The sequence below is a fragment of the Eublepharis macularius genome, chromosome 4 (assembly GCF_028583425.1).
Source record: "Eublepharis macularius isolate TG4126 chromosome 4, MPM_Emac_v1.0, whole genome shotgun sequence".
Taxonomy (NCBI): Eukaryota; Metazoa; Chordata; class Lepidosauria; order Squamata; family Eublepharidae; genus Eublepharis; species Eublepharis macularius.
In genome coordinates this window covers 162,647,522-162,708,469 of record NC_072793.1, presented here as the reverse complement: position 1 = coordinate 162,708,469, position 60,948 = coordinate 162,647,522, and the positions used below count along the sequence as shown (strand labels likewise).

The window sequence follows — 60,948 nt, the reverse complement described above, 5'->3', positions numbered from 1 at the left end:
TGTGGTCTGCTTGTTTAAACTGAGTTTTTACGAAAAAATTGTTTTCATTTAATTTTTTAAACTATTTTTCTGACTTGTTTTAATTCATAGTTTTATACCGTTATTTTTTCTGGATCAGTGATCTAGAGAGGCGGCATCATCCCCCTGACCGAGATATTGTTCCTAGAAGCGACTGTGGGCAGAAGACAGATATTTGGAAGCCAGGCAGGAGGGAGGGTATAGCATACCAGTTCCCCCCCCCCCCGCCCCCGCATTTGTTGAGTACCAAGAGGCTGATTGCGCCGCCCCAATTCCTCTGTGGCCCTCTTATCGCATCGCCCTTCTCGGAAGCCAGTTCGTGCTAAAGGGGAACTCCTGGCTCCTCCCTACTCCATCTGCTTTCCCAGCAAAACCGAGATGCCTTTCCCAATCTGCAGGCGGGGTAGGAGACGCAGTGAGAAAGCGAAAGTAGCCGGGCTGGGGCCGGAGCCATGGCTTCGCAGAGCTCCAGAGAGCGGCTTCAGGGCGAAATGACGTGCGCCGTTTGCCTGGACTTCTTCACTGAGCCGGTGATTGTGGACTGTGGCCACAACTTCTGCCGCTCCTGCATCACCCCGAGCCGGGCAAAGGCGCCCGCCGCCTGCCCCCAGTGCAGGGAGCCGATCCAGGAGAGGAACTGGAAGCCCAACAGGCTGCTGGCCAACGTGGTGCAGATCGCCAAAGAGTTGGAGCGGGAAGCGGAGCGGTGCTGCGAGAAACACCAAGAGCCGCTGAAGCTCTTCTGCAAGGATGACAAAGCCCTCATCTGCGTGGTGTGCGACAGATCCAGGGAGCACCGCGATCATGTAGTGGCGCCTGTGGAAGAAGCTGCGGAGGAGTACAAGGTGGGGCAGCTGGCCGCTGAGGGGGTTGTTGGGCGGAGTGTGGCTTCCGACAAAAACAGTGAAACTTTCCTGGGGAGAAGCTGGTCCCAGCTTCAGCCCAGGAAGAGAGCCAGGCAAAAGACTTGGGAGGGACTGGACTGTGGAGAGGTCCCCCGCCGGGAGCCCCGAAGCTGGGAAAAGATCTTTCCTACCTTTCTTCGTTCTCTCTTCTTAGGAGAATGAAATCTTGCCCTCAAGTCACAGTTGACTCATGGTGACCCCTGGCAGGATTTTCATGGCAAAAGACGAACAGAGGAGGCTTGCTATTGCCTGCCCCTGCTGCCCTAGTTTTTGTTGGAGGTCTCCCATCCAATTACTGCTCAAGTTGGACTCTGCTTAGCTTCTGAGAAGATCGCACTCTCTTGGGTTATCCTGGTCAGCACCTTTTTTTCTTATACATCTTAATAAATGTCAGGCCTCCATTGCAGTTTTCTGATTTTAGCGATCTTTGTCATTTTTATCCCACCCAAAGAGCTTGGGGTGGCATACTTGGATTTTATCCCCACACCCACAATTATCTTGTGAGCTAGGAGAAAGTGACTGGTTGAAATTCACCCATTAACCTTCATTTGTTCCTCTTCGTAGTTTCATACTCTACTACCCAGTGCATTATACTTTGGCAAAGTGAGTGTTAATACCAGCTTAATTTTGTGAGTTCTAAAGGGATTTGGGTGTGAACATGGTCTTTCAGTTTTTGATGGCTGTTTTGATTCATACATCTTGAAAAATCAATCAAGTCAATAAAACTTGAACATTTTTCCCTTTTCAGGTTTATATGTGCAGTTATCTAGAGAATCTGAGAAAAGAGAGAGAGAAAATCCTGGCATATAAAACAGACTCAGAAAAAGAAAGTCAAGACTTGCTTGTAAGTGGTCATTGGTTATCCTTTGGGGTTTTAAAAAGTTATTTAAAAAATATACAACTAGGCACTGGTGAGGGTGACCTTTTCTTGCTTACAGAAAGCCCACTAACCAAAAACAACTACTCCCCCACAATGATAAACTACTTAACAGTAACATGGACTCTAGTACCAAGGCCTGCAACAGATCAAGTTGCCAACTTTTTTCTCATATAGATCCTAGCAACACCATCAGTGGACATCAGCCATTCCATCACAGGTTCATACTCCTGCTCATCCTCCGATGTGATTTATGCCATCATGTGTAAACAATGGCCTTCCACGCTCTACATTGGACAAACTGGCCAGTCCCTTTAACAAAGAATTAATGGAAATAAGTCTGACATCAGAAACCACAACATTAAAAAACCAGTGGGGGAACATTTTCACCTTCCAGGACATTCAGTTGCTGACCTAAAAGTAGAAGTGATCCTGCAGAGAAATTTCAAAGGGAGATTAGAAAGAGAGACAGCTGAATTGAAACTGATAACGAAGCTCAAGACAATGCATCTACCTGGATTGAATCGAGATGTAGGCTTCCTGTCTTACTACCAATGCTGATTTCTCCACGCACACCACCCCTCTGCATACCCCACCCTAGCCAATCACACCTGCTATTGTCATTCACCAGCTATTGTCATTTGGCATCGGAAATCACTCAACTCTCCAAGATATAGGAACAGATGGAGCTATGACTCATTAAAGTTCATACCCTACCACAAATTTTGTTAGTCTTATAGGTGTTACTGGACTCTTGCTCTTTTTTCTATATTCAGTGGCAAATTGAGGGATTGTGGGTTTTTAAAAAGTTATATTTATTTATTGGATTTATTTATTGGATTTATATCCTGCCCTCCCTGCAAGCAGGCTCAGGGCAGGTTACACACATCATCAGTAAAAGCAACAATAATATATGAATACATAACAATCTTAGATAAGCTATAAAATACAATATAAAATAATGTAAAAACAGCAGTTTCAAGATGTGGCTTTCAGAAAACAGCAATCATCTAGACTATTGTGAGGTCAGACATGGCAGATCCACCAAGATCAGGACAATAAGGCACGGCAGCCCAAAATGTCCAAGCGAGAGACCAGCTGGACAGTCCACCAGCTCCTCAACCCTAACCATAGGCCCTGTGGAACATGTCTGTTTTACAGGCTCCGCGGAACTGTAACTGTAACAAGTAGCAGTCGGTACACACAGTATTAATTTGAGATTAATAGATTCGTTATAGAAGCTGAATCAAAGGGTTTAAAATTCATATTCTCAGTCCAAAAATTGATCCGTTTGACATCTGTTTAAGGGCAGGATTCTCAGATACCAAACATTATTCTAAGTCAGAGTTCAAATACTGCATATTCAGGTATAATTAGGAACTGAATAAGCAAAATGAATGCCAGATGAATTTGAATATAGAACATGAAGAGTGAAAAACTGCCAAGTATCTTTGCTGTTTGTATTGTAATTTGCCTGATTTTCTATAAACTGTCCATAAAAGATCATTCCCTTTCATACAAGTTCTTTAACTGCACTTTGGCTTCTGAAGGCAGATGGGTTTAAAGAGGGTATCTGCACGAGGAAACTAGTTCACTGTTTAATGTAAAATGTGGTTTTGCAAGATTACTTTTATTTGAATGTCTCTTGAATACAATTAACAAAATATGCCAACTCAACAAAGACCAGCTATATTTCTGATTCACTTTGTTTTCTTCTTTGAATCTGCTTGCCTAAGAAACGAACTGAAGCAGAGAAACAAAAGATAGTGGCCAAGTTCAGAGGGCTGCGGCAGTTTCTTGAAGAACAAGAAAACTTTCTGCTGGCTGAGGTGAATGAGATGAAAGAGGAGATTGTAAAAAACAAGGAGGAGCACCTGGCCAGAATCTCCAAGGAACTCTCTTCTCTAGATGACATCATTCAGGAGTTGGAGGAGAAGTGCCAGCAGATAGCGAGTGAACTCCTGCAGGTAGGACTGTAGCCAGAATTGTTCTCTTGAAGCAACCCAAGAAATACCGCTGAGGGAGATTTGGGGGAGAGTAAAGTGTGCATCTGTGCTCCTGGGTATCTAGCGTGAGTGGTTTGGGGTAGGTCAGGGTGGAGCATGGTATCCCTGAGGCCTTCAGATAAAGTGGGCATAATGATGTCCAGTGCGTTCCCTCTGTTACAGACCCTAGAGAGATTCTTCCAGTGATGTTAGATTAGTTGAAACAATGCCCAGTACATTCCCTCCGTTTCAGTCTTGGTTAATCCCAGGTGGGTAGCCATGTTATTCTGTAGCAACTTTAGAGTCTAACAAAACATATTCCAGCCTAAGCTTTCGTGAGTCAGAGCTCATTTCATCAGATACAAGAAGTGTACATCTATTAGGTGGAGATATTTATATGCCAAAATTGCAGGTGTGTGTGTGTGTGTGTGTGTTTAGTTTGAGATGAAATTTTTCTGGTTTATTACACTTTTTCTTGTATTTAGTTTTAAACCAACCTCTTTTTGTAACATATTCTTGCTGTTGCCTTTTCTATTGTTATATATTTATAATAATATTTATATACTATGTATTTTGTGCATCAGATGAAGTTAGCTTTTACTCATGAAAACCTATGCTGGAATACAGTTTTTTTGATGTCTAATGTGTCACTAGATTCCTGTTTTAGAAACTTGGTTAAGGACACCTATTGGCTTTAGCACTGTGCATACTAAACATAAATAAGGCATTTACCAGTGCAAGTACCATGCGAGTCAGCTACAACTGCAGAACACTTGTGCTTATAGAAGATATACGCTTCATTGGGTTCAGTCGGGCTTATTTTTAATTCTCAATTAATTCTCAATCCACTTGCCGTTCAAGTGTCATTCGTCATGTGTAGCTTGGCCCTAAGTGTGCTGCAGGACTGCAGTTTGGCCCCACGCTTGCATGGATTTCAGTTCTATCTTGTATTTATTTGAAGGGGAGGAGGGTAAGGAGCAAAGATCTTAGACCTTGTACCTGCTTTAACCGAGTCCTCAGTCCAGAAACGTGGATTATCGTGTTGTGAGAAATATTTGGAGGGACCCCTCCTCCTTTCTCTCTTCATGGGTCCCCGTTAGCACGTCGGTTCTTTGTTCTGGGGGGCCACTTACCAAGGCCTGGGTGGATGTAACCAGGGCTCATTTTGAGGGGGAACGCACAGGAACGCAGTTCCGGCCAGGGTGGATAAAAATCAATGATTTTTTTAAAAAAAATTAAAAAATCGGATTTTTTAAATTTAAATCGGATTTTTTTAAAATAAAATGCTTTTTGAGGAAAATATATTACCATCCAAAGGTTATTCCATCATGAAATAAAGATTAGTTTTTAATTATGTAGAATAAGGCTGTATATGTTTAATTTTTTTGGTAAATAAATTCCATTAATCCATTCACATGCTCTTCCAGAGGTTTTTGTAAGATTATTGGGCAGTTTCTCTGCCTACAAGATATTATCACAGATGCTTGGTTTTGCAGTTCTCAAAACTGAATTTGTGTCAGCTCAGCAGAGATCACATACCTCTTCTTCACAGCAAAAATGTTATAACATGAACAGAGTTGAGAAAAAGACCTTAATCCTTAATCCTATGAAGACAGAATCAACCCCTCCAGTTTCAAGAAGTTCAGTGAATAGAAACAATATTTTTCTGATTGTTTGGAGTGGAATAGATCTGCACAAGAAGAAACTAAGTGTGAGGAGGGAGGGGCAAGCAGTACAAAATGAAAGTGAAACATTTTGAGCACAATACTGCACAAGTCTTTGGATCTTTTGTGTGTATGACCTGAGGTTTATCACATTCTTTCCTTGGAGGAAAAAACCTATAATGGCAGCAGGCCGTAAAAGAGACCCAGTTTGGGAATACTTTAATGAAGTTCCTTTACCTATCGGTAAGGCAGGCATCTACTTGCATATTAAAGTTATACCAGCAAGAATTAGTCTTTATGTAGAAAACTATGATTTAAATCAAGCCTTAATGACTAGTGATTTAAATCGTGATTTAAATCGTGATTTAAATCAGTTTGATTTAAATCAAATCCACCCCGGGTTCCGGCAGTTCCTCAAAGAGGTCACAATGTCAGGTGGCCCCGCCCACCTGACTCTCAGCTATTTGGGGCCCGTTTCAGCCTGGATTGGGGCCAAAATGGCCCAGATTGGGCCTCTGACAGGTGGTGGATCACTCTTCCACTCAGCAGCGGCCCAATTCTAACCACTTTGGGCCCCTTTTCGGCCATTTTCAGCCCCCTTTTGCCATTTTGGGCCCAATTTCGGTCCTGAATTGCCAGGATTGGATCCAAAACAGCCAGGATAGGTGATGTCAGGGGGTGTGGTATATGCAAACCAGTTACGCCAATGACACACTTCCAGTGATGGCAGGGGGTGTGGCATATGCTAATGAGTTATGCTAATGAGTTCCTCCAACTCTTTTTCTACAAAATGACCCCTGGATGTAACACTCAAGCTAAGCTTGCTTTCCCTAGTACTAATCTGAGCTACTGACGTGGACAAACACCTTTAAACAGACAAGATCTTAACCAGTACTGAAGGTTTATTATAGAAACAAGGAAAGATACATTAATAGCAAGACAAAGCGCCAACACTGGGCCTGTCTGTCCTTGGATGTTTCAGATGGTTAGTAAGACTAATAATGACACAGACATACAAGCATGCAACACATATAACCCTTATATAGACTTAGCAAGAATACTTATCACTATAATATAAAATCCTATACAAACCTATAACAGTTCTATAATAAAATCCTAACCGTTCTATAATAAAATCCTTATACAAATCTATAAGCATGCAAAAGTAACAGTTCTATACTATAAATCCCAATACCCTCAAGAGATCTCTTGGTCCACCCGTTGGAAACCTCAGGGCCAAGTAGGCCACTCTGAATTCCCATGAGGCAGTGCAGTGACTACCGTTGATACACACAGGCCCAAACAGGAACCAGTGTATCCCCAAGGGTCAGTCAATGACTACCACTGTGAGGCACAGTACCAAGCAAGTCTCAGTACCTCCCCAAGGGGCAGTGCTGTGACTTCTCGTTGGCAGACACAGGGTTCCTGTGTCTTCCCAAAAAGCAGTGAAGAGTATTCCTGTGCCTGCCACTTTTATAGACCAATTCCCTGGGCCTCTGACATAGCTGGACACATGGGTCTTGTTTTACTTTTCTCGGGTATTTTCCTGACACAGGGATATTGGTGAAATACAATTGAGACCTTCTCTTCTCCTGACATAGGATTGTTATTAGAACATTCTCTTCTCACATGATAGACAGTTGATACTGGCCGAATCCACATTACCTCCGCGCGTCCCGGTGTTGCGCTAAATGTCCGCGAAACACCCGGAAGTATAGCGTCTTTCAAGCGCGATTTCTGAAAGGTAATGTGGATTCGGCCATACATGTACGCTATAGCTGTAAATAACAAAGGAATGTGTGCAGTCCCTGGCAGAATGCAATGTTCTGAAGCCTGATAAAGTGTCCACTTTGCTGGGCTTGTTATAATTCACACGTAGAGGCCAGAAGGGTCCTTGCCCATTTGTCTTTACTTATGACCCTCACTGGCTCTTGTTGTGAGTTATATGTTTAGGCCAAAGGCCTTTGCCCAATTAGTCCTCTTTTATGGCCCCTCCTGGTTCTTGTCAGGGGAAAGATGCTGCATCCTTCAGCCGGCTCTCTCAAAAAACAGACGCACATGAAATGAAACTTTAAATCAGAGAGAGCCTTAGGAAGTTGCTTTTAAGCCAGGACTGGTTCTATGCTATAGGTTTGGGTCCAGCCTCGATCCAAACCACAGAATTCTGACCACAACTCGCCCATTGAGTCAAAGTGGCCCAAACCCATCCTACTAAGATCAATTAAAATAAAATACAAAGGCTGCTTCCATATACATTGGATAATCCACTTTCAATACTCTTTAGTGAACATTTGAAACTGATTTTCCATGTGTGGAACAAAAAATCCACTTCTAAAGGATTGTGAAAGTGCATTGAAAGTGCATTATTGAGCGTGTGTGGAAATGGCCATAGTGATATTAAGAGATACACAGACTAATGTACACAAGTGAAAATCAGTCATAGTTGGTGTAACATGATGACATTATTCTGGAGTTGGAGATTCCTTCAGATTGCGAAAAAGAAAACTACAATGCAAAATTCTCATCTCATCAGAGGCTAATGTGCCTTTTCTCATACCAGCAGCAACGCAGCATTCTTATTCCACAATCCCTCTGTGTACCTGTGGGACAGGTGGCATGCTAGCTGATGTTCAGCAGACCAAGGGGATCATACCCTCTTTCAGCAGGAGGCCGGTTGGGGGAGAGGAAGGCTGGCGCTAAGCAGCTTTATGCCTCCTTGATTACATGTACAGGAATGAAGGAGCCAGCTGTACAAGTGAAGGGATACAAATCTGTTGTGTTAATGGTAAGCTTTATACTCATGAGGAGCCTTCAAGAGAAATGGGTCAGAGACTTTTGTCTTTGTACTGCTGTATTGTCTCCTGAAGAGCTTCTGTTCTTGAAATCACATATAGCATTTTATCTTTGCTGGATGAAGGTACCCTCTCACTCCAGTCTCTGTGTCTTGGGCAAATTGCCATAACCAAGTTGGAAGCCCGGAAGCCCCCCACTTTCCAAGCTCTTTCGATGGAAGGAATGTAAAAAGTGCCCTGTTGGATCAGACCCAGGATTTGTCTTTCTAGAGGACAGCCACTTCTTCTGGGGAGCCTATAGGACGCCACAGTGGTCTCCTGCACACTGCCTCTGAAGGTGAAGGTGCCACTGAATTGTCCTGGAGACCTACTGTAGCATAGTAGTTAAGTGGTTGGGCTGCGAGTCACCACTCTTTTGGTTTGAATCACATGAGCTCAGAAGGTGGCCTTGGGTAAGCCACTTCTCTCAGCCCCAGTTGTGTTTTGGAGATAAGAACAACAATGCTTTTGTTCACCACTCTGAATAGTATACTCTGAATAATATACTCTTAATAGTATATATAAGCACAGTATTATTATTGTTATTTTTGTTATTGAAAGCCACTGAAAGACTGCTCCCTTCTGTGGATATATCAGATTGTTTAAAAACCTATGGCCACCCCCCTCCCCCCAATCTAGTTATGGTTATTTATATATTATGCAAAGTATGCATTACTAATAGTACTCTGCTGCCAATTATAAATTTCCCTTGTGCCACTTACCCAAATATAATCGAAGACACCAATCAAAGTGATACAGAAAAGGATGAGTTTTATTGTTATACAAAGCATGAGGTTCTCGGGGCCTGATGCATGCTGAGCTATCTTATGCCTTATGTTTAAAGACTTTAATGCCAAATTGTTTACAGAACAAAATGAATTAAAAAATCAAAAAGGTTAATACAAACATCTCTTCAGAATTTCATCCCCCAGGATACAAGGAACCACACAAGCTTGAGTGACAGGTCAGTCATAGAAACATTTCAAATACCGGAGCCATACTCTTGTTATAAATTTGAAACAGCTTCTGATAAGTGACACATTCAAGGCTGAAATCTTAGTTATGAAATGCAAACAACAGGGATGCTTACAGTATGCCAATAACTTTCTCACTTACTGTGGGTTCAGGCTGACCCACAGTCTAATCTCTGCAGCAAAGGAGAAGGAATTTACCACTGAAGCTAATTTTCCTCTTGTCAGCTTGGATGAGCGCTCTCACATGATTTTTAGAAGAGGGGTCCCTCAAAAAAATCCCTTAACAATTACATGAAGTTGTTTGTTTTGCCTGTCCTGAATTGGTTGCTTTTGAGTTTCCTCTTCTTTCTTTCTCTACTAGGATGTTAGCAGCACCTTGCAGAGGTAAGTAGAACCAGTTGGTGTTTTTCATGCTCTATGATTCTTGTAGGGGGGGGGGGAGGAAAGTTGAGGTAACATTGATGAACAAGTCATTAGGACAAAGATAGGCAATGAATGGCCAATACTTGCATATTTATTTTTTAAATTCATTTATATTCTACCTTTCTTCCCTATAAGGACACAAATCAACTTACGTTGTTCTCCTCTCCTTTATCTTCATGGCAAACCAGTGGGCTTGGAAAGACTGAGAATAAGTAACTGGCCTAAGGTTACCTAGTGAGTTTCTGTGGCAGAGTAGGGATTCAAACCTGGCTGTCATAGATCTTAGTCTGAAACTCTATCTGCTATACTACCCTGGGTCTCAAGATCTGGTCCTTAACAGCTTGATTAGGCCTCCCCATGCCCCAACTCCGCTTAAATCAATGTGTGATAAGCAATTCTGCCAACATGTTTGTTTATTTTTTTAAAAAAAATGATAGTAATTTTGATAGACATTTTGTGTCACACCGTATTGCTGGTTATTCTTTGTAGGGCTTTGTCACAAAATGTTTCTCCTCCTCTGCAGTGACCCTGCAGTTAAACCTACAAGCACCTATGGAATTCTGCCACGGGTTGGTGGGTGTAGCCATAAAATGGCTGCTGCAGGAAGCAGAGCCAGCCTTAAAAAGTAAGGGAGTGAGGCTATGCATAACTCCAATAGTAACTCTTAAAATATTTCAAGAAGAAACTCTATTTAACATTATGCCTTTTTAAATGTACATATTATTTTAAAATATTTTCTTGCATATACCCAACTTGTCTTCAGTCACACACTGAAGATGCTTGTGCTGCATTAGCTGCCGCCGCCAAAGCAATGTTTTAAAAATTTGCGCAACCAATCAGATCTCCAGAAGTCCTGCTGGGTAAAAGCCCCATCTGGCACCAGCCACTTTCTAATAACGTGGAAGTCGCCAGGAAAGGTGTCAGCTGGTACCGTGGCTCCTATGGGCATCTCATTGGAGACCCCTGTCCTAGCGTGACCCTCCTCAGAGGCCAAAGGAGATTTGAAAGACAGCGTGCCCAGTTCATTGGACAGTAGGCCATAGCCATGTTGTGTTTTAAGGTATAAGTAAACTGGAAAAAATGGGATGCATCTATATTGGCTTCTGGAACTACTTACCAACACTTTAATGGGGCAGCTTTTATTTATAATTCAGGGGAATATCTATTCTTGAGAGTTTAGGATGTGTTGGCTATTTAAAAACAAAAGCAACTTTTTGTCTTCAGGTGTGAGCAGAAGCAAATGTTTGAGGATCTGGTCGTGTTTCCTCTACTAAAATGGAAAGTAAAGGCATTCTGTGATATCGATCTTATTCTGGAAAATGTCGTGGAGAAACTCAAAGGTAGTAAAGTGTCCTTTCAGGCTGGAAACCATATTGGCTCCCAAGCAGGAGAGGGTGGAATCTCTTTGTGGGAAGGCAACATTGTGTTTCAGTTCAGGCGAGAATGAACGAATTTTGCTTCTATCAGCAGTCCCTGTTTCTTTCCTCACGAGCACCTTCTGCTTTCAGTAAATTTAGGGCTGAGCTGCATATTATTTGGGATCTGTTCATGGTTTTTTTTGTACTTAAAGCAAACAAGAAGGGAGATGAGGTGCCTAAGGGGAGGTATTTGTCCTGGAAGGTTGGGGAAGTTTTAGAGCCCTTTGCCAAGATCACAGGGGAGCTGCAATATGTAATATAGGGAGGATTTTGCCAAACCTTTCCTACAGTTCTCACTGCAGAGAAAAGGGTGAAAGAGCCCTTTGCCCGCACCTTGACAGACATGGGAGTAAGTTAGTGTCTGTGTATAAAATGTGCTGGTGAGAGTCTTCTTGCACTTAGGTTGACGCAAACCCCTCCCCACCGGCACGCGCCTGAGGGGCAGTACTGCAGACAGGATGCCGCAGGCGAACATGCAAGTTTGGCATAAGTTCCCACGCTGGCACGGGAGAGGGCAAGGCGTGAGTTAGTTCGCTTCCAAACCCACTCCAGCCTTAGGAATGCCCCCCCCCCAGCGGTGGAAAGTTATGCCATGAAAAAAGGAGGCACAGCTCATGGGTGCCCATTGAATGGGAAAACCGAGCCCCTTTCTCGGCATCCAGCCCCGTCCCCTGCAGCCTGAAGGGGCATAGGATGGGAACCACCACGGGAGCCAATCCGCATCCACTTCCGGGGTGGGCGAGCCCCCTTCCCCACACCCAATCACCTGCAGACGCACCCTACAAAATGTCCAGCTGCGCGGCTCATGACCTCAGGTAAGTGAGCACACAGCTGAGAGCTCTGTCCGTCAGTCTTCTTCCATGGGTACTTTGAGCACGAGGCGGGAGAGAGGGTAATCACGGTGGTGGGCACTGAGTACACTTTGGGGACTTTGTGAGAAAACTGGGAGAACTTTGCACTTTCTCAAGGGAAGAAGGGCAAAGTCCAGACTGTCTGACTAACTAACAATAGCCACTCAAGTTTCCTTGCAAGTTATCTGACTCTGAAGTTCCATCTCAGTAAGGAGTGAGGTAGCAGTTACAGGTAAGAAGGAGATGGGGCGGTGGTTAAGCCAGCTCGCTGATTTGTGCTGGCTGCCCCATCACCTGAACTCACCTGACCACTAGCCTTGGCGGAGGAGAGGACGGTGGCTGCAGCCCCTGTCTGCCCCAGAGGCAATTGTCCAGAAAAGTACTGTTGACCAGGTGTTTGTAACTACCGGCTAACTTTCTCCCTTAAAGGTAAAGCACTTCCTCGCCAGAAGGTATTGCATCCGCTGGTCGATAGCTACACCTGTGGGGCTGCCGCTGCTGCTCTCTACTATGTGCATCTTCTCAGAGTGTGGGCTTTGGCTTGGCCATGGACCGGGCTGGGTTAATTGCAGCACATGTGCGTCTTTCCCTTGCAGGCACATCGTAACTTGTCTGGGAGACAACCGGGCATGTCTGCTTCAGCCCTCCCCCCTAATCCTCTGCAAACATCATTCAGTTCCAGCCCAGGAATATTTCAAACAGAGAGATAGGCTTTTCCTGTAATTAACTATGATGCAAAAAAGGGGGAGGTGACTCCCACAGGGAACAAAGAATTCTTTTGTTGCAGAGGTTTATTTTTTAAATGAAAGCAGGGAACTAGCAGCTCCTGATTTTTACAAGAGGTGGTGCGGGGGGTGCATAGAAGACCGCCATGTGGAATTTCCACTGCCACTATGAATGCACCTGTGTTTGCAAGCAAGAGTTACAGAGAAAATCGTCACTGTGTGGAAGAGCAGCCCACGTTCATTGTTTGTGGGCAGTTTCTTTTGGAGCTCACTGGGCCATGTAAAAGTTTCAGGGGCTGGCATTAGAAAGCCTGCTCTCTGTCATGCTTGTCTGCATTGGTGCCTTGCAGAATCTGGTTTATTTCCCAGCATATAAGCCATAACCATAATGGTAGGCACTGAATCTCTTATCTTGTTTCTTCCTAGACACTCTGCCCTATGAAAACTGGCTACATAAAGGTAAATTTCAGGACCCCAAGGGGGTGGCTGTGTAAAATGGGTTTGTGTGTCCATTCATTTTGTTGCATAAAAACATGTTAGTCTGGTACAGCTATTGAACCAGATGACTTGACAAAGGGCTGGCTATTTCTGATCACTTATTTGGTATTCTGACAATGATCAAACATCACACCCGCTGCAACCCCTGATTATTGGAAATTGGCAAGATCTATTCAGAAGCTGCCTTGACTATAGTGAAGAGTAAGAGTTACAAAAAAGTCTATGGATAAGAGACATCCCTTTGGCTACGGTGTAATTCCAAAGCAATTCAAGACCAATGCAGGGTTGTTTCTCATGGTTCCATTCTCCGTGGGTCATCTTGGATTGCTTGTACTAAAAACCAAGGGAATGGAAGTTTTGGTAGCACTGCTTCAAATAGATGTTTGTTTGAGTTTAAAAAGGACAGCAGAGTTGTCTTGTGCGCTTCTCATTGCTCCATGGCAGTTCTGGTCCACGGGGTATGTGTGTGTGTCCTTATCACAGCCCTTATATCAAATAGCCAAGGCTTGACTCTTGCCGAGTTTCCCCCCCCCCTGTATTTATATATCCAGTTACATTGTTCATTGAAATGTACTTGAAACTGACAATATTGAATCACTATGTAATCCACCTGGAGTTTCAGTGAGAAATAAATAAATAAAGCAAGCTGTAAAACAGGCCTGATTTTGGATACAATTTGCAGTTCTGCAAAATGGGAAATAAATGGTAACAGAGACTGCAAAAAAAAAAAGAGTTAGGTGATATTTGAGTTTGTAGAAGTGGTCACCCATTATGGCTCCTGTGAAGGGAAGAAGTGTCAGGATGGGACTTCTGTGGCCACAGAAGCTGCAGTTCCTGGGGGCTGGGGTTGCAGGACCTGCAGGTCAGGATTTGCTTTCCTGTGTCTCATGGACAGATTCTGAGATGGGATTTTTATCCCTTCTTAGAATGGAGGGATCCCACTTGAACCTTGCAGGGAGGAAGCAACCAGCTGTGAGTGGGATTGTCCCACTCCTTGTGCTGGAGGAAGGTCCATACTTAGCAGAGTGTAGTGGTGGCCTCCCCCTTGTTATGGGGAAGGAACTCTTCCACATTTTGCTAGGAAGTAATAAGTGTTAGTGGGATAAGTTGATAATTCATCATTCCAGCTAAACCAGGGATTAAAAAAGGTCTTATTTTATCTTTTCTCATCGATAGAAGATGTGACACTGGATCCAGACTCTGCCCATCCTCTGCTCCTCATATCGAATGACCGGAAATGTGTGACGTTAGGAGACAAACGGCAGCATCTACCCACTACTAATCGGAGATTTGATGACTGGCTGTGTGTACGGGGTGAAAGTAGTCTTATATCATGGATGTGCTACTGGGATGTGGAGGTGGGGAATGAAGAAGGGTGGGCAGTGGGCATCTGTAGGGCTGATACAGTTATTAAAAAAAATGAATCCCTGGGACCTGAGACAGGAGTCTGGGCCATTGGGAAATGGAGTGGAACGTACCGATTAGTCAATTACCCCCACAATCCTCCTTTGTCTTTAAGCGGGGAACCCAGAAGGATCCGAGTATTTCTGAACTGTATGGGGAAGCAGGTGTCATTTTTTGATGCTGATACAGCAGCTCTGCTCTACACTTTCAGATTACAAACTTTGCATCTAGTATTCCAGCCTTTCTTTTGGCTTTTGAAGAAATCCTATCTCAGAATCTGTCCATGAGACGTGGAGAAGCAAATCCCAATTTACAAGTCCTGTCAGCCAAGCCCTCAGCAACTGCTACTTCTGTAGCATGAAGTCTCATTGTAGACCAAGCTACAGGTTTCAGCCTTGAGTCCCTTATCAAATTCTTCCAATGCTCTTGTGGAACAGCCTTCTCTTGGTGTAACTAAGCTTCTTCGAAAAAGAGAAATAATGACAGGAAGATCCAGTGAGAGGGAATGCTTCACCAGTGGGTTATGGGAAGGGACTCAAATTTGAGGTGGGGGTGAGGTGGCTTGCCAAACACACTTCTGTTTACACAGTTATTTTTTGTAAGAGGGCCAGTTGTTAAGGAGGTGCAGCCCCAAATTTCTTTTGAGGAAAAATAATTTCTGTGTTTTAGAATTAAGGCATACATATTCTGAGATTTAGCTGGGGAGAGGCTGTGCCTCAGTGGTAGAGCACCTGTTTTCCATGCGGAAGCACTCACGGCCAGTCCTTGGCATCTTTAAATAAAAGCATTGGGCAATGGGTGATGTCAGAAACTTCTCTCAATACACTGAATCAAACCATTGGTCTATTATAGTCAGTTTTGTCAGCTCTGGCGGGCAGTTTTTCAGGGCAAGACAGCTTCATGTGTAATTTTTTAAGAATACATTTGGAGTGGTTGCAGTAAAGTTGATTCTGCTGTGAAGTTGTCTTCTTAATGTGTTTCATTTTTCATTTGCTCTGTGCCACCCTTACTAGGATTTACAAAGGTTTAAAAATGGGTTACATGAAAGTAGAAAAGTAGTTTTGCATGAAGTGTTTATGGCTTGGTGGAAAAGTCTTTTGAAAAATCCACCCAATTTTCAGGGGACCCTCTCCTAGCTCTCCTCCCACCCTCCCCCAAGTTTTAGGTAGATTGCACCTGGGGAGGGCATGTTATGGCCTCCCAAAGATGGTGCCCCTATCCTCCCCCACTCCCCTCTATTCTCTATGGGGCACAAACAAAGGCCTTTTCTCTAGGTGGCTTGGGGTGGCATTTTGCAGACAAACTGCACCCAATTTTCAGGGGACCTGCTCCTACCTCTCCTACCATGCCCTCCCCAAGTTTCAGGGAGATTGCACTTTGGGGGGCCATGTCATGGCCCTCCAAAGGTGGTTCTCCCACCACCACATCATTCAATTGCTTTCTACCATGGGGAACACTTCCACACAGCAGAAACACATGGATTGGGGCTGCCAATGGCTACAGCCACAGTCCGGCTACACTACACTCACCAAGCAACCCATCAGAATCACACACACACTCCCCAAAACCTAACCACCCCTGTAGTAACTGGCCAGCCACTCTCCATTGGTTCCTTTTATGGGAAAATCCAGACTCCTGCAGCAGGAACACATGGAATGTGGCATCTATGGCCACAGGCACAACCCTCCTTTAAATCTACCCCCCAACAGCCCCACAGACCCAAAGACACATTTCCCTAAGTTCCCTGCCATCCCCAGAGCAGGCTGGCCAGCCACTCCCCATTGTTCCCTATGGTGGTAACTTTTAAACTGTCTTTCCCAGGGCAATTACGCACAGGCCAGTGGTGCCACAGTGGAAGGCACACTCCTGAGTGCAAGCTTGTCCCTGGGAAAGCACACCTGAACCACAGACATCCTCCCCAAAGTTCCCCCACCACCCCCAGAGCAGGATGGCCAGCCACCCCACTATTGTTCCCTATGATGGGAACTAACCTTCACACCAGAGAATAACACACAAACACACATAGAATAAAGTTTTAAAAAATATTTTTAGTGTGACACATCACGACAGTCTCCCACATAATAGTGCCACAGCTTACTTCAAATCAGAGAATCACAAAAACACAATTACTTGCCAAAACATTTTATTTCTTTCCTGGCTTTAAGTCACACAGCATGAAGGCTGTCATGACTGGACCCTCCAGTTTTCCCACCAATTGATCAATATGTTAAACATTCTGTTAGTGCTGTATGATTTGAACTGTGTGCACAATTGCTCAATTTTCAGCTCAGATACCAGATGCTGTTTTTGCTGTTATCTTTAGTATGCAAAATGACCTTCAGTAGAAAGACTTGCCTGTCCCTGTTTAATCTTAGGTTCTTCCCACTTATCTGCACCGAGTTATCTCATAAGAACTGTGAATGCTAAAGTTATAGTTTACTATAAGGGAGGGGGGAAAGAGTAATCATTCCTTTTTAACATAGTGATTTTCCAGAATGTACCATTCTTGCCAACTTTTGCCTTTGGGCTGGAAGGTGTTTGATTGTACCTATGCTTAGGATTTGACCTTTGAATAAAGCCTTATCAACCAAGACCTTTGAGTGCTTGTTGCGAGGGCTCCAGATGTACTCCTATCATGGCTAGACATCTACAGATCTGACAAAGGCACAACACAAGACATCACACCAGTCGCCCACATAATAGTATCACAGCTTACTTCAAATCAGAGAATCTGTCAGTTATAAGATACTATGGTAGGCAAACTGTACCCCCACATCAAGCCCAGTGAAGTTCTTGGTTGAAAGGCTTTATTCCAGAAAATAAGCATTGTCCATAGAGGGGAAAATAGTACATGAAGACTGTAAATCTAAACAAGTCTGGCATACACCTGTGGCCAAGGCCACAGTGCTGACTGAGACAGTCTCAGAAGTGATAACAGGTGACCCAAGCCTTTGAAAGGAAGTTAGGTTAAAACAACTGCAGTATAGCATCAAGGCACAGCAAAGTCATTTGGCAATCTATAGACAGCTATGGTATAGCAACTCAGTGGCATGAATGGGACCCATTCATGACAGAATTACAACAACACACACACAGTTTCTTTCAAAAACACTTTTATTTCTTGGCACAGGCACAGCACGATGGCAAGCATCCATTCCTCCCAAACCAAAATAAAGGGGGGGGGGCACTCTTGCAACTTAGTCCAGCAGAACCATTGTCATTTCCTGCAGCTGGGCTTTCAGTTCAGCCCATGAGGAAACTCCAGCAGAACAGTACCTAGCCACAAGCACAACACAATGGCATTTGCGGAGCACAGTTGCAGAGTTTCCTCCCCCCCTGCCAGCTTCAGGCTGAACTGGAAAACACCTGTGAGACAGTGATGTAGCCTTCGTCATCAGCTGGCCCCCACCCCCATCATCCCTACCTGCCCCCCTCCTCCCCCAACATGAACATTTTAACAGCATGCAACAACATTAAACAACATTTTAAAACATTAAAAAACAGCATACCTAGTCTCCCTAACCTAACCAGTCCCTATCTAACCTGTCTCTTCCTCCAGTGGCAATCAACATTTCTGGGGCATGTTGTTATCAGAATTTGTGCCCTTGGGGTCTGTGACAGTTTTGGGTCATTTTTTAAATTCCTGTTTGGGGAGGGGAAGCCAAATTGCAGGGTGCATTCCCTTTGCCACTGAGTCCCACCCTCCTGCTGGCCGTTTTTAATCTACTTCTACAAGTTTTAAAGTAGGGAAGAGCATGATTCCTCAGGTCCTAGAATGCAGAGGATGCAGGTTACAAGGAGGACTCACTTCATTCACTCTGGTAGTCCAGTCCTGAGAAATCGAAGAACCGAGAGTTGACCTTCAGGAAGACCAACTGCTCAACTTTCCATGGGAGAAGGCGAGAGTGATGCGGGCTGACAATGTCACCCTCATAGGAAAAGACGCGCTCACTCTCCACGCCCGTTGGAGGGCATGAGAGGAGTCACTGCACCTCAAGGGAGAGGTCCGGCCAGACCACCACCTTCTTGGCCCAGTAGCACAGCGGATCGGTGGACAGCAACTCGCAGGGCTCTGCAAGGTAGTCCCTAACCATTGCCTCCGCCGAATCATCTCTCATGTCACTCACGATCCCAGAGTGGCTCCAGAGCATCTCCATGGACATGCCAGGGTGGGGAGCCTGCTCAGAAGGGGCGTGAGAGGGACCCACAGGGCTGGGTCCCCTGCCTGTCCCCTCTGATGACAGGTGGCCCCTCTTGGCCTGCCTACACCTCACCTGCTCACAGCGGGCATCTCTGACTTGGGTGAGGTTCCCATCCCGCACTCAAAGAGTGGTAGTTAATGGTGTTTTATCAGATTGGAGGCAGGTGTCCAGTGCGGTGCCACAGGGCTAAGTTTTGGGCCCAATACTTTTCAATATTTTTATCGATCTGGATGAAGGGGTAAACGGGCTACTCATTAAATTTGCTGATACCAAATTGGGAGGAGTGGCAAACACCCAAGATGGTAGAGTTAAAATTCAAGAACACGTGAATTCTCTGGAGAAGTGGACAGTTACGAACAGGATGTAATTCAGCATATATAACTGCATAATATTATATCTGGGCCACAAAATGTGAAGCACAAATACAGGATGGTGGATACACTTCTGGGTAGTAGTTATGCAAAAGAGATCTTGGGGTAAGTGGATTGTAAACTAAATATGAGCAGTCAGTGTGATGCGGTGGCAAAAAAGGCAAACTCAGTCTTGGGTTGTATCAAAAAGGCCATTGCATCAAAATCGCAGGAGGTCCTGGTCCCTTTCTATAATGCCCTGGTCAGGCCACACCTGGAGTACTTTGTGCAGTTCTGGAGACCTCACTTCAAGAAGGATGTGGACAAAATTGAGAGGGTGCAGAAGAGAGCAGCGAGAATGAACGGGGGTCTGGAGAACATGAGGGGGAACATGATTGCTCTCTAACTATTTGAAAGGCTGTCACTTGGAGGAGGGCAAGGAGCTGTTCCACTTGGTAGCAGAGAATAGGACCCAAAGCAATGGGCTTAAATTACATGCAGAAAGGCACCGGCTGGATATTAGGAAAAACTTTTTCATGGTCATAGTAGTACAAAGGTGGAATCAGCTGCCTAGGGAGGTGGTGAGCTCCCCTTCACTGGCAGTTTTCAGGAAGAGGCAGGACGAATATTTGTCAGGGATGTTTTAGGCTGATCCTGCATTGGGCAGGGGGTTGGACTAAAAGGTCTGTATGGCCCCTTCCAACCCAGTGATTCTGTGAATTTTCTCCATGATTGTACCAGATTCCTTAATAAACCTTTAAGACCTTTAAATTTAGTCTCTGTGATCATTTTCTTACTGACACTCTCAGCTACCTGGTTTTCTGCTCCCTGAACAAACACACAAACAAATTCCCCATGTCAGTTTGTTCACCTGTCTGTGTGGGGGGGTGGGGGGGTTGACACTTCAGGAATGGATAGTGTGAACTTCTTGACTTGGGCTTCTCTTCCCTTGCCCTTTTTCTTGTAAAAATAGCTGCAATTTGCTTTTCCTGCCTCCCTACGGTTGTTAATCTCCATAGGAAAATTCCCCCTTAAAAATGGAGAAAGACTTGTGAGTGGTTTAAAGCGATTTCTGTAAGGGACAGCAGGGTGTGTGTGTGTGTTAGAAGAGCTCTTTTTCAGTTGGAGCTCTTATCTGTATGAGCAGTGGAGAAATGGACCCGTCTTTGTCCTAGCCATTACTGACACTATCACTGCAAGAAGGAAAGGCCTGTGCCAGATTCCTGGCACATTTTCCACTTTGACCTATAAAAAGGGAGCAGCTCTTAAAGTCACTATTCTCTTGCAGGAACTTCAAAGGAAGGATGCCAAGGGAAATTAATGTCCATCAAGAAGGTTAATGCTATCATTTGAGCAAGTCTTAACAGGGGTCTCATGTTTCTCACCTATCATACCTCTGTAACTCCCTGTTGTATCTCTCAGTTCAGCCTGCCCTAGGCTTTACATTTTGACCACTGATACTCAGTGGCTCGAGAGCTGCCTGTGGCTCTTCTGAGCACCATACCCTAAATGTAACACCCACCCCATGTTTCAGGAAAGTGGGCAAGGCCCTTGCTCAGAGTGGACAGAGGTTGGCATTTGGTTCCCACCGTGAACCAGCAGCTACTACAGGAACATAAAAGCTGCAAGCCTCCCTAAGGTGCAGGCCTCATGCCCGAGACGGAAGTAAATGTGGCTCTTTTGTCTGATGGCAATTACAAAAGAGGTGGCTCATGTGCCATGGACCAAGTACCACTGATTTTGACTACCTACCGGAAGTGGGTTACTCCTTGAATTGTTATAGACTTGCCAACCTCCAGGTGGGATCTGGAGCACTCCCAGAATTAGAACTGATCTTCAGTCTACAGAGAGCAGTGCCCCTGAAAGAAACAGCCGTTTCAGAGAACACACTTGACCATATACCATAGAGCCTAGGTTACATTGTCCCCCAAATTACCTCCACAGGCACTGCCCCCCAAATCCCCAGGAATTTCCCAGGCTAGAATTGGCAACCTTGTTTTCAAGTAACCCGTGCGACATTTCCTTCCTTTCTGAAGTGTGTGTGCATAAATCAAACCTGATGGTTGTATACTCCTATCCATGTGACCTGATGATTTCTGACTCAAAAAGATTAAGCTGGAATTAATTTTGTCAAGACTTTAAGGACTTCTGTCTACTTTTGCTCCAGCAGACTAACAGGGCTACTCTTCTGAAATAATTAAAATATTACAAGACTGTCTGCATGGCCTCAGCACGCTAGCACGACACTGGAAAGGGGGCAGAAGTTGGATCCCAGTGTAACGCGTTGACGGCCTGCGGGAGGGAAGCGGGGGCACTTTTCTTCATGACGCAAACGAGGCTTGAGAGCTGCTATAGTTGGACGAGGATGCGAGACCCTCGAACCCTCACCGTCTGCCCTGAAACGCTGCACCAACCAAGAGGCTCCTAACGACTGCTTTATGCGGTTGGTTTTATTGTCCGCTTGTTCAAACTGCGATAGTTTTATGAAGAACTCATTTCATTCATTTTTTAACTGTTTCTTCTGACTTACTGTTTCAGTTTGTACTGTTTTATAGCTTTATTTTTTTTCTGGATCAGTAAACTAGAGCGGCGGTATCACCCACCGCCTCCGACCTAAATATTGTTTATAGAAGCAACTGTGGGCAGAATGTAGATATTTAGAAGCCGGGCAGGTCGGGGGAAGGCGCGCCAGATCCCCCCCCCATTTGTTGAGCATCAAGAGGGTGATTACCCCGCCCCAATCCTCCTCCTACGGCCCTCTTTTCGCATCGCTGCTCTCCCCACGTGTGGTTTCCATCGGAAGCCAATTTGGGTAAAGGGGGCTTCTTTCTGGCGCCTCCTTGGTCTACTTGCGTTCCCGGTAAGCCCTATTGGGGCCGCCCTTCTCCTTGCGCAGGTGGGGAAGGAGGAGTGGAGAGAAAGCGAAAGTAGTTGGGCTGGAGCCGCTGAGGTCGGAGGCATGGCTGCTCAGAGCTCCCGGAAGCGACTTCGGGACGAAGTGACCTGCGCCATTTGCCTGGACTTCTTCAGTGACCCAGTGAGTCTGGACTGCGGCCACAACTTCTGCCGCTCCTGCATCACCCCGAGCCGGGCAAAGGCGCCCGCCGCCTGCCCCCAATGCAGGGAGGCGATCCGGCCGAAGAACTGGCAGCCCAACAGGCTGCTGGCCAACGTGGTGCAGATCGCCAAAGAGTTGGAGCGGGAAGCGGAGCGGTGCTGCGAGAAACACCAAGAGCCGCTGAAGCTCTTCTGCAAGGATGACAAAGCCCTCATCTGCGTGGTGTGCGACAGATCCAGGGAGCACCGCGATCATGCAGTGGCGCCTGTGGAAGAAGCTGCGGAGGAATACAAGGTGGGGCAGCTGGCCGCTGAGGGGGTTGTTGGGTGGAGGGCTAACCAGTATGTCTCGCAGCAAGAGGAGTGGGACGTTCCCAGGGGAGAGCGAGCTGGTCCTGGCTTCAGGCCAGGAAGAGAGCAGGCAAAAGACTTGGGAGGGACTGGGTTGTGGGGCGGTTCTCCCGCCTGGCTGAGCCCAGAAGCAGGGAAGAGATTAGCCCTCTCCTTTGGAATTCTTTCCTGGTTCTCTCTTCTTCTTAGGAGAATGAAATCCTTCCCTCAAGTCATAGTTGATTTATGACGACCCCTGGTGGGATTCTTATGGCAAGAGACTAATAGGGGTGTATTATGACCTTTACTTTCTTTAGGGTAGATTTTTCTTTTAATCTTTCCCTTAACACCCTCTGGGTAGTTTGCTGCCATCAGGAATATTATATTCCTATATATTTAAGTTTTCCCTTGGTAACGTGCTTAAGCATCAGGCTCCTTTGTGGTTCTATGTGGCCTTGAGGATAGGAATGGGATATAGCAATGACTGTGATATAACAAAATAAACTTTTATTTAGTTGAGAAGCGTATTGGTTTCATAAACGTAGTTCTCGGTTCTTAAAGTTACTTCCTATAAACTCATTCACACAGATCTCTCTAAGGCTTCACAATCAGTTAGCCTCTTTCTCTAACTCAATATTTCTCTCACAGAAATATTAAACCTGCTCAGGCAGCACACAGCTGGCCTCTCTTTCCCTGACTGAGTGTCTTTTCACAAACTCAGTTCAGGTTCCGCATAGGTTATATTTCGCTCATAAATACTTCAATATACTCAATCAACACACAGCTAGCCTGCTTTCTTCTGACTGAAACTTTTCTTTTTACTCTCAGTCTAAACTGCATTCACTCCGCCCACACTCTGTCATCAACCAATCATATCCCTCATCCCTCTCTCTCACCTCCGCTCTTCACCTAGTTCAAACCAAGCATTTAAAGACACATGCACACATTTACTTGAAATCATTACAGGGTGGTTTACTGTTCCTTGCCTGTGCAACCCTGGTCTTTGTTGGAGGTCTCCCATCCAATTACTTTTTAAATATTTAAAAAATTTTCTGAACAGCAAGGAGGAAACAGGAAAAAAAAATAAGGAAACCCAGAAATACCCATTATACTAAAGGCAGATTAGGATACCCTTTACATAGATTATCTAGAACACAGTCACCGTACATCATTTGCATATCACGTTAAAGCCCACAACAACCATTCTCAGAGACATTTTCCTCTCTCTTCCACTCCCACCCAATTACTAATCAAGTTTGACCCTGCTTAGCTTCTGAGATCTGGCAAGATCAGGCTCACCTGGTCTGTGCAGGTCAGGCCTCTTCTTCTCATACCTCCTAATAAATATCAGGTGTCCATTCCACTTTTTTGACTGGTGATCTTTGTCTTTTTAATCCTACCCAAAGAGCTTGTGGTGACAGGATTCCCATGATCATCTTGTGAGGTAGGAGAAAGTGACTGGTTAAAGTTCACCCATTCAGCTTCATTTGCTCTCCCTCCTAGTTTCATACTCTACCGCCCAATGCATTATATTTTGGCAAATTGAATAACTACCAGTTTAATTTATGAGTTCTTAAGGGATTTGGGTGTGAACATGGTCTTTTGGTTTTTAATGGCAGTTTTGATTCATGAATCTTGAAAATCTCTTACCACGTCACTAAAACGTGAACATTTTCCCCCTTTCAGGGTCATATTTGCAGTTGTCTAGAGAATCTGAGGAGAGAGAGAGAGAAAATCCTGGCATATAAAACAGACTCAGAAGAAGAATGTCAAGACCTGCTGGTAAGTGGTTGTTTGTTATCCTTTGGGATTTTAAAAGAGTTATCATTTTAAAATGATGTAAGTGGTTAAATTGGTTGGGCTACAATTCAGTACTATGTGGATTCAAATCCCACTCCCATGAGCTCAGTAGGTGGCCTTGGATAAGCCACTCCTCTCAGCCGAAGCTCCCCAGCTGTATATTGGAGATAATAATAACACTGACTGTTCACTGCTCTGAGTGGGGCACTAATCTGTCTAGAAAAGCAATATGTAAGTGCTGTTACTATTGTATTATTATTTGTCATTTGTGGTTCACCTTTCTCATGAGACTCAAGATGGATTACATAGTGTGAAATTAATACAGTTAGTATCAAAGACATTTCAATAAACAATGTCATAAGGTAAATAACAGGTTTCCAAAGACATAACATTAGCAGAAATCCGATATAGAGTTGAAGAAATGCTCAAACAGGTCATAAACAATTTTAGGGCTGATATTAGACAACATAGAACTATTCAGTAGGATCATATTTAAAGCACAGGTAGTACATAGGAGCACATATGTCTTTGGTTTTTATGAACATAAGTTAATTTGGTCATAAGAACTATTCGCCAAATCAAGTCTAACCATTCAGAGACATGCTACATGGGAGTTTTGTGTTTTTTTAAAAGTTATTTTAGTAGCTGTCAGTAAACACAGCATTGATTTGAGATTAATAGATGTGTTATAGAAGCTGAATAAAACAGTTTAAATTTTTTTATTTTCAGTCCAACAATTGATGAGTTTGAGATCTGCTTAAGTGCAGGATTCTCAAATACTAAACATTATTGTAAGTCAAAATTCAAATACTGTGTATTCAGGTATAATTAGGAAGTGAATAAGCAAAATGAATGCCAGCTGAATTTGAATATAAAATGTGAAGAATGAAAATCTATAAAATATCTCTGATGTTCGTATTATAATTTGCCTGATTTTCCATAAACTGTCCATAAGAGATCATTCTCTTTCATACAAGTTCTTTAACCCCGCTGTGGCTTCTAAGGGCAGATAGATTTAAAGAGGGTGTCTGCATGAGGAAAACTAGTTCACTTTTTAATGTAAAATATGGTTTTGCAAGATTACATTCACTTGAGCGTCCTTTGTGTATAATTCACAAAATGTGCCAACTCAGCAAAGACCAGCTATGTTTCTGATTCACTTTTCTTCTCGGTATGAATCTGCTTGCCTCAGAAACGAACTGAAGCAGAGAAACAAAAGATGGTGGCCGAGTTCAGAGAGCTGCGGCAGTTTCTTGAAGAACGAGAAAACTTTCTGCTAGCTGAAGTGAAAAATATAGAGGAGGAGTTTGTAAAGAACAAGGAGGAGCACCTGGCCAGAATCTCCAAGGAACTCTCTTCTCTTGATGACATCATTCAGGAGTTGGAGGGAAAGCGCCAGCTGATAGCGAGTGAGCTCCTGCAGGTAGGACAGTGGCCAGAAGTGTTTTCTTGAAGCAACTCAAGAAATAGTGCTGAGGGTGATTATTTTGAAGCAAAATGTGTGTTTAATGTGAGTGGAGTTTTGGGTGGGTTAGGGTAGAACATGATATCCCTGAGGCTTTGAGATAAACAAAGTGGGCATAAATGCCCTCTGTTATAGACCCGAGAGAGATTCTTCTAATGAAGTTAGATTAGTTGAAACAATGTCCAACCCCTCTGTTTCAGCCTTGGTTAATCCCAGGTAGGTAGCCATGTTATTCTGTAGCAGCTAAATGAAACAGGAATCAACTAAAACTTTAAAGTCTAAGAAAACTGATACCAGCCTAAGCTTTCATGAGTCAGTGCTCACTTCATCACATACACGATGTAAGCAATCAGCCTGTCCTCTGCCGTTTTTAATACCCATTTTAATATGGCTGCTTGTGATATTAACATATCACCAGGCCCCTGGCTCTAAAATGGCAGCTTGTACTGCAACCAGAGGACATCCAATAGTTGCTGAGTCCCGCCCGGGAGAACATGGCATGAATGGAATGCTGCAGAGGAATGCGGAGTGATTGAGAGGTGATTGGACTTGCAGTCCCTCCAGCCCCAAATGAATCCAGTGCAACAAAGGTCTTGCAGAGTCATCCCCACATTGCACATTCCTTTCCCTCCACCCATGATGAGATCGCCTGCCCTTGACTGAGGAGCTAATCAAATGATATTCATAAGTATGTACAGTTGTTCCTGGGAAAGTACAGCCCCCACCTAAATTTATCAACTTAACTCTGGTGGACTTTACTAACAAACTATCCCTTTTGTGCAGCGCTAGAACAAATTTTGCATTTGCTTTCACACACTCTAGCAGCTACCAGTCAAGGTAACCAAACCTTTTGTCAAGCCCAGGAACTGACTGTTGGAACCTTTGTTCTAACTGCTAGGTGGGCTCTCCCACCTCGGCACATTTTACTCTATAAGAGTAGTGCCTTAGCCCATTCAAATTGTGAACGCTTCCCGGCTGCTCCCTTAGGGTCACTTCCCTAAGCCTCTCTCTCTCTGTACATGCTTACTGGATCCCAAGTGCTGTTGCCTTGAGGTTTGTCCTAAGCCTCTTGCTCTCTTGGCCGAGGATACTGGATGTTCATAGCTACTCTCTTCTTCCACGGACTGGACTACTCTTCAGGATAGGTAGATATACTTATTCCCTCTCTGTATTCCCAACCTCTGGCTAAGCTTCGTAGGACTCTGTATGTGTGTAATTATTTTTACCCCGTAATTCTGAGTGTATCTGCATGCAGTTTTGTTCTTTAATAAAAGTGGTTGTTTGATGTTAAGCACCAGCCTCATTTGTTATATTGGAAGGGACTCTGTAGAATTTGGTGAAAGATCCCTGCAGTTACTGGCCTCTTGTATAGGTGTCTTCCTTGCTTGGTAATTCCCCCACAAATCCTCTTACTCGCAAGGAGACCAATTCTGGTAACAACAAAGTGTACATCTATTAGGCTGGGGCATTTATATGACCAAAAAGGTGGTGGTGAGTTCTTTGTTTAGTGTAAGAGCAAGTTTTTCCACTTTATTACACTCTTTATTGAATTTTGTTTCAAACCAACCTGTGTAACATATCCTCACTGTCCCTCTTTCTGTTGTTATATATTTACACATACTAGCAACAGTGCCCGTTGTGTGAAAAAATACAACGGGATCTAGGAAACTGATTGAGCGGGCCCCCTCTTGGTGGCAAGTGGTCGCTTCACAGCTGCCTCGAGACCAGCATTGTTGGTAATGTGCTGAGCAAAGATAAAAAGTGAGTTGTTGCCAACACAGCTTGCCGTATTGATGAACAAAAGCTATTGAGGAAGACTCAACAGAAAATCTTGTCTCACTAACCTGTTAGAATTCTTTGAGGGAGTGAACGAACAAGTGGGCAGAGCGCATGGCCGAGTGTAGTCATAGAAGAGGTGATGATCTTAGATGGAATAAAGGGGGTGGGTGGGTGGGTGGGATACCTGCTGGTCCTTAGCCAAAGGCCTGGCAGAACATCTCCATTTTACAGGTCCTGCAGAGCTGTAATAATAATATAATAATAAGTTTTGATTTATATACCACCCCTCAGGACAACTTAATGCCCACTCAGGGTGGTTTACAAAGTATGTTGTTATTATCCCCACAACAAACACCCTGTGAGGTGGGTGGGGCTGAGAGAGCTCCAGAGAGCTGTGGCTAGCCCAAGGTCACCCAGCTGGCCTCAAGTGGAGGAGTGGGGAATCAAACCCAGTTCTCCAGATTAGAGTCCCATGCTGTTAACCACTATACCAAACTGGCAGGGCCTAGATCTCCAGCGTTCCACCAGGCTGGGCCCAGGGTAGAAAAAGCCCTGGCCCTAGTGGAGGCCAGATACGTGTCCCTCGGTCTGGGGACCACCAGGAATTGTTTGTCCGCAGAGCATAGCGCCCTGCAAGGGACGTAATAGGAGAGGCAGTCCCGCAAGTATGCTGGTCCCAGTCCATGGAGGGCTTTAAACATCAAAGTTAACACCTTGAACCAGATCTGAAACTCCACTGGAAGCCATCCATCTAGTCCAGCATCCTGTCTCACATAGTGGCTAACTAGTTATTCTGGAAGGCCGACAACTGGTTATAGAGGCTGAGGCCTTCCCGTAAAGTTGCTTCGTGGCACTGTTATTAAGATGTTTACTGTATATGGAGTTTTCCTTTAATAAACTGGGCAGGTAGCCGTTGAGAGACCTCTCCTCCCTGAATCTGTCCAATCTCCTTTTAAAGGCCTTTATGCCTGTGGCCATCACTACATCCTCTGGCAGCAAATTCCACACCTTAATTGCTTATTGTATAAAGTATTTCCTTTTATTCATCCTGAATCTACTACCCATCAGTTTCACTCGAGTTCTATTATTTGGGGAGAGGGAGAAAAAGTCCTCTCTGTCTACCATCTGTACCCCTTACATAATTTTTTATAAACTTCTATCATGTCCCCTCTTTGTAGTCTCTTTTCAAAACTGAAATATCCTAGATTTTTCAGCCTTTCCTCATAGGAAAGGTGTTCCAACCCCTTAATCATCTTGGTTGTCCTCTTTTGTACTTTTTCTCAGCTCTCCAAGAGACTTTTTGTCTTTGTACTGCTTTGTTGTCTCTTGAAGGGATTCTGTTCTTGAAATCACATGTAGCATTTTATCTCTGCTGGATGAATGTACACTCTCAGTCCAATCTCTGTGTCTTGGACAAATTGCCATGACCAAGCTAGAAGCCCCCCACTTTACAAGCCCTGAGAGATTTCGACATAAGGAATATAAAAAGTGCCTTGTTGGATCAGACCCAAGATTAATCTGTTTCAGAGGTCCAACCACATATTTTGGGGAGCCACACAGTAGGCTACAAAGGTCTCCCCTGTGCACTGCCTCACACTCCCTGAAGGTGCCATCGAGTTGTCCTGGTGAGCTGCTGTAGTATAGTAGCTAAGTGGTTGGGATGCAATTCAGCACTCTGCTGGTTTGAATCCCGCTACTGCCATGAGCTCAGCAGGTGGCCTTGGGTAAGCCGCTCCACTCAGCTCCAGCTTCCCAGCTGTATTAAGGGGATAATAACAATACTGCTCTTGTTCACCACTCTGAGCAGGGCACTAATCTGTCTAGAAGAACAGTATATAAGCACACTGTTGTTGTTATTAAAAGCCACTGAAGGACTGCTCCCTTCTGTGGATATGTCTGTCAAAATCTAGTTATGGTTATTTATGCATTATGTAAATTCTGCATTACACAAAGTTGTTTGTTTTGTCGGTCCTGAATTGATTGCTTTTGAGTTTCCTCTTCTTTCTTCCTCTACTAGGATGCTAGCAGCATCCGGCAGAGGTAAGTAGAACCAGTTGGTGTTCTTCATGCTCTATGATTTTGGGGCGGGGGGGTGGGGAAAGTTAAGGTAACATTGATAAACAAGCCATTAGGACAAAGATAGGCAAAGAATGGCCGATATTTACATACTTATTTTTAAAATTCATTTATATTCCACCTTTCTCCCCTATGGGGACCCAAAGCAAGTTACATAGTTCTTCTCTCCTTCATTTTATCATCATGGCAAACCTGTGGGCTTGGTAAGACTGGAAGTGAGTAACTGGCCCAAGGTCACTCAGTGAGTTTCCATGGCAAAGTAGGGATTCAAACCTGGCTATCCTAGATCCTCGTCTGAAACTATCCACTACTCCACCTTGGTTCTCAAGATCTGATCCTTAAAACAGCTTTATTAAGCCTCCCAAAGTCAAGGTGTGATAAGCAATTCTGCCAACATGTTCATTACTTTAAAAAAAAATAATATATAGATATCTCATAATAAATCTATAGGTAAAATTAAAAGTAGTCCCCTGTTTAAGCACCGAGTCATAACTGACCCATGGGGGGGATGGCTGTTGTGGATTTTTCGGGCTGTATAGCCGTGGTCTTGGCATTGTAGTTCCTGACGTTTCGCCAGCGGCTGTGACTGGCATCTTCAGTGGTGTAGCACCAAAAGACAGAGATCTCTCAGTGTCACAGTGTGGAAAAGATGTTGGCAGGTAATTTATATCTACTCAGGAAGGTGGGGTTGGGCTGAGTCATCCTGTAAGAGTTTCCCAGGGAGTGGAATGCTAATGGAGGGAGGCTTCACTGTATCCTGAGGAGGTTCTTTTGCATATGGATTGGTGCTTGATATGCTAATCTTCTCTGCAGGGCTATTGTCGGGTATAGAGTCTTTTGTTAGCCTGGTGTTTTTCAGGACTGGAAACCATGCTCTATTCATTCTTAAAGTCTCTTCTTTCCTGTTGAAATTCTGCTTATGCTTATGAATTTCAATGGCTTCCCTATGCAATCTGACAAAGTAGTTGGAAGTGTTGTCCAGTATTTTCGTGTCCTAACTGAAAGTTTGCTTTGTGGATGATCAAGGTATCTAGAAATGGAAGTTTCCCCCCGATTTCTTTCTCCATGGTGAATTGTATGTTCAGGTGGATATTGTTGAGGTGGTTTAAAAACTCCCATCAATTCTTCCTCACCGTGGCTCCAAATGATAAAGGTATCATCTGCGAACCAGAACCAGACTGTAGGTTTGTGGGGTGCTGATTCTAGAGCTGTTTTTTCAAAATGTTCCATGTAGAAGTTTGCTACAACTGGGCTGAGAGGGCTTCCCATGGCCACCCCATCCATCTGTTTATAGAATTCGTTATCCCATTGGAAGTAACTGGTTGTCAGACAATGGTGGAATAAGGCTGTTACATCCTCTGGAAAAATCTGATTAATAAGTGCGATTGTGTCTTTTACCGGAACCTTAGTAAACAGGGATACAACAGGGAGTTTTTAAACCACCTCAACAATATCCACCTGAACATATAATTCACCAAGGAGAAAGAAATTGGGGGGAAACTTCCATTTCTAGATACCTTGGTCATCCGCAAAGCAAACTTTCAGTGAGGTCACAAGGTCTACAAGAAACCAACTCACACGGATCGGTACTTACACAAAAACTCCAATCACCACCCTCGACAGAAAAAGAGGCATAATAAAAACATTAGTAGACCGTGCAAGATGGATATGTGAACCGCACTTTCTCAACGAGGAAACTAATCATCTAAACCATGCACTCCAAGCAAATGGCTACTCCAGAAATGAAATCAGAAGAGCAGTTAAACCAAGGATAAATCAAACAACCAAGGAAAAACAATCTCCCACAGGAAAAGTGTTTTTGCCATATATCAAAGGAATGATCAGATGGGAAAGCTTATGAAAAAGCACAACCTTCAAGCACTATTCGGACCCACCAGAAAAATACAACAGATGCTACGATCAGCAAAAGACAGTAGAGACCCCCTCACCTCTGCAGGAGTATACTGCATACCCTGCAGCTGTGGACAAGTTTACATCAAGACCACACAGCGTAGCATCCAGACAAGAATAAAAGAACATGAAAGACACTGCAAACTTGGCCATCAGTAGTGGCTGAACATAGACTAACTCAAACAGTATCCTATTCCAGGACACGAAAATACTGGACAACACTTCCAACTACTTCGTCAGATTGCATAGGGAAGCCACTGAAATTCATAAGCATAAGCAGAATTTCAACAGGAAAGAAGAGACTTTAAGAATGAATAGAGCATGGTTTCCAGTCCTGAAAAACACCAGGCTAACAAAAGACTCTATACCCGACAATAGCCCTGCAGAGAAGATTAGCATATCAAGCACCAATCCATATGCAAAAGAACCTCCTCAGGATACAGTGAAGCCTCCCTCCATTAGCATTCCACTCCCTGGGAAACTCTTACAGGATGACTCAGCCCAACCCCACCTTCCTGAGTAGATATAAATTACCTGCCAACATCTTCTCCACACTGTGACACTGAGAGATCTCTGTCTTTTGGTGCTACACCTCTGAAGATGCCAGTCACAGCTGCTGGCAAAATGTCAGGAACTACACTGCCAAGACCATGGCTATACAGCCCGGAAAATCCACAACAACCATTGTTCTCTGGCTGTGAAAGCCTTCCACAATACATGAGGGGAATGTTGCATCACAAAGTTTTTGTGGAAGACTTTTTCCGGGGTGGTTTGCCATTGCCTTCCTCAGTCATCTACACTTTACCCCCAGGAAACTGGTTACTAATTTTACCGACCTCGGAAGGATGGAAGGCTGAGTCAATCCCGAGCCAGCTACTTGAACCCGGCTTCCGCCAGGATTGAACTCAGGTCGTGAGCAGAGTTTGGACTGCAGTACTGCAGCTTGCCACTCTGCATCATGGGGATCTTAATAAATCTATATTACAAGACTTTTTGTTGGGTTGATGCAAGAGGGCAACATGGGTATCCTTGTGGAAGCTGTGTGAGTCAGATAAGTTTTAATGTTGAATTGCTATATTGTTTACCTTCTGGAAACGGGCACTGGCAATATGCCTTTCACAGCACCTTTCAAAATGGTCATCTCCCCACTCCCTCCCAAAGTGTTTCAACCACTCATATGTATGTATCTTTGACCCCTTACCTGTGGTCAAGATTTATAATAATTCCAGACCTTCTACTAGTGACTAGAGAAGTGGTGGTGATCCTTGAGAATAAAGAGGCTGAAGGTATTTTTCCTTGGCACAGAGATCTTTCCTGTTGTGTTTCACTTGTTTTCCCTGCAACCAGAGACTCTAGATAGCTTGATCAAAAAAATTACCACGTTAAATAAGAAAGAGGGTTTTTTTGATCACACCTTAAAACTGGTAATTCTCTGTAGGGCTTTGTCACATAAATTGTTTCTCCTCCTCTGCAGTGACCCTAGAATGGGTCCCTAGACTTTTTAAACCTACAGGCACCTGTGGAATTCTGATACGAGTTGGTAGGCGTAGCCATAAAATGGCTGCTCCAGGAGGCAGAGCCAGCCAAAAATGTTAGGAAGTGAGGCCATGCATATCTCTTAAAACATTTCAAGACAAAACTCTGTTTAACTGTAGGCCTTTTAAAATGAACATGTTGTTTTAAAATATTTTCTTGCATATACTCAGCTTATCTTCAGTGACACAGTGAACTTGCTTGTGCTGTGTTGGCAGCTGCTGCCAAAGCGACGTTTTTAAAAATTTGCACAGCCAGGCAGATCTCCAGTGGCCACTCAGAAGGTCTGCTCAGTAAAAGCCCCATCTGGCCCCACCCACTTTCTAATAAAATATGGTAGGCATCAGGAATGGTGCCATGGCACCTTGTGCTGGTTAGCTGAACCCAGCTTCCGCCAGGATTGAACTCAGGTCGTGAGCAGAGTTTGGACTGCAGTACTGCAGCTTACCACTCTGCGTCATGGGGTGTCCGTGCATTACCCTCTCCAGGGGCCAAAGGTGGTTTGAAAGGTAGAGCGCCTGGTTGATTGGACAGTGGGCCATAGGCATGTTGTGCTTCAAGGTATAAGTAAAATAAAAAAAATGGGATGCATCTACATTGGCTTCTGGCACTATTTACCAGCAATTTAACGGGGAAGAGGTAAAACAGTTTTTATTTCCAATTCAGGAAAATATCCATTCTTTGAGAGTTTAGGATGTGTTGGCTTTTTTTTAAAAAAAGCAACTTTTTCTCTTCAGGTGTGAGCAGAAGCAAATGTCTGAGAATCTGGTTGTGTTTCCTCTTAAACTAAAATGGAAAGTGTGGGCATTCTGTGAAATCAGTCCCATTCTGGAAAATGTCATGAAGAAATTCAAAGGTATTGAAGTATCCTTTCAGGCTGGTGTCCATATATTTTTTTTTAATTTTTTTTTTATTAATAATGCTTACAATACAAGATAGTTACAAAGTTTTTAAATATTCTTAGTGAAACTTTTGTGGTTTACAGTATGAGATAGATAGTCTGAAATTGTTTCACAAAAGGTTAGCTTTAGTCATAAACTTGGGCTTGAAAATAGTAAGAAAAAAGGCAATAATATGTAACTATCATTGAATCATTTCAACATTACCAGACCAAATCATTCTTCCCTCCCCCTCCCCCTTCTTTTCCCCCTAAAGATAATTATCAACCATAAATTCTCCTGACTTTCTCTTCCCTCCCTCCTCACCCCCTCCCCTTTCTACCCTTCCCCTAACCCCACATATAGACAATCCTGACACGGTGACCTGTAGGTAAAACCTAACAGGTTATTGGTATAAAATACCAATTCCAAGTGCAGGAAAAGACAGTGAGGGCTAAGTGCAATTACCCCCTATCCCCCCTACCACCCCAATCCCCTTTGTTATCTTAATTAAATGCTTTTTTCATTAACTTCACAACATGAAAAATTATGTCCTGCTTATTGAGAACAATCTTCTAATTCGAACGAACTGGTATTTTGCTGTTCTTAATGGGAGATAAGGCAGATAACATTCTTCTTTTCTGAGTGTTCCCCCCATTTCTGAGAAATGAGTGACCCCCCATTTCTATTGCGCGGTCAATTCCAATGGTTCTAAGAAGTGCTTCTCCAGACTCTTGATCAACAGCTCTGTACATTTGTTCTTGATGTGTGACTTCTAGATGAACAAGATTAGTCCATTTATAGTTGATTTGAGCTTTCTTTAGAGCCTCAGATGTTCTTTTCAGTTCTCTTCTTTTGCTCAGTACTTCTGGTGGTAAATCAGTGAAGGCTAATATTGGGGTTCCGTTGTAGTCAAGTGCTCCCCTCGCTCTAGCAGTTGCAAGAATTTTTTTCTTAATGTTCCCATCTTGAAAGGTAGCAATGATGTCTCTGGGATGCTTGTTCTTTCTGCTGTTTCTTGATCCCTCTCTATAAGCATTTTCTATTTTTATAGTCTCATCTTCATCTTCATTCCACTGCAGTTGCTTTATTAGCCATGATGCCACAAAGTTAGGTAGCTCTTCATTTGTATTAATATTTTCTTTAAATCCTCTAAATTTAATGTTCTTCTGTCTTATGGCCATTTCCAACCTTAATAATCTTTCCTGTTGATAAGCATTTTTACACTGAAGCTCTTTGACTTCTATCTGAGTTGTGTTTATTTCTACCGCTTTATTAGCACTGTGGGTTGCTTTATTTATTTCGATTTTCATTTCAGCGAATTGTGCTGTAAATTGCTGTGACAATATTTTTATGTTGTCAAGCAGATTTTGTTCCATTTGTTTTATTAATTGGGAAAAGCTGTCCTGTTGGGAGGGTGAGCTTATTTCGGCAGTTTTAGTTGCGCCCGCCATTTTGTCTTCCTCTCCCTGCTGCCTCCCAGGCTCTAGTGCTGTCTCCCGGCTCGGAAAAAAGTCCTGTAAGTTTTTTATTGCCTTTACCTGGTGCCTCTTTTTCTCAGACATCTGCTTTCCCATAATTAGTGCTTTTCTTTCCGTTGTGATGATTTTAAAAGGGGAATGGGGGGGGGGGGAACAGAGCTCTTGCACTAAGCGTCCTTCCTCCTCTCCATCGACGCCACGCCCCGTGTCCATGTATTTAAAAAAATACAAGTACATGCTGTACACAGATGGTCATCACTGTAACTTGTGCAAAGGGCTATAGTCTATTAACAGAGTAGCAATAATGGATGAAATATTTTTTATTTTTTAATTAAAAAATTTGTATACCAGTAGCCAATAATGATTTTCAAAGATGTTTACAAAATTATAACCAGAACAAAACCCTAAAACTTAAAATATCAGCCTCTAACCCTGTGCCTCCCCTGCTGGCCAAGTAAGTGTGTGTGTGTGTGTGTGTGGAGGGTGGGAGTGGTGGATTAGCAGCCCTACTTGAACCTATGTTCAACCATTTTCTTTCAAAGACGTAGTCTTAGGTTAGCCTCTTCCTTGCACCTTCCTCAGTGAGCACCTTCTTCTTCCAGTAAATTTAGGTCTGAACTGCATCATGGATTTTTTTTGTACTTCAAGCAAACAAGATGGGAGATGAGGTATTTGTCCTGGAAGGTTGGGGAAGTTTTAGATCCTTCTACCAAGATTACTGAAGGAGCTTAAATACATAATACAGGGAGGACTCTGCCAAAACTTTTCCTACGGTTCTCACTGCAGGAAAGAGGGTGAAGGAGCCCTTTGCCTGCACCTTGACAGACATGTGAGTGAGTGAGTGAGAGAGAGAGAGAGAGAGAGAGAGAAATATGTGCTGGCTGAGAGAGTTTTTGAGCTCTTTCAAGCTCCTCGTAGGAAAGGTGGGATGACAGACATCACATAGGAACAAGGAAAGAGGTTCTGATAACAAATTGAAGGAACACTTATAGGTTAGACCTCAAGAAAATAGTTGCAAAAATAAAAATAGGTATTACATTCAACATATTATTTGCTTATGATCTCTTTGGAAAGATTGCAGTCAAAAACACCTTTGGACACTCTGTGGAGAGGAGGGCATGAATTCTTGCTGTTCCTGCCCACATTAGCCTCATTTTCCTTACTTAACCCCCTATGACTGTCATTCTTCATCCCCCCCCCCCCGAGCGTTTTGAACTTTAAAAAAAATCTGGAATTGCTAGATTGTTTATAGCTTTACAGTCCTTACTCTGTGGTCATGATCCACTGCTATCCAGCGTACTTCTTTTTAAAATGACAATCTCTAATTCTTTTCAATGCAGAGGTTTACTTTTTTTAATGAAAGCAGGGAACTAGTAGATTGTGGCAGGAGCAGCTCCTGATTTTTACAAGAGGTGGTGTAGGGGGTGCGTGGAAGACCGCCATGTGGAACTTCCACTGCCACTGTGAATGCACCTGTGTTTGCAAGCAAGAGCTAGAGAGAAAATCGTCACTGTGTGGAAGAGCAGCCCACGTCCATTGCTTGTGGGTAGTTTCTTTTGGAGCTCAGTGGGCCATGTAAAAGTTTCAGGGGCTGGCATTAGAAAGTTTGCTCTCTGTCATGCTCGTCTGCATTGGTGCCTCACAGAACTTGGGTTATTTCCCAGCAGGATTACATATAAGCCAGAACTGTAATGGTAGGCACTGAATCTCTTATCTTGTTTCTTCCCAGGCACTCTGCCCTATGAAAACCGGCCGCATAAAGGTAAATTTCAGGACCCCAAGGGGGTGGCTGTGTAAATGGGTTTGTGTGCACATTCATTTTGTTGCATAAAAACATGTTAGTCTGGTACAGCTATTGAAGCAGATGACTTGACAAAGGGCTGGCAATTTCTGATCACTTATTTGGTATTCTGACAATGATCAAACATCACACCTGCTACAACCCCTGATTATTGGAAATTGGCAAGATCTATTCAGAAGCTGCCTTGACTGTAGTGAAGAATCAGAGTTACGAAAAGTCTGTGGATAAGAGGGGAGACAGCCCTTTGGCCACAGTATAATTCCAAAGCAATCCAAGACTAATGTAGGGTTGTTTCTTATGGTTTCATTCTTCATGGGTTATCTTGGATTGAATGTACTAAAAACCAGGGGAATGAAAGTTTTTGATAGCACTGCTTCAGGTGTTTGTTTGTATTTCATTATCATTATAAAACTCGCCTTTTTTAAAGCAGAGTGTGATTATCTTTGCTCCATAGCAGTTATTCTTTCAGGTCTGGTCCACAGGGTGCGTGCGTGCCCTTGCCACAGTCCTTATATCAAATAGCCAAGACTTGACCCTTGCTGAGTTTTTTTTTTAATTTACATATCCTATTACGTTGTTTATTGAAATGTCCTTGAAACCAACTGTGCTAAATCGCACCTCGTAATCTGCCTTGAATCTCATTGAGAAAGGTGGGCTATAAATAAATAAAGCAAGCTGTAAAATAGGCCAAAAAATTTCCACCTCTCCCCCTCACAAATGGTAACAGTGATTGCAAAAAAAATGGAGTGACATTTTGGGTTGTCATAGTCACCCATTATGGCTTCCTGTGAAGGGAAGGAGTGTCAGATATGGAGTGACATTTTGGGTTGTCGTAGTCACCCATTGTGGCTCCTGTGAAGGGAAGAAGCGTCAGATATGGAGTGACATTTTGGGTTGTCGTAGTCACCCATTGTGGCTCCTGTGAAGGGAAGAAGTGTCAGATATGGAGTGACATTTTGGGTTGTCGTAGTCACCCATTGTGGCTCCTGTGAAGGGAAGAAGTGTCAGATATGGAGTGACATTTTGGGTTGTCGTAGTCACCCATTGTGGCTTCCTGTGAAGGGAAGAAGTGTCAGATATGGAGTGACATTTTGGGTTGTCGTAGTCACCCATTGTGGCTTCCTGTGAAGGGAAGAAGCGTCAGATATGGAGTGACATTTTGGGTTGTCGTAGTCACCCATTGTGGCTCCTGTGAAGGGAAGAAGCGTCAGATATGGAGTGACATTTTGGGTTGTCGTAGTCACCCATTGTGGCTCCTGTGAAGGGAAGAAGTGTCAGATATGGAGTGACATTTTGGGTTGTCGTAGTCACCCATTGTGGCTCCTGTGAAGGGAAGAAGCGTCAGATATGGAGTGACATTTTGGGTTGTCATAGTCACCCATTATGGCTTCCTGTGAAGGGAAGAAGCGTCAGATATGGAGTGACATTTTGGGTTGTCATAGTCACCCATTATGGCTTCCTGTGAAGGGAAGAAGTGTCAGATATGGAGTGACATTTTGGGTTGTCGTAGTCACCCATTATGGCTCCTGTGAAGGGAAGAAGTGTCAGATATGGAGTGACATTTTGGGTTGTCGTAGTCACCCATTGTGGCTCCTGTGAAGGGAAGAAGTGTCAGATATGGAGTGACATTTTGGGTTGTCGTAGTCACCCATTGTGGCTCCTGTGAAGGGAAGAAGCGTCAGATATGGAGTGACATTTTGGGTTGTCATAGTCACCCATTATGGCTTCCTGTGAAGGGAAGAAGCGTCAGATATGGAGTGACATTTTGGGTTGTCATAGTCACCCATTATGGCTTCCTGTGAAGGGAAGAAGCGTCAGATATGGAGTGACATTTTGGGTTGTCGTAGTCACCCATTGTGGCTCCTGTGAAGGGAAGAAGTGTCAGATATGGAGTGACATTTTGGGTTGTCGTAGTCACCCATTGTGGCTCCTGTGAAGGGAAGAAGCGTCAGATATGGAGTGACATTTTGGGTTGTCATAGTCACCCATTATGGCTTCCTGTGAAGGGAAGAAGTGTCAGATATGGAGTGACATTTTGGGTTGTCGTAGTCACCCATTATGGCTCCTGTGAAGGGAAGAAGTGTCAGATATGGAGTGACATTTTGGGTTGTCGTAGTCACCCATTGTGGCTCCTGTGAAGGGAAGAAGTGTCAGATATGGAGTGACATTTTGGGTTGTCGTAGTCACCCATTGTGGCTCCTGTGAAGGGAAGAAGCGTCAGATATGGAGTGACATTTTGGGTTGTCATAGTCACCCATTATGGCTTCCTGTGAAGGGAAGAAGCGTCAGATATGGAGTGACATTTTGGGTTGTCATAGTCACCCATTATGGCTTCCTGTGAAGGGAAGAAGTGTCAGATATGGAGTGACATTTTGGGTTGTCGTAGTCACCCATTGTGGCTCCTGTGAAGGGAAGAAGTGTCAGATATGGAGTGACATTTTGGGTTGTCGTAGTCACCCATTGTGGCTCCTGTGAAGGGAAGAAGCGTCAGATATGGAGTGACATTTTGGGTTGTCATAGTCACCCATTATGGCTTCCTGTGAAGGGAAGAAGTGTCAGATATGGAGTGACATTTTGGGTTGTCATAGTCACCCATTGTGGCTCCTGTGAAGGGAAGAAGCGTCAGATATGGAGTGACATTTTGGGTTGTCGTAGTCACCCATTGTGGCTCCTGTGAAGGGAAGAAGCGTCAGATATGGAGTGACATTTTGGGTTGTCATAGTCACCCATTGTGGCTCCTGTGAAGGGAAGAAGTGTCAGATATGGAGTGACATTTTGGGTTGTCGTAGTCACCCATTGTGGCTCCTGTGAAGGGAAGAAGCGTCAGATATGGAGTGACATTTTGGGTTGTCGTAGTCACCCATTGTGGCTCCTGTGAAGGGAAGAAGTGTCAGGATGGGATTTCCGTGGCCACACAAGCTGCAGTTCCTGGGGGCTGGGGTTGCAGGACCTGCAAATGAGGACTTGCTTTCCTGTGTCTCATGGACAGATTCTGAGATGGGATTTTTCTTCCTTCTTAGAATGGGGAGTATTCCCATTCTAAGAAGGAATAAAGGTCCATACTTACTAGAGTGTAGTGGTGGCCTCCCCCTTGTTATGGGGAAGGGAATCTTCCTCATTTTGGTAGGAGATAGGAAGTGTTTGTTGACAGGGAAAGCTGATAATTCATCATTTCAGCTAAATCAGGGCTTGGAAAAGGGCTTATTTGATCTTTTCTTGTCCACAGAAAATGTGACACTGGATCCAGGCTCTGCCCATCCTCTGCTCCTCATATCGAATGACCGGAAATGTTTGACATTAGGAGACAAAAAGCAGGATCTGCCCGCTGACTCTAGGAGATTTGTTGACTATCTGTGTGTACGTGGTGAAAGTTATTTTATGTCACAGATGTGCTACTGGGATGTGGAGGTGGGGAAAGAAGAAGGGTGGGCAGTGGGCATCTGTGGGTTCAGTATTGTTATTAAAAAAGATGAATACCTGGGACCTAAGACAAGAGTCTGGGCCATTGGGAAATGGAATGGAAAGTACCGAGCAGTCATTCATCCCCACAATCCTCCTTTGTCTTTAAGCGGGGAACCCAGAAGGATCCGAGTGATTCTGAGCTGCATGGGGCAAAAGGTGTCTTTTTTTGATGCTGATACCGCAGCCCTGCTCTACTCTTGCAGATTACTGACACTATTTCCAATGTACCAGCCTTTCTTTTGGCTTTGGAAGAAATCCCAGCTCCGAATCTGTCCATGAGACATGGAGAAGCAAATCCCAATTTACAAGTCCTTTCAGCCAAGCCATCAGCAACTGCTGTTTCTGTGGCCATGAAGTCTCATTATAGACCAAGCTACAGGTTTCAACCTTGAGTCCCTTATCAAATTCTTCCAGTGCTCTTGTGGAACAGCTTTCTTTTGGTATAACTGAGCTTCTTTGGGAAAAAAAAGGAATAATGACAGGAAGATCCAGTGAGGGGGAATGCTTCACCAATGGGTTAAGGGAAGGGACACAAATTTGAGGTGGGGGTGAGGTGGCTTGCCAGACACACTTCTATTTACACAGTTATTTTTTGTAAGAGGGCCAGTTGTTAAGGAGGTTCAGCCGTAAATTTATTTTGAGGAAAAATAATTACTGTATTTTAGAATTAAGACATATATATTCTGAAATTTAGTTGAGGAGAGGCTGTGGCATGCGGAAGTTCTCACGGTCAGTCCTTGGCATCTTTAGTTAAAGTTAAAGCTGTGGGTGATGTCAAAGACCTCTACCAATACACTGAATCGAACCATTGGTCTATTAATGGTCAGTACTGGCAGTTTTTCAGGGCCAGGCAGCTTCATGTGTAAGGTTTTTTTTAGAATACTTTCGGAGTGGTTGCAGTAAAGTTGATTCTGTCATACAGTTGTGTCCTTAATTTGTTTCATTTTTCCTTAGCTTTGTGCCACCAATAAAGGATTTACAAAGGTTTAAAAAATGAAGGTAGAAAAGTGGTTTTACACTAAGTGCTTATTGCTGGGGACAGAAAGTCTCTTGATTTAGCCAATACACAGCAATTTGAGCAGAATTTCCTGGCTTTTTAAAAAGAGGGATTGCAGTAATAAAGCTCGTGTGCTCTAGCGGTTAGTGTCAGACTGGAATGTGAGAGACCTAGCTTTAAACCCCTCACTCTCAACCTAAACTACCTCACAGGGTTTTTGTGAAGATAAAATAAGGACAATAGAGCCTGCATGCTGCCAAGTCTGGTCACTCTCCATAGGAGTAGGGGAATGGGGAACGGGCAGAACAGCTGGGAGCTGGTTATCTCCTGAAGATGGTTTCCTGCAGGGCTGACTCTTAAAGCTAGGCAGATTGAAGTGGTCTGTTGCAATTAGTAGGTAGTTAAGTCAGTTATTTGGGTGACTATATTTGTTGACCTGGGGAGAGGCACCATTTGGATTCTTCTACTTGAGACAGCAAAATGCGTTCAGCCATCTCTGACACCGGACCCTCCCTCATTATGAGCGTCCCCTTTGAACAGCCTTTGTTTCTCGTTCACAGCTGATCTGCGGTGTATCTTTATGCAATGACTCAGCTGGGCGAATGGAAGGGAGAGGGAAGGGGCTTGCCAAGCCATGGCAGGCGGTTGCAGTTGTTATTGCATCACCACTTTGGGGCTGATACGATGTAGAGAAAGGGCCAGCAGTGGGAGTGGTGACAGCAGCAAGGATGCGGAGATGAGGCGAACAAATGTCTTTCCGACAGTGTCTATGCTACATGCTTCTTCTTCCACATCAGGGTTTCTTATTTCAACCCATGCACAGAAGCGGCATCAGAGGTAGAAAGAAATTGTTTTGAAATTGTGCTCTGCCAAATCGGAAAACAAGAGAATTAGGATGTTGAATGCTAATAAGAATGTTATATCAAAATGATTCCCTCTCTTCCCGCCCCTCCTCAAAGTGTGTAGAGTGAGCATGGATGAAACCCTTAGTTCTCTAACATCAAAAGAGTACCGTTGGTTGAGCTGGGGTCTGTGCAGATCTGCCGTGAGCATGGAAAACTCGTAGTCAAACATCAAGGCTGAAGGCTGCAATTCAGTGCCCTCTTTCCTGAAAGTAACCCGATTATACAAAGCAGGAGTAAATGCCGAATGAAATACGTGAGACTTGGCTGCATCCCTTTGTGAGGGAAATAAGATCCAATTCAGTTGTTGAACTCAGATGCGATGATAAAGGCTGCCTTTTGAAGGAGAGTTTTTCTCCCATAACTAAGCTGACGGGTGATTATTTTGGTCAGTGCATTGGAAAACAAGCTGTCCACCCCTTGGAAAGACCCAGCATGACTTTGCAGGCCTCAAGTGGTGAGTAGCAGTGCACACTGAAAATTCCATTCCATTTTCAGATCTGGGGGTTCCAAATCAAGTATGCACTGGGTTTTTTTTCAGCCAGAGTATTCCTGGCTCAGATCTAACCTGTTATTTTTTTTCCAATGCAATGCGGACTTCCAGGCAGCCATTTTTGCACTGAATGGCACCAAAATCTCACAGAACACACTTCTCCCTCTAAACAATTGATCCAGCACCACTACATGGGCAAGTGGGCAAGTGTCAGCAGGTGCATGTAGCAAGAAACTGGTTAACTAAAGGAAAGTGGGGGGCTTTATATTTACTTTTTTCTTTTTCTATAATACAATAAATTATTACCTTTGATGGCATGTTTCCTTGTGCTTACTTCCAGGGAAGTGTCTTGCAGTGTATGACTGAAGTCTTCCCGGGCTTTTATCAAGTTTGATTGAACAGATCATTCTGCCCCACCCCATGGCATTTTTCCTCACAACAATTTTCCAGTGCTCTGATGGGGTGACTGGGGGTGGGGGAGACCAGTGCCTAGGTAGTGCTACAAAAAAAACCAATATACACCCTCAACAGGTCTACTTAGATGTAAGTCTCACGTTATTCAATACAGTTTACCCCCAAGGAAGTGTCTTTCAAATTGCAGCCTATGATTGAAGCCTCCCTTCCAAATGTTTCTGAAGCTGATAGGTGGGAAGGGGAGGGGTATCCCCTTGCAAGGAATGGATTGGAAGGTATGGGTGGGGGAAGATGCACTCATGTGCATTGTGCTTCTTCTCCCTTCCTGCCAAGAAAGTCGATTAACAATGTAAGGGCTTTCTCCCCTTGGGATCCAATTGGTGGATGCTGTTCAGGAAAACTAGCTGCTGCCATGTGAGGTGAGCCCAGTGCCTGCTGCTGCTTCAAGGTACGAACCAAAACAAGACAAGACAAACTTTTTGGTGGGAGGGACTTGTTACAATTTAGTTTCCAGGATTTGGTTTACCATTCAGGAAGCTGCTTTAACAAAACAAAATGGTGATTTTTGGGGTGTATTTTGGCTCATTTTTCTGTTAAGCACACCCCTAGCAGTAAGGCTGCCAGAGTTTCAGGGTTTCAGCCTCTGCATCTTCAAAGGAAGGAGTGAGGTCTTGTTCTGATGAGCCTAGAAGCAAAGAGTAAGGCTTGCCTCCAACGTTTTTGCTATTAACCCCATGGCCACGAGGCTGTAAGCAATGAGCCAGCAGACTGAAGTTTCTGTCCCTTAATTCTTTATTTACTCTCCCCTGTTCCACCAAGCTTCTCCCTTTGACTTCAAGGCCCTGTCTGCTGAGACTCGGGGACCTGACAGCCCACTCTAATGGTCAAATGGCATGGTCTGGCTGGCTCTTCCCAAATGAAAGTGTCTGGCCCAGGTACTCACTGAGGGTTGATAAGTAACTTTGTCCAACTGGGAACATCTTTGCTGCTAACCTCTTGGCCAAACTACATGCTTTGCAATGTGTAGGGTGTGGGTTCCCCCAACCTGAGTTTGCTTTGGAGAATCACACATCTGGAGGACGTGTTTCTCAAGCACACAGGGTCCCAGTTCAAATCACAAGCATGATGCAAGGTAGAAAGGGACTTTAACTCCCCCCCCCTTTGCCATGTCCTTGACCTACTGGGGGCAGTGTTTGCATGACTAGGGGACTGCATTAATGTGAATGGACTATACATGCATCCCCCAGTGGAGCAAATAGTTTTGGGTGGGGAAAATAAGTTCCCTAGCACCTGATATATGGCTGAGTCAGTCAGCTTGAGGGAACATAGATGCTGCATGTGTTAGGCAAATTTGAATATTAAAAACCATTGGGCCTTGATGCTATTCAGAAGGCCTAGTAATGACTGGTAATTTGTGGTAACAGATGACTAAGATCTCTACTGATCCTCAGACAAAGATGCCCTCTGGATATCCCCACTACCACCCCCAGATCCAACCAAACAACATATGAAAGTAACTCCTATAGCTGGAAACCATGCTCTATTCATTCTTAAAGACTCCTCTTTCCTGTTGAAATTGTGTTTATGGTTACGAATTTCAATGGCTTCCCTGTGCAATCTGACAAAGAAGTTGGAAGTGTTGTCAAGTATTTTAGTGTCCTGGAATAGGATACTATGTCCTATTTGAGTTAGGCTGTGTTCAGCCACTGCTGATTTTTCAGGATGTCCAAGTCTGCAGTGTCTTTCGTGTTCTTTTATTCTTGTCTGGATGCCATGCTTTGTGGTCCCGATGTAAACTTGTCCACAGCTGCAGGGTATACGGTATACTCCTGCAGATATGAGGGGGTCTCTACTGTCTTTTGCTGAATGTAGCATCTGTTGTATTTTTCTGGTGGGTCTGAATACTGTTTGTAGGCTGTGCTTTTTCATAAGCTTTCCCATCTGATCAGTGATTCCTTTGATATATGGCAAAAACACTTTTCCTGTGGGAGACTGTTTTTGAAATTCATAAGCATAAGCACAATTTCAACAGGAAAGAAGATACTTTAAGAATGAATAGAGCATGGTTTCCAGTCCTGAAAAACACCAGGCTAACAAAAGACTCTATACCCGACAATAGCCCTGCAGAGAAGATTAGCATATCAAGCACCAATCCATATGCAAAAGAACCTCCTCAGGATACAGTGAATCCTCCCTCCATTAGCATTCCACACCCTGGGAAACTGTCACAGGATGACTCAGCCCGACCCCACTTTCCTGAGTAGATATAAATTACCTGCCAACATCTTCTCCACACTGTAACACTGAGAGATCTCTGTCTTTTGGTACTACACCTCTGAAGATGCCAGCTACAGCTGCCGGCGAAACGTCAGGAACTACAATGCCAAGACCACAGCTATACAGCCCGGAAAAGCCACAACAACCAACTATTACCTTTTGTTTGGTATTCTCTCACTGATGCTTATTGACTTCCCATTCATGTGTCTGTCTTAATTTGTGTGTGTGTGTATTAATGTTTATCTTGTTTGCCTCCTTGGGAACCCCAAATTGGGTAGAAAGATGGCCTAAAATGTTTTGATATAAAAATAAAGTGAATAAGAGCAATTCACCACCCTTCTTTAACGAGTAATGTGAGCCCTATTTTACAACTACCATTGAGAAGAGTTCGTGATATACTTGGCAAGCCCAAGTTTTAGGCCAGATGATTTCCTAACTTGTCCTGGGAGAGGCCAGGTCTCCCATTTTGGCAGGAGAGCTCCCACTCTCCGCCAGCTCTCCTCATTGCTGCTCAGCTGGGCAGTGATGAAAAATCCAGGGAGAAATAGGGGGAATCAGTGTTGCTGGCGATGCCATATTGTCTGGAGTTATCCAGAAGTGATATCATCATGCTTTAGCATTCACCCCAAACTTAAAACTTAATGGGTTGTGCCAGAAATGATGCCACAAAGTTGCTAAATAGCCCGGCCCCATGGAATTCTCCTGCCATTTGCCAGCCTTGGGTTGGAAACTCTACTTGTCCTTCTCAGTACATCAGCGGTCTGAGTCTCCATGAGTGGCTAAGACAGAGAAGTGCTGGCAGAAGCAGCACTTTGATTTGGCCCAGCTCAAGTCTTGCTTGGCAGCAAGCGCAGTACCCATAGTTCAGTGTTTGACCCTCCCCCTTATGCACTCTGTCAGCCATGGACATTCCTTCCACATGTAACACAACATGCTAAGAATATTCCTGGAGAAGCAGGAGTTGGGCTCCGTTTTCCTGCCATCCTTACTTTCAGCGAAGGTGCTACTGTGTGAGGCATCCAGCTGTCTTCATGCCAGACAAGCCAAGGAAGTTCCCCTTTCCTTCCCTGGCAATTCTCTAGATTAAGAATAGAGGAGTGAAAGGCCAACATTCATCTCCACTTGCAGCCAAGTGCTTTTCATCCATGACCCCCAATTTAATGTGGAGTCCCATGCATTTACCCTACTGTTCCCCCTGCATTTAATGTGGAGTCCCATGCATCCAAGACAGCTTGCAACAACATCATGCCCACTGCTAGTACATGTGCTGGCCCAGAAGGTTTTTTGCCCCCCAGGCCCATTCCCTGGGCATTTCCCCCCACTGGTCAGGTGAGTGGTGGTGGGGGGGCAGAAACTGGGTACAGAGAATCCCCATCCCCATCAGGTGACCTGGCCACCTTATTCTGACCTCCATTGATCTGACCCATTAAAGAGTAGAGAGCCACTGCTATGAGTCTCACAAACATGTTTTTTCTGCCATGCACCTGCATATGGAGTCACACAGTGTCAAAGACATTGCAGAGGTGGCACTTTCCACTAAAATGAAGAAAATCATGGTAATTTACTATTCCTCCCACTAATGCTTGAGGGATTTCTCCCAGCAACACCTTTGAAGAAAATAACGTAAACAGTGGACTTTAGAACAGCGAGAGACAACAACTTTTTGAACTGTGCTTGAAAAGGCTCCTTCACAAATAATTCCTGAGAACCTGGGCAGGGGGGAGACAAGACTCAACACCACCCCGTTGCATAAGAAGCCACCAATAGCCTCCGCCTGGACTGGTAATAGCCCTTGGATCCTTGGTGGCAGAAGAGGGTTTGGCTTCTTTCGTTTAACTGGCTGTGTGATTGAGAGCTGTCACACAGGGGACGCGGCTTGAGCTGGCACACCCAGGATGGCACTGCTGCTGTTGCTGCTCTCTCAGCTGCTTGCACATCTTTCCTGCAGGGCTCTGAAGGCAAAGTGCCCCTTCACTCTGATCAGTGATCGAAGGAGCCAGTTGAATTATTACAGGCCAGGGGACTTTGTCATCAGCGGGATCACATCTACAGCAAACACCGTCTTTAGTCCATATATTTTCTCCAAGCCTCCGTCTACTAGTTTTAGAGCGTAAGTAACAATGTATTTAATGCTACTCAGCAAGATTATGATTTCATACCCTCTTTACCATGGATGGTTCCTGGTTTCTGGGATCAATCCTTGGAAAATTGTATCACTTTTGTCGAACTGGTCTGATTCAGCATGGCTCTTCTAATGTTCTTATATTGCTTTTGATCTTTGGTGAGATCTGTGAATTTATAAACAGTAATGCCCAATTTATATGCCCAGCTAGTGCTGCAACTGGTGAGCTCATCCTCAGCTGTTAAGTATCATAACACATTATTGTATCAAAAGCTATTTTCTGTGAATAGAATTATTCTTTTGGGATCATTTGGATATGACGTGTCAGTGCATATTCCTTTCTGTTCTCTGCGAAAATGCCTGTTCTGTCCTAAGTATAACCATTTCCATTGTATAATGAAATGTTCACTTGAATATTAGTAATTTTTGAAAGGCAGGATTATTTCTTAACACATTTGCTTCAGAACAAACCCAGGCTAAAATCCCCATGCTGTCACAACAGTTGACCTTGACCCATCATTTGACTGGGGTGTTGTGAAGATAAAATGGAGAAATATAAGGTCATAAGATCCATGCTGGATTGGACCAAACTAATTGTCTGGAAGATACACAAACAAGGCACAGAGAGCAAAGCCTTCCCCTATTATAGTCCCCCAGCAGGTAGCATTCGGAGGCAGCTGAATGGTACCTGTCACAGAATGCTGCTGAGACTGTGAGTTTCATGGAGGAAGGGAAGGACAAAATGCAGTTAGCAGATGGATAGGAGCCAGAGCAGGACTGGCTACTGCAGAAGAACTCTAGGGCATCAAGTGGGCAGAGAAGAGCCTGCAGCAAGCCCAGGCAATAGTTCTTGGTGATAATAAAAGTGTTTGGTTTTAGCCTGTCTTGGGAAGAGATCTCTGGACAGGATCGAGGAAGTTGTTGTACCTGCTGGCTCCGCTCTGGCTAAGGCCCAGTGTAGGATGCTGTTACTTTAATTTGCTAATAGAGCGAAGGGCTAGACTCTCCACCGAAAGCTTCAAGAATGGCAACTGTTTTTAAAAGCTGAATGCTGTCACCCCATGCTATCATTTAAACAGAGCAAGCACCAGAAAAGTGAACGTGGCTTGTTACAACAATTTCTTTCTTTCAAGGCTACGCACTGCTCCGCTCCAGCTTTAAGAATGCCCTGTGCCCTGTTTTGTTTTGGAAAGTGGAATGGCATTGGCAATGCAGCCAATCTGTCTCTGCCACTACTGTGTTAGGATCAGCTATTGTACTTCAGGCTCTGGATCTGAACTAGCAGAAATGTAAGTCTAAAGGGGAAAGCCCGAGATTTCTATTGCCTGAAAAGGCCCTTAATGGAAAGAAAGCAGGGTTTGGATATGTGAATGTTGATTATCAGAGGAAATGTGACCAAATACATTCCTTTGCAGAGCACGAGGGATGAACTACTTTGACCTCCTGCCCTTCCTGTTTGCCACTGAGGAAATGAATAGAGACCCCAGTCTCCTACCCAACATCACTCTGGGGTACAACGTCTATGAGAACTATTTCAATGCAAGAATGACTTATGAGGCAGAGATAGACCTGCTGTCTGGTGGACAGAATACTGTTCCAAACTACAGCTGTGGAGGAAGCAATAATCTCTTGGCTGTTCTTGAGGGGGCCGACTCTGAAACCTCCAGTCAGATTGCAGACCTGTTAAGCATCTACAAATTGCCGCAGGTACGGGTCTTATGGGGAGTGGAGCTGTGTTTAACAATGCCATCCTAAGCCATGTTACACCCTTCTCAGCTTATGAACTTCAATGGACTTAGAAGTGTATGTGGTAAAACAGACCCGAAAGGCCCTTGTTTTTGGCATGTGGAATGTATTCAGCTGTCCCAGTCTTAAGCAGTTAGAGGGCCAAGCTACACATGAATAGAAGTATTTTGATTTTTCTGTTCTCTTTTCAACACATTTAAGGAGATGTGGAACCTTTCACAGATACTTTAGGTCAGAAAAGAATCGCTTGCCAATTGTGAGGGAATGGTGTTTGGGCTGAACTCCTCAAATTACACTTTTTTACATCAGCAAGATCTTGCCCACATTCCCTGAGTCATTGGCAGTGCACATGCAGAAGGTCTCTAGGTATGCCCCCGGTATCTCCAGTTAAGGAATCTGAGGGCCTAATACACAAAATATTTTTCCTTGGGTATGTTTCTGGGTTGAGTCATGCTTCCCAGCTGTGCATGAGTCTGAGAGAGTCAAACCAGATATTACCTTTTTGTAGGAGTTGGCACAGGTTTTCACTTGATCCCCGCAACAGCTGTGGGGAACTACTTTTTTTAAGAAGAGGTAAAACAGCTCAGAACAGTACGGGGGCAGGGGGAAGGGGCTCCTGCCTCCCTCCAAGCAGTTTTCTCATGCTAAAACCACTGGTGATTGCGTTATTTTGCCTATTCTGCTGCTCCGAGTGGAGTATTCTGCAGTGAAAATGGGAAAAGCACTCCCCCCAACATTGTTTTGGCACAGAAAAAGGGCTTGGGGAAGGAAGCAGCAGTGGAGCCCTTCCCCCCTGCAGTGGCATTCCAAGCCCATTTGGGCTCTCCTCCCCCCTTTTAAAAAGAAACCATTCCCCACAATGGCTCTGGGTCCTGTGCTCTGCAGGCTGGCCATACTTGGGTTCCTCTGGACTGGACTGGACTGGACTGGACTGGACTGGACTGGTCTGGCGATTTGCCTCCTTTTTTGTATCTCAGCCTGAGTCTTCCACCAACACTGCAGTTATGAAGTGGGAGTGGGTCCTGAGGGGCTACGGGCCCGGGTTCACATCCTGGGTGTCAAAGGCCTACTGGTTATCTTCCAGGCTGGTGGCAAGGTCTCCCTGGCAGGCTCCGGCAGGATAGACTCCAGTACTTCTGGAGCATGGCTGGCAGGTGCCTCTGAACAACAGGATCCTTCCTGATCCCTCCGGTTTTCCTGGGTCCCTGTCTTGGGTCCTCAGGCTCGTCCTGTGAGCCCTCCAAGTCAGAGTCACTGGGCTGGTCAGAGAGGGTCATGACACTTTGTAGCTGCATGGAACACAAGTTGGCTCTTTGGTGAACTTGTGAAAAAAGTATCATCTGGTTTGGCTCTGGTTGAGATCAGAAGCACAGCATGTAGGGAGAAGAGGCTCCAGCTTTCCCCTCCGTGCCATTTCCCCCAACTGAAACCCTGTCCGCCGTATATGAATGCATAGAATCATTTAATTGAAAACTTAATGACAGTAGTATTTTGTTTGGTGCCTGAAAGCTAAAAAATTGTTCATATTAAACCCCAGAGAGTTCCCTCCCCCTCATTGCTCTGTGAGTTGTGGAATTCAGGGTGCTACTGACATCTACTCACCCCTATACAGAAGGGGTCTGCTTCTCATTTCTTTCATGACTCTACCATTAGGCCCTTAACTAGGGTTGCCAGGTCTCCCAGCCATGAAAACGTGTGACGGGGAGGGTGTAGCGCACCCTGTTATGGAGACCTACCTCTTGCACATGCCTCAGAGCACTTCTGCATTGCAAATGATGTCATTCCTGGCACGATGCAAAAGTGCTCTGGAGAGCGCTGGAGTGTGCTCCGGGTGTGTGTGTGTGTGTGTTTCTTGCTTCCTTCCCTCACCTCCCCCCCACTGACCATATGGGAGGGGCAGAGGCTGGGAGTGACCGATGCCCTTAACACTTTAATCTCCTCCTCATCCTGCTACTATAGAGCAGCAAAGCATATATATTAAACATTGTCCCATCCATGTCGATGTGAGTCAAAGATACTGTCCTAAAAGAGGGCCTGGCACACTTGCACTAACCTGGGACTAGAGAGGTTGTTTCTACAGAATAACCACAAGCACCTAACACAGTTTGCCTGATAGTCCTTGACTTTATGTTTAGACCGTGCCTCATTCCAGGTGCACTAAAAGCTGCCATCCTGCATATGCCAAGATGATAGAGGAAGAAGAGTCTCTCGGTTGCTCAGCTGGGCAGTGAAGAAAAATCCAGGGAGAAATGGGGGGAATCAGTGTTGCTGGCAATGCCATATCATCCTGCTTTAGCATTCACCCCAAATGCTATCATTAAAACTCTATGGGTTGTCCCGGAATGGCTGCCGCAAAGTTGCTACATAGCCCAGCCCCACGGAAGTCTCCTGCCATTTGCCAGCCTTGGGTTGGAAACTCTACTTGTCCTTCTCAGTACATCAGCGGTCTGAGTCTCCATGAATGGCTAAGACAGAGAAGTGTTGGCAGCAATTGGAGTCACACAGAAAGGACTTTGATTTGGCCCAGCTCATGTTTTGCTTGGCAGCAAGCGCAGTACCAATAGTTCAGTATTTGACCCTCCCCCTTATGCACACCATCAACCATGGACATTCCTTCCACATGTAACACAACATGCTAAGAATATTCCTGGAGAAGCAGGAGTTGGGCTCCATTTTTCTGCCATCCTTACATTCAGCGAAGGTGCTACTGTGTGAGGCATCCAGCTGTCTTCATGCCAGACACGCCACGGAAGTCCCCCTTTGCTTCCTTTTTCACAGTTCCTTGGCAATTCTCTAGATTAAGAATAGAGGAGTGAAAGGCCAACATTCATCTCCACTTGCGGCCCAGTGCTTTTCATCTGTGATCCCCAATTTAATGTGGAGTCCCATGCATTTACCCTACTGTTTCCCCTGCATTGGGGGTCCAAGACAGCTTGCAACAACATCAGGCCCACTGCTAGCATGTGTGCTGGCCCAAAAGGTTTTTTGCCCCCCAGGCCCATTCCCTGGGCGTTTCCTCCCACTGGTCAGGTGAGTGGTGGGGGGCAGAAGCTGGGTACAGAGAATCCCCACCCCCATTGGGGGACCTGGCCACCTTAGTCTGACCCCCATCGATCTGACCCATTAAAGAGTAGAGAGCCACTGCTATGAGTCTCACAAACATGTTTTTCCTGCCATGCACCTGCACACGGAATCACGCAGTGTCAAAGACGTTGCAAAGGTGGCACTTTCCACTAAAATGAAGAAAATCATGGTAATTTACTCTTCCTCTTACTAATGCTTGAGGGATTTCTCCCAGCATCACATTTGAGGAAAATAATAAGCAGCGGACTATAGAAGAGCACCTTTTTGAACTGTGCTTCAAAAGGCTCCTACACAAAAAACACAGTAGCCTCCATCTGGATTGGTAATAGTTCTTGGATCCTTGGTGCCAGAAGAGGGTTTGGCTTCTTTGGGTTAACTGGCTGTGTGATTGAGAACTGTCACACAGGGGACGCGGCTTGAGCTGGCACACCCAGGATGGCGCTGCTGCTATTGCTGCTCTCTCAGCTGCTTGCACATCTCTCCTGCAGGGCTCTGAAGGCAAAGTGCCCCTTCACTCTGATCAGTGATCGAAGGAGCCAGCTGAATTATTACAGGCCAGGGGACTTTGTCATCAACGGGATCACATCTACAGCAAACACCATCTTTAGTCCATATATTTTCTCCAAGCCTCCCTCTACTATTTTTTCTGTGTAAATAACAATGTATTTAATGCTACTCAGCGAGATTATGATTTCATACCCTCTTTACCATGGACAGTTCCTGGTTTCTGGGATTGATCCTTGGAAAGCTGTATCACTCTTTTGTCGAACTGGTCTGATTCAGCATGGCTCTTCTAATGTTCTTATATTTGTTTTGTTCTTTGATAAGATCTGTAAATTTATAAACAGTAATGCCCAATTTATATGGCCAGCTAGTGCTGCAACTGGTGAGCTCATCCTCAGCTGTTAAGTATGACAATGCATTATTGTATCAAAAGCTATTTTCTGTGAATAGGATTATTCTTTCGGGATCATTTGGATATGATGTGTCGATGCATATTCCCTTCTGTTCTCTGCAAAACTGCTTGTTCTGTCCTAAGTATAACCATTTCCACTGTATAATTAAACGTTCACTTGAATATTAGTAATTTTTGAAAGGCAGGATTATTTCTTAACACATTTGCTTCAGAACAAACCAAGGCTAAAATCCCCATGCTGTCACAACAGTTGACCTTGACCCATCATTTGACTGGGGTGTTGTGAAGATAAAATGGAGAAATATAAGGACATAAGATCCATTCTGGATTGGACCAAACTAATTTTCTGGAAGATACACAAACAAGGCACAGAGAGCAAAGCCTTCCCCTATTATAGTCCCCCAGCAGGTAGCATTCGGAGGCAGCTGAATGGTACCTGTCACAGGATGCTGCTGTGGCTGTGAGTTTCATGGAGGAAGGGAAGGACAAAATGCAGTTCGCAGATGGATAGGAGCCAGAGCAGGACTGGCTACTGCAGAAGAGCTCTCGAGCATCAAGTGGGCAGAGAAGAGCCTGCAGCAAGCCCAGGCAATAATTCTTGGTGAAAATAAAGGTGTTTGGTTTTAGCTTCTCCTGGGAAGATTTCTCTAGATAGGATCAAGGAAGTTGTACCTGCTGGCTCCGCTCTGGCTAAGGCCCAGTGTAGGACACTGTTACTTTAATTTGCTAATAGAGCGAAGGGCTAGACTCTCCACCGAAAGCTTCAAGAATGGCAACTGTTTTTAAAAGCTGAGTGCCGTCATCCCATGCTATCATTTAAACATAGAAAGCACCAGAAAAGTTAACGTGGCTTGTTACAACAATTTCTTTCTTTCAAGGCTACGCACTGCTCCGCTCCAGCTTTAAGAATGCCCTGTGCCCTGTTTTGTTTTTGAAAGTGGAATGACATTGGCAATACTTCCAACCTGTCTCTGCCACTACTGTGTTAGGATCAGCTATTGTACTTCAGGCTCTAGATCTGAACTAGCAGAAATTTAAGTCTAAAGGGGAAAGCCAGAGATTTCTATTGCCTGAAAAGGCCCTTAATGGAAAGAAAGCAGGGTTTGGATATGTGAATGTTGACTATCAGAGGAAAGGTGACCAAATACATTCCTTTGCAGTGCACAAGGGATGCACTACTTTAACCTCCTGCCCTTCCTGTTTGCCACTGAGGAAATCAATAGAGACCCCAGTCTCCTACCCAACATCACTCTGGGGTACAACGTCTATGAGAACTATTTCAATGCGCGAATGACTTATGATGCAGAGATAGACCTGCTGTCTGGTGGACAGAATACTGTTCCAAACTACAGCTGTGGTGGACGGAAGAATCTCTTGGCTGTTCTTGAGGGGGCCGACTCGGAAACCTCCAGCCAGATTGCAGACCTGTTAAGCATCTACAAATTGCCCCAGGTACGGGTCTTATGGGGAGGGGAGCTGTGTTTAACAATGCCATCCTAAGCCATGTTACACCCTTCTCAGCTCATCAACTTCAATGGACTTAGAAGTGTATGTGATAAAACAGACCCCAAAGGCCCTTGTTTTTGGCATGTGGAATGTATTCAGCTGTCCCAGTCTTAAGCAGCTAGAGCCAATCAGCAATAGGGGTGGGTGGGGGATGAAGAGGAAGAGTATGTTCTTGCTGCCAATCATGCCAGCTCCATTTGGGGCTTGGACAGCTGGTTTTAGGCAGCAGCTCCTGCCCTCTCAAACAGGGCGAAGGCCACCCAGGGGTGGTAGTGGAGGGGGGGCACTGACTGTGGGTGTTCACAGTTTTGACCAGGGTCCCAAAATCACTAAGGCTGTGAACTCTATCCCAACACAACTGGGTTAAATTTTCATTGCCACCAATTGGTCATTAGCTAGAAGCAAGGCTCATTTCGAGGGGGAATGCACAGGAACACAGTTCCGGCAGTTCCCCAAGGAGGTCACATGGCAGGTGGCCCCGCCCACCTGACTCACAGCCATTTTGGGCCCATTTCGGCCTGGATAAGGGCTGAAATGGCCTGGATCAGGCCTCTGATGGATGGTGGATCACTCTCCCGCTCATCAGTGGCCTGATCCTGACCATTTTGGGCCGAATTTCGGCCCTGAATGGCCAGGATTGGGTCCAAAAGCCAGAATAGGTGATGTCGGGGTGTGTGGCAGATGCAAATCAGTTATACTAATGACACACTTCCAGTGATGGCAAGAGGCATGGCATATGCTAATGAGATATGCTACTGAGTTCCTCCAGCTCTTTTTCTACGAAATGACCCCTGGCTAGAAGTGTTTTTGTCTGGAGACCTATGACAAGATTCTCTATTTCTCCATGTTAAAAATCATTTTACCTACTCCATATCCTGCTTGGAAGTAAGGAAACTCACTCTTGAGAGATTATTATAGGTAACCAGCCTCTCATGTCTTTTCCTTGAACCTAGTAACAGCAACATTTGATTTATATACTGCCCTTCAAGACAACAATGCCACACTCAGCATGGTCTACAAAATGTGTTATTATTATCCTCACAACAAGCACCCTGTGAGTTGGGTGGGGCTGAGAGAGCTCCTAGAAGGTGTGACTGACCCAAAGGTCACCCAACTGGCTTCAAGTGGAGAAGTGGGGAAACAAACCCAGTTCTCCAGATTAGAGTCCTGCTACTCTTAACTGCTACACTAAACTGGTAAACATAAGATATATTGAGGGTTCAGATGGATGCAGGGGCCCAATAAATGCCACTTTTCAGAAATTTTTTTAAATCTTTACTTGTATTGGAAGTCATTGGTTACAAATATATCGGTAACAAAGGAAAATAAATAGGTACAATTTTACTAAAAAGGAAGATTTGTCTTTCCCCCAGGTATGTTATCAAGAAAAAGGGGGGGGATGCTCTGCTTCTCCCAGAGGGGTCTTTCTTTCCAGATGCGATGGCAGCGGCTGGCAGGACAGGAAGTCTTGCTGAGGGGGGGGCACATGCTGTCCTCCTGGCCCTGAGATCAGCCAAATGATTGGTGACCTTCCCTCCCTGGCAACCACAGCTCTGTTGTGATCCTTAATATTCCCTGGCTCACCTGATGCCTGGAGAAGGCATCCCTGGACCCAAATGTCCTAAACAACTACTGCCCAGTGGCTAATATTCCACTGTTGGGCAAGATGCTCAGGCAAGTGAAAGCTACACTGCTTCAGGCCATCTTGGAGGAGACAGATGATGTAGACCCATTCCTACTAGATTCAGGCTAGGTTTTGAGGTGGAAACAGCCTTGGTTACCCCAGCTAATTCACTTTGCTGGGAGAATGACAGGGAGGTCTATCCCTGTGGATTGTCCTGGACCTCTCGGTGGCTTTCGATAACCATCAATCGTGGTATCCTTCTGGAGAGGCCAGCTGGGCTGGAAGCAGGGTCACCATGCTTTGGTTGTTCTGCTCTTACTTAACTGGAATACTCCAGGAGGTGGTGCTGGTGAACTGTTGCGAGGCTCCCTTGCATTTATCTTATGGGGTCCCACAGGGTTTCAACTTATACTTGTTTTAATTAAAAGTTTTATATAATTAAAAACTAACCTAAAGAAACTATAATTACACATATACTGATAAAACAAACAAAAACAACTAATCAACATACAAAACATACATAATACAAAAAAAACAAGAAAAACAAACAATCTAAACTGAAAAGTTTCTGATTCTCCAAAACAAATATTTGTATCATGTAAAATCTACACTTTCTCTAAATAATGATTAACACCTCTCTTTTTTTAATATCAAAATCTCCTAATCCATCAATCCTCAAATCTTCATTATCTGTTTCATATAAATAGTTTATAAAGTTTATTCATCAACAAATGAACTTACTTTTTCCTAATCAGTGAAGTAAGCTTGGCCATCTCAGCCAGTTCCATTATTTTTGTCAACCATTCCTCCATTGTAGGCAAAGTCAAATTCTTCCAATTTTGAGCATATAGTAGTACAGCCCGGAAAATCCACAACAACCATATAGTAGTCTTGCTGCTGTAATCATATATGGAAAGAAGGTGCCAGCACTTTTATCCAACTGAAAGTCCATCATTCCCAATAAAAATGTCTCAAGTTTCAGTTTCACTTGAATCGTCAAAAACTTCTGTATCAATTATTGCATTTGTTTCCCAAAGGTTTTTGCTAACTTACAAGACCACCACGTTTGAAAGAGTGATCCTTCATGTTGAATTCATTTCCAACATACCTGCAATGTGCCCTTATACATTCTAACCAATTTCTCAGAAGTCATATGCCCCATGCTATTTAACATCTACATGAAATCTCTATGAGAGGTCAACCAGGATCTGGAGTGAGGTGCCATCAAAAAGTGGATGGCACAAGCTCTGTTTCTCCATCACAGCCAAGCCAGAGAGGTCTGTGGAAGTCCTGAATGGGTGCCTGTAGAAGGTAATGGGATGGATGAGGGCCAGTAAACTGAATCTCAACCCAGACAATACTGAGGTGCTGTCAGTCGATGGAGAAGCTGCTTGGGGATTGTGGTGCCAGCCTGTCCTGGAGGGGTTGTGCTCCCCCTGAGGTAATTTGGAGGTGCTACTAAATCCTGGCCTTTGATTGGATGCTCGTGTTGACACCAAGGCATGCCTTTTATCATCTCTGGCTCATTCGCCAGCTGTGGCCATTCCTGAAAAAGATCATCATCTGATCACAGTGATCCATGCACTGATCACATCCAGGTTAGAATAGTAGAATGGGGCTGCCTTGGAAAACTGTTCAGAAACTTCAGTTGTTCCAAAATGCAGCAACCAGGCTACTATCAGGGGCCGGTTGCAGGGATCATATCACCCCTGTGCTGAAAGATCCACACTAGTCACCCAACTCTTTCCAGGCACAATTCAAAGTTCTGCTTTTTATCTTTACAGCGCCAATTGGCTTGGGGCCAGGGTACCTGAAGGGCAGCATCCTTCCACACTAACCCTGGTTGCCTTCCATAGTGCCATAGCATGCTGTTCTCTTGCAGCCAGCTCTCTGTCTCAGAACCCCTCAGCTCCATCCTTTGCAGAGAAAGGCCATTAGCCATCCCCTGGTTTCCCTCTGCTCTCTTGCCTTCTCCACTGCTCTGCTCTTCTTTGCCTCCCCTCGATACGAATGGTGATGCCGTTCACGTCCCCCAGGCAGCCTCACTTGAGCTTCTGAGTGTTGGACCTGCCTAGTGCTCCCAGGGACAGCCCTTTGGGAGGGAAGGCCTTTAGAGCTATCCAATAGAGCTATATTTAAAATAACTGATAGTACATAGGAGCACATACTTAAAGCAAGAGTTAGTGCATAAGGCAACATAGTGGTGAAGTCTATGATTTTCTAACTTGTTAGTGAAGCATCTCCTTGAGATTCCCCCTCCCTACAATACAGCCCTCCTATCTGAGTAAAAAGCCCTTTTGAATAATTCAGTTCTGTATTATTTGCAGAAAGCCAGGAGAGTCTCTTCTGACCTCATCAGGCAGGCCATTTCCATGGAGTGGGGCACCACAGAGAATGCCTGTATAAGGACAGCTGTTGATTTTGCCCATGTGCAGGGTGGCACCTGCAGGAGAACCTGTTCAGATGAGCAAAGCTGCCATAGGGAGAGGTGGTCCCATAGGTTTGCTGGAACAAGGCCATGAAGAGCCTTGTATGCAATATAAACCTCAGTGGGGGATGTTAGAGTCCCAGGGGAGATGTGTGTGCTTGTGAGTGTATAAGAGGGCAATTCCCTACTCCTCCTCTCCCTTTGATCAGCTGTCCTTTGGTCCTGCCACCACCAAACTGATTTGCAGACTTCTCTTTCACCAGCAGTTTGGCACTGGTGAAGCTCCGAGCATGAGGTGGAAACTTTGACACAGCCTTCTTTTTAGGGGAAAATACAGGAGTCAAGGTACAGAATAAAATATTAAAATATATTCAAAATAGGTTTTTATTATCACTGTCCCCAAAGTTCAAATTAAAAACAATATAAAAACATAAGGCCTGAATAACAGGCCACATATATAGGTTGAAAATAGATAAACCATTCTCCATATACAGTTGATGATATGTCAAATGGCCAACACTAAAACAGATCATACCCCTTTCATCCCCAAGACCTTCCTCAGTGGTCAATTGTACAAACTCACACATCCAGAAACCACTTGATAGTAAATGCAGATTGATGACATACATCCAGAAAGATTGGAAATCAAGCCTCAGACTATGATACCGAATGAAGAGGATTGTGTGAGTGCAGTCCATGGCCTGCTGCAACCATCTGTATTATACCACACAATACCAGAGAGAAGAACAGCATTTTTTAATACTGGTTTCTGGATGTGTGGGTTTGTTCGTTTACCATAAATACACAAAAGGCATGTAGTCAGAGGGTTTTCTTGCCCTGCATAGGATATGAAAACAGTCATCCTTCCAGTGCAATTTGATGGTGAAGCAACTGGTTGGAACATCATCTCTGCTCAGTTGGCACTTTGAGGGCTTTATTCCCAGGAAAGAATCTTCTCAGGATCTGATGGGAGGGTAATTAAAGGGCATCTTTATATCTCTCATCCACAACAGGGTTGCTCTTGAAAAATGTAGTGCAGGGGGGCAGGGCGTCGCTGCCGAGGGTAATGGACGCATCTCAGTAGAGCTCTGTATCACCTCACCTTTACCCCACCAAAATAAAACAAATGGCATAAATTTCTATAAAACTGTAATGAACAAGAGAGTCCCAGACAGAAAGAAATCACAACTGAAAGCTTCGAGGAACTTACAAGATTTTTTCTCTCTGAAAAAAACGCCTCAAAACAACTCAGGAAGAGAGCTAAACAAAATGGCTGAGGCCTATGAAACTGACAAGGTTCCCTCAGCAGAGGACAGTAAGATCATTTTAAACCCTCAACTTACACAACTACAGCACAATATAATTCAGCAAATGAATATAATGTTACAACCCCTAACAAAACAACTTGCGGAGATCAAATTGGACTTAAACAAGACTAACACAAAAGCAGATAAAGCTTTAGAAACAAGCACTGAAACTCGACAAACAGTCTGTGAGTTACAAAAAATAATAGAGAACCAACAGGATAAACTACTGGCTCTTGAAGTTAATGCGCATCAGAGAAATGTGAAGATAAGGGGTCTGAATGAAGACCTAACCAGAAAAAAAGACTTACTTAACTGTTTAACATCTTGGTTTACAAAACAACTTGATCTAGAAGACGGAGTGGCCCCATACATCACAAAGGCATATAGAATAGGCTCAGAAAAGTTAAGCAGGATAAAAAAGCAACCAAGAGATA

At 44.4% G+C, this 60,948-nt stretch overlaps 2 protein-coding genes across 4 annotated transcripts; both read left to right on the top strand.

The window, feature by feature from the left end:
* Positions 1-248: 248 nt before the first annotated feature.
* On the top strand, positions 249-15,601 carry LOC129328295 (E3 ubiquitin-protein ligase TRIM7-like). 2 transcript variants are annotated; one of them, XM_054977263.1, is made up of 7 exons: positions 249-863; positions 1,672-1,767; positions 3,537-3,767; positions 9,616-9,638; positions 10,902-11,017; positions 13,098-13,130; positions 14,349-15,601. In XM_054977263.1, exons 1-7 carry the CDS (start codon positions 471-473, stop codon positions 14,858-14,860), a joined length of 1,404 nt encoding a protein of 467 aa, XP_054833238.1. In that variant the 5' UTR covers positions 249-470; the 3' UTR covers positions 14,861-15,601. The 2 variants fall into 2 exon arrangements, with proteins under 2 accessions (XP_054833238.1, XP_054833237.1); XM_054977262.1 differs by having other exon boundaries at positions 250-863; positions 14,346-15,601.
* Positions 15,602-21,984: 6,383 nt separating this feature from the next.
* On the top strand, positions 21,985-43,342 carry LOC129328294 (E3 ubiquitin-protein ligase TRIM11-like). 2 transcript variants are annotated; one of them, XM_054977259.1, is made up of 7 exons: positions 21,985-22,477; positions 24,199-24,294; positions 25,505-25,735; positions 29,574-29,596; positions 33,814-33,932; positions 37,165-37,197; positions 40,463-43,342. In XM_054977259.1, the coding sequence occupies exons 1-7, from the start codon at positions 22,085-22,087 to the stop codon at positions 40,975-40,977; spliced, it is 1,410 nt and encodes a 469-aa protein (XP_054833234.1). In that variant the 5' UTR covers positions 21,985-22,084; the 3' UTR covers positions 40,978-43,342. The 2 variants fall into 2 exon arrangements, with proteins under 2 accessions (XP_054833234.1, XP_054833235.1); XM_054977260.1 differs by lacking the exon at positions 33,814-33,932 and having other exon boundaries at positions 40,463-40,564.
* The last annotated feature ends 17,606 nt before the right edge of the window (positions 43,343-60,948 follow it).

What these genes read in the sequence shown, in the direction of transcription:
- LOC129328295 (XM_054977262.1), top strand. Translation starts at nt 471, where the DNA reads ATGGCTTCGCAGAGCTCCAGAGAGCGGCTTCAGGGCGAAATGACGTGC. An exon ending in AAGCTGCGGAGGAGTACAAG is followed by an intron (nt 864 to 1,671) that starts GTGGGGCAGCTG and finishes TTCCCTTTTCAG; the next exon opens with GTTTATATGTGCAGTTATCT. An exon ending in TGAAAACTGGCTACATAAAG is followed by an intron (nt 13,131 to 14,345) that starts GTAAATTTCAGG and finishes TCTCATCGATAG; the next exon opens with AAGATGTGACACTGGATCCA.
- LOC129328294 (XM_054977259.1), top strand. Translation starts at nt 22,085, where the DNA reads ATGGCTGCTCAGAGCTCCCGGAAGCGACTTCGGGACGAAGTGACCTGC. An exon ending in AAGAATGTCAAGACCTGCTG is followed by an intron (nt 24,295 to 25,504) that starts GTAAGTGGTTGT and finishes TGCTTGCCTCAG; the next exon opens with AAACGAACTGAAGCAGAGAA. An exon ending in TGAAAACCGGCCGCATAAAG is followed by an intron (nt 37,198 to 40,462) that starts GTAAATTTCAGG and finishes TCTTGTCCACAG; the next exon opens with AAAATGTGACACTGGATCCA.